General features: G+C 43.2%; 2 protein-coding genes across 3 annotated transcripts; one reads left to right on the top strand and one right to left on the bottom strand.

The window, feature by feature from the left end:
• Positions 1-8,466: 8,466 nt before the first annotated feature.
• LOC128760147 (leucine-rich repeat-containing protein 3-like) lies at positions 8,467-13,818 on the top strand. The gene is made up of 2 exons (XM_053867183.1): positions 8,467-8,612; positions 12,583-13,818. Exon 2 carries the CDS (start codon positions 12,648-12,650, stop codon positions 13,482-13,484), a length of 837 nt encoding a protein of 278 aa, XP_053723158.1. The 5' UTR covers positions 8,467-8,612; positions 12,583-12,647; the 3' UTR covers positions 13,485-13,818.
• A 3,969-nt stretch (positions 13,819-17,787) lies between these two features.
• col2a1b (collagen, type II, alpha 1b) lies at positions 17,788-50,539 on the bottom strand. Of its 2 annotated transcripts, XM_053867099.1 has the most exons (54): positions 50,222-50,309; positions 47,841-48,050; positions 46,234-46,250; positions 45,946-45,978; positions 45,562-45,594; positions 45,433-45,486; positions 44,621-44,722; positions 44,114-44,194; positions 42,108-42,152; positions 41,296-41,349; positions 39,761-39,814; positions 39,299-39,352; positions 38,574-38,627; positions 38,449-38,502; positions 38,332-38,376; positions 38,202-38,255; positions 38,081-38,125; positions 37,933-37,986; positions 36,312-36,410; positions 36,123-36,167; positions 35,846-35,944; positions 35,722-35,775; positions 35,534-35,641; positions 35,360-35,413; positions 34,608-34,706; positions 34,257-34,310; positions 32,955-33,053; positions 32,801-32,854; positions 32,514-32,567; positions 32,193-32,246; positions 31,988-32,041; positions 31,874-31,918; positions 31,706-31,804; positions 29,344-29,451; positions 29,211-29,264; positions 28,814-28,867; positions 28,690-28,743; positions 28,464-28,517; positions 27,494-27,601; positions 27,373-27,426; positions 27,243-27,296; positions 26,687-26,848; positions 25,693-25,800; positions 25,181-25,288; positions 24,968-25,021; positions 24,559-24,666; positions 22,685-22,738; positions 22,413-22,520; positions 22,293-22,346; positions 22,114-22,221; positions 21,748-22,036; positions 21,471-21,658; positions 20,267-20,509; positions 17,788-18,984 (listed from the first exon to the last, which is right to left on the bottom strand). In XM_053867099.1, exons 1-54 carry the CDS (start codon positions 50,307-50,309, stop codon positions 18,838-18,840), a joined length of 4,473 nt encoding a protein of 1,490 aa, XP_053723074.1. In that variant the 3' UTR covers positions 17,788-18,837. The 2 variants fall into 2 exon arrangements, with proteins under 2 accessions (XP_053723074.1, XP_053723073.1); XM_053867098.1 differs by lacking the exon at positions 47,841-48,050 and having other exon boundaries at positions 50,222-50,539.
• Between the last annotated feature and the right edge of the window lie 14,111 nt (positions 50,540-64,650).

The following is a 64,650-nucleotide window of genomic DNA, read 5'->3' as shown; positions in this document are numbered from 1 at the left end:
ATGACAGTCCTTTTCCAGCGCAATAAAGTGGAGGGATGTGTTTCTCATTATTACCTCCATGTTTGCCTCGTCTGCCTGCTCCTCCTCTTCTTGGACCTTCGCTGCTGTTTTGTTTTCTTCCCTCGCTTCCTGGTGGAGCAAAACACAATTAATGTGCGATTGTTATTACCATCATTTCTTCGTCTCGTTCAGGGTGTTCAGCGGTGCACGGTGTTGAGTCATCTGTGAATGTGTTCCCATCTTCCCGTGTCACGCTTCTTTGTCTGCTCCTCGATTGCAATGACACGCGCTTCGGCGGCTGAAAAACAGAAGATAACCTCTTTAAATGCAGGAGGAAGGTTTTGAAACCAGAATGAAGTTCGAGACTTGTGTTGAAGATGATGCTAAACTCTTCCACGTCTGGATTCAACGCTCTCCGTCATGAAGCCACTGCTTCATTACCACAAGCATCCAGCAGCCGCTTCCTCCTGTATTCTTCTGGGAGGATCTGTGAGAGCTCCTGGGCAACCAAGAGTGTCGGATCTCTCCGGAGTTTCCTAGGTTCAGCTCGACATGGCAGGAAAACCTCAGCATTACGTGAGGCCTGCGCCATCATTTGGTTTTCTCTGTGGCTAATGATGCGCTTGTAGTGCCGCAGGCGAGAACCAGACCAGGGCGTTGAGGGTGCGACCAACACCAAACCGAATACAGACCAGACTAATAGTTGGTTCTAGGGATGGGCGATATGGACAAAAAAAGTTATCGCGATAAATTGGACACACTCTTGAAACTGTTTTATGATGAAACCTATTAGTGGAGTATTTGTTTATATTTAAATATAATAGTTAACCAAGTGTAGCGATGAGAAATTCAATCTTTCACGTCTCTGGTTGAAGCGCCTTGTGTCTGACAGACTGCTCTGTCAATTTTCTTCACAGTTGACTTTAACTATGGACCAGTCTGGACACATTTCCTAGATGCTATTGAAGAAACATTAGAAATCATCTGAAGAAATGATCATTTAGTCACATTCTATTCTCCAAATCATTATACAAACTGTCAGTCCTTTGTCTTGTGTGATGAAAAACCTTTTCACAATTCTCTCTCCTAAAATGGTTGTTTTTCATTGCCTTATTGAAGATTTCACTAATACTTTTACCGCTTTAGAATTTGTTGATGGTCCCTAACTGTTGCTTGGTCGTAGCATTAGCGCTACCTGTGAGAGTGTGTCCGCGATCAGTGAACCCTAATGGGGACGCAGAAGCGAACGCGGTGTTTGGCCCAGTCACCAGCGCAGCGGGAGACCTGCATGTGTTGATGTGAACCAAGGCAGATGACTGCATCAGAGAACCTACGAGGACCACTCCATCTAATAAAATAAACACGGATCCAGAGAGTCGACCAGTGTCATTATCAAAGGTTCCCTGTATTAAAATAAGTTTAAAACTACGATCGTCCACCACACTCTCCACAAGTGTCACACGCCGGTGTCAGCTGTCAAACGGGACGGTGCTGGAGAGCACGGCGCGCTTTTGCCGTCTCGTCATGTTCATGTGTTTATGTCCAATGCAGAGAGTGCCGCATGTTTATCAAATTTGAGAAGCAGAATTATCATCATGGAGGTTGTGTTTGTCGGGATATCGTGTACAATAAGTTATCGCCCATCCCTAGTTAGTTCCATTTACTGCATTTAGGTTCTTGACATATCATGAAAAAATGATCTTTTTTTGCAATAGGAAATAGATGTGTCTCTATATGACCAATATACTTGTATATGCTTCTGGATTCAGTTTGGTGTCGGGCCTCGAAGTCTTGGTATTGGTCTCTGTAACACTCCCATGATGCACTGCAACAATTCCTAATGTAATGGAACCATTTACGCTTCAGAAAACATGCAGCTGCATTTTGCCACTGGAAGTGGCCCTTACTGCAGCTCCCTCTCCGACGATGAGTACGCGCTTATTACCTCGGAAGTTTTCAGCTCTAGAATATGTCTGGTTGTTGGTCGAATTGCTTCACAAACAACTGCAGCTTCCGTAGCCAAAATGCATGTTTATGAACATCGTCAAAGTGAACTCTGAAAGAGGCTCTTCCTGGTTAAGCGCTTTCAGTAAATGAGGCCTGTTTGGACCCTTTGTGTTTACAATACACCCGGTTTAGTCGCGTATAAACTTTCCTACCAACGGAACATTGTGTGCCATTGAGTGCCTTCCACCGAACATCCTATACGACTGATATCGGAAGATTGTTCGGTAAGCTAACATCAAGCTGAACACTATCAGAAAGCGGCGCCACTCCACCTTTACAGTAGACATTCAGAAAAACAGATTCTAATTTGTTTCCTTGGAACGATGTGATCTAGAAACCACTGCCATAACACTCGTGCGCACGTTATCTCTCATTCCTTTGTGCCGTGTCCCGAGGGAGGGTCTGAATCCAACATGTTTGTCACAGCCGTCTGCTTCCACATGGTTATTATAATTCATCCAAGCATCGCCGTGCGGTTTGGGGAGAAAGGGAAGATGATTATGTCCCTCACTCACCTCTCAGACGAGACGCTCCACTCGTGGCACTTCCACTGAGTAATTGCAGACCCTCAGAGAGAGAATATAATATTGAAAGGAGAAGGGTCCTGAGATGTGTGTGTCACTTCTCCTTTGACGTACACTTCATATTCCTGGACTGTGTCAGCAGCTTGGTTTTCCAGCGCTGCTCATCTCAGTGTTGTCGGTTTGTCATAAGCAATTTCAGACGACTTTGCTCCTGACAAATCCCAGCAGGCCTGCAGAGGAAAATGGCTCCTGAGAGTCTCAGCAGAGCGAGTGACCTCATCACGACCTGTTGATACTGGATTCAGTCCCCGGAGAACGAGGAGCCAGTCACAAGACTATGCTCCGCCGCTTCTTTCCGATTTCTCTTTCCGCTTCATCTCTCGACACCCTGTCTCTCCCTCACACTGGAGATCAGGTTTGCCTCAGCCGAGGCCGTTTTCCTTCCAGTCCAGGGACTTTAACGTCCTTTTTAGGGGGCGGTGCCCAAGTCAGTACAAAAGGGCACCTACCGCGGAAATTTGTCATTAAATTCCAGATGTGAGGTGCTGGAAAAGTCAACTTTAAAAAACATAACATTGAATTGAATCACTGAAACAGACTTTCATGTCCCTTTGGTGATAAAATATGGGCACTTTCTCATGCTTCAGCACCACTAGGGTTCGATCAGTTTAAGTTCCTGCAGAACACATTGAAGATGTTATCATAAAATTACCCTACTTTTTTACTCCCATAATACCTTTGAGTTGCTATTTACCACAGTACACCTCCTAAAATACAAGACACATTTTAGTAACCCCATGAGATTCTGTCAAACATTAATACTATTAAAACCACATTATGTCTTTTCAAATGCCTCTACAGCATATTTCCTCATTTTTCTGTGCTGTTACATTTTCTGTCTCAGTACCATCTCAGTACCATACCTGTCAACCTCGGCCAATTCCCCTTATAAATGGAAAAGAAACCTTACAAACACAATCACGCTGCATTTTAATATTATTTAATAATTTTATTATTACTATTTACATCACAGCAAGACATATAAAAGGTCTTGCATTACATTTACCATGTGCAGCATGTTTTGAAATAAATAATTCTTCCTTGTACTCTTCTCTTCTCACTAGGTGGTAATTCCAATTCTTCTATGATTCTATGATTTTTCTCTGAATAATTCCTGCAACACAATTCAAAACAATGGATGTGGGCCGTAGTGCAATGCGTATGCGCAAACAACACCCCTATTGTCAAAGCCCAAAGCAACGAGAGAAATAAATGCGCGATTCAGGATAACTTTTGCTAGTATGATGTGAGACGATCCGTTTTGGATCCGAAATTGGCGAGTCTAGCGTGAAACGTCAGTGGGAATTTTTCTGTTCTAATTCATTTTTCCCTCTATAAAGGTTGTTATACAGCGTACATGATTTGAAATAGTAAAAAAAAAACGTATAGAATACAGGGAAAATGTATAAGTTGACAGGTATGCAGTCCTGATTTTTAGTTTCCTCCCTCAAAACATTTGTGAAACACAACTTAGTTGTTAAATAGCTCATAGCAATTTTTACCTTCTTCTTTGACGGTGGCTACTTTATTTGCTTATTTGAAATTTTTCATATGACTGATTACTTCTCTATATACTTTGACAAAAACATTACGAGCAGTACTACTGGAAGTTCACTCCAAATTTAAGCAACAAAAACAACTGGTTTACATATATTATTGTTGTAAAGCCGCAACCTAACAAGACTACAGGGATCGAGGGAAATCACTTTTATTGGCTGCAAACAGCGACCATTCAGGTACGAGTAGAGCATCCAGTGTGACCAAGTCGTGGTTAGTTTGCCCATACAGTTAGCAGAAGCCCTTCTCAGAATCAGAAAAACTTACATTCGTAACATGCTCTGTGAGCATGTAAAACATATAAAATAAAAATGTACAATATAAAATGCAAAATAAAAATACGGCGAGTATGGGTGCTGGCTATATACAATGTACAAAAATAAATAAGTAAATATAAATAATAAGTAGGTTAAAAACCAAATGAGATGAAAGAAAAGAACGTGTCAAAACAATCTTTCACTGTATATTTACTGGGATGAGTTGTACAGTTGCCTCCTGCTCTGTTCTTCTGAGCCTCTCCTGGATGCACTGAAACTCCAGACACTGTGGAGGAAACTCTTTTGGTCACCACCAAAGCTCTCATACATCGATCACCGCCAGACATCTTTCCTTTATATTTTGAGCATTTGCTCTGATATTTTAAAGCTATTTCCTCCATACTAACAATCTACTTCTCCATCAAATGAAAACAGTTTTGGCAGAAATCCTCCTCTTTTTCTTTGTTACATCTTGATGGCTGCTGCCTCTGGGGGGAGTCGAGGGGTAAGACCAGACTCCTCAGTTGTCAGGTGAGACCGAACCAAAGTTTTTTTTTTCCCTCTGAAAACTTCCCCCAGTCTTTCTTCCACTTCACTCTAGACGTCTATGCAAGCTGTCAGAATTCTTTGGGCAAAGACTTCCACTTCTCATTGTCCCTTCCACCGAGAAACACACTCAGAGCTCAGCTTGTCTGCCGTCCTGCATCTGTCACCCGTGGAGATAAGTATCCGTCAAGCCCGGCGCATTCACAAAAATGTAAACATGAAAAAAAGCATTTCACTCTGCGTTATTTGTTGGCGGCAGGTGACGGAACGGGGACGAGCGAGGTACCCAGAGGACTGTCAGTCCTGTATTTGGCTACCCAGAGGGCTCCTCTCCAGATTCTCACAGGTTATTTTTAATTCTTCTGGTGGCAATGAGAGAGAAGGGCGGACAGAACCCAAACATCTCCGGTGGATGTTTCTACATTATCATTGTATATATTCAAGTTATCTATATGGAAATGAGTGACCATGACTGGTCCACCAGTGGCTCGTGTAATGTGTTTCCCGGCTCATATGGTGGATCATGATCTCCTTGTTTATGTGCATGAGAAATGGCAGTCTCTGCAACGCCCAAGGTAAGCTGTATAAATGTTAGAGTGGAGAGTTTCACACCAAAATATGTGACCAGATGCCTCTTTGTTCTCGCTTATCGTCTCACATCGATCGTAAATACAGATAAAGTTGTCAGCACGTTTAGTTTTGTATGTCGGGAATGATCATTTTTACTTCTGCTTCATGCGCTCATCTTCCTTTATGGTCAACTTTTAGTGGTTCCATTTGCAGCTGAAATCTTGTGAAGGACTCTCTTCACTAGAACAAGCCGCAGCACTTTCTTCTTTGCTTTGACTATGTATGATGTGCGAGCAAGTTCCAGAACACCACTGCCACCTGCTGTCCCGTTGTCCCCTATCACACACCTATTCTTTCATTTTAATATAATGAATGTGGAGCCGTAATATTGGATAGAAAAACACATCATAATATGGGTGGTGTTGAGCTGCTTGGCGGTGGACTGTGTGCAACAAGTTTTTTTTTTTTTTTTCGTTGAAATATTTCAGTATGAAGCGGCAATTTGGGAGAAAGAAGAGAGTGACAGCACAAATCTGGTTTATTTATTGTTAAGTTGAGGTTTACATCTGTGGTGTTCTGCACTGACTTCTGTGAGAACCACTGCAGACACAAATAAATACAACTCCTTCAGCGAGCTTGTGAGTTTCAGAACTTGGAATTTTAACTGAACGTCCTCGGTGGCTGAAACGGTCAGAGAGTGTCTGAACCAATAGACGCCAACCAACGACCTTGAAATCTCCTTCACCTCTCTTAGGACATGCTTTTGTCTAAAAGTCAAGGAGCCTTTAAATTGCTGCTCACTTCTTGATCCAGCTCGCGAGCAGCTCTACACTGAGTCTCAGATGGATGACCCAGTATCTCGCCTGACCTCCACATGCATTTGCCCTGTCTTGATTCATTTGGCAGTCGTGATAATTTTAAGTAATGGAGGTGAACTTTGCCACCTTGACTGACCTTGACCCACCATAAGAGTTCTGTTGTGTTCGCTGGGTTTCAGAAGACTCCAGGCAATGGTTGAAGAGAGGGGTTTTCAGTGGTGATCCAAAGTGGACACACCCATAGTAAGAGGTAGGAGTCTTTCCCTGGTTGGAGCTACAAGCCATGAATGCACTGACTGCATCCCCATGGCTCGTATGAAGCTCTTGCAGATGTTCAAAGGCTTGTGAGGAACTAATCACACCTGCTACAGCAGCTGGATCGAAGACTTAAGTGAGGACAAAGACGTGCACAGATCGATCCCTAGTGGTGCTCGGGCACCAGCCCTTTTTCCCTTCAAGAGAAAAGAGCCTGTTTTTTCTTCATTCTTAGATTCTTGAGGAAAAAACTTCATCTCTCATCAGTTCCACCCAAATGTATTTCGGCACCATGGCGCCGCCCCCTTCTCTTCATGCCGTGCAGAGCAGCAGTCCACACGGTGAGCGATCCCCTTCAACTGGAGTCTTGATACGTTTTATTGAGATATTTGTTGACTGGTTTGATATTTCCAAGTGGTGATATGGATTCCAGTTGAACAAACATCAGCTGGACGTGAACTGGCAACCCCTAACACTGTGCCAGCAAGTCACATGACACGCACACCATAATGTTTGTTGTAATAAACACAGTAAAGTTGATCTCATTGGCAAACAGTAACAATAAAACTTTTGTTGCGATGGGTGTTTTTTAAGGGTGTTTTTTGTGCAACTCTTGTTTGGGAATCTCTACACGATGGTTCGTCATCTGCTCCAAACTGTACCAGCTCTCTGGACGTATGCAAAAGCTTCACTAGCTTCCTGACGGATGGGAGTGGTAACCATCAGGCGTTCCTCAGGGATGTGTCCTTTCTCCCCGATCCCTCTCTGAAGCGCCTAAAAGACCATGTCCCAGGATCTGAGCTGGGAGCACACTGTCGCTTCAGCTCCACTCTGGGGGTCTTTTCTACACAAATGAATGTTGTCACTGTGTCAGGGGATGTTGTGTATCTTAACCAGGTTCTATTCAACTCTGTCCGTTTACAGATCTGTTCACATTGAAGATAATTCAGGATGAAGAGTGCGGGCAGGGTGGAGTGGGCGGAGATCTGTGACAGAAGAGCGTAAGAGAGAAGCTTTACTGGCTGCCTTAGTTATAAGAGTCCGAATTAGAAGATGCAGAGCAGAAGATACCAAGGTTATCCTCCACCATAGAGGGGGCGATTCAAGTTTTTTGTTTTACACCTCTGGTCTGTGAGATGCTCGGTTTTAATACATTAGTGTGTCACTAAATTGACTTGACAGCTTTGTGATAGTTACCAACTATGGAGAAGTTCTTGATAAGAAAAAAAAAACGATAAAGAAAGTGATGGTGCCCCCAACAGTAAAAACTGTTCACCTGTTGGCGCAGTACATTTTATTGCACTATTTACACTTTACTTATCTTCTTTAGAGTTGATTTATGAAAAATAAAACATTGTGGCAGGACAAAACACCTCCCGAGTGCCCACCACAACATTTTAATATTTAGACGTTGTTTTATTATATTTATTTTATTCTGAAGTTTTTCCAATTTCCTCAACAGTTTGCATCAAGTGTTTTTTTTGTTTTTGTTTTTGTTTTGTTTTTTTCCTGGAAAAGGTGGGCCCCGAGATCAAAAAGGTTAAGAACCCCTGCTCTGGAGCGGATCAGACTGAGAACCAACGAGGTTCATGGATGAATGAGGACATTGAAAGTGGGACCTCAGGACCATGAGGATGGGTGAAGGTCCAGTCGAGCTGGGGTGAGCCTCTTAACACTGTTAGAGAAATGACATTTCGGCTAACCAGATCATGCACTGCAGCGGGGAGAAGTGACGACGGTCTTCTAAGAAAGCAGAGATTGATGAGAGAGAGAGAGAGAGAGAGAGAGGGAGACAGTGGGAGGGGACGGAGGAGGGCTGGAAGTCTGCTCCATTATCATCTACTCCAACTCGTCTGCCGAGGCTCAGTGATGGAGCTGCGCGCGACGCGACAGCAGCCGCTCCTCCGACCGTTCCGCACCTGACGAGCTTTTCTTGCTCACCGGCGGGAGATCGGCGACAGGACACGAGCCACTGTGGAATTGATGGGAGCCGAAAGTTCCCCGGAGAGCGCTCACCGGTAGGTCCACTTTTTCACCTGTTTGACAGCTGTTCCTGGCGGTTATTGCAGCGGAGTCGAACCTCGGAGTTTGAAGAAAGAACTCAACTATCGACATAAAATGACTTTAACTACATGTGCAACTGTGGAGTCGCTGTGCACCTAAATTCAAATGGAATACAAACAGATTTATAATAGTGTCTTTCCAAAAATGAAACTCGTCTTTCCTTTGATTTATCAAATATCGAGCCTTAAAACTCGAATTAGTATGGAACATGATCACTAAATACAATGTTTTATGGTAATTTATTTATTTAAATGTAAGCCATGATAAAAAAAACCCAAAAAACAAACTTACGACTGACTTGTCTTCTGATTTTGGCATCACATTTCCTTAAAAAAAAAAAAAGACAAAAAAAAAAAACTATTTAATTCAAGCGAGATTTCCCTGACGCACTGAACGCACCACACCAATCTCAAACAAAAAATACTTTTCTTGAAGCACAGTCCTCACACCACGGTGAAGAATCGCAGTGGCATATTTTGATACATTTTGCGAATAATAATTTAATTAACGTAATAGATATACATCAACATTCGTCTGTCTCCAACTTTTTCAGTGAAGCCAATAAAACGCTGGAATAAAAATATACTTCTGGAGAGCAAAATCAATTGAGGACGGAGAGAGTGAGATCCTGATAGAAACCAAGGCGTCCAAATCACCTCTTGATTCTCATGTCTCTGTCTGTGCTGCTGATTTAAGACAGGCCTCTCTGACCAAGTCAATATGTAGGTCACATGGCTGGGTTGACTCACAACACTGGTGGGATCTGAGGTTTGTGATATTTTGAAGGAGCTGATGTTTGCAGGAAATGTGTCTGACATATAGGAAAACATTTGGCAGAGTTGAAGCTACTCTCACCGTTGAAAAACCCGTCCAGTTTAAGCCTTGACTTTTTGAAACACGTTCATCTAAATCCTGCGCGATGTAATCCCATCGCTACAATGCGCACTTTTGCTATCTTGGCCTGAAAACATCATCACTACGAAGGAAAGGAGCAAGGAGGAAAACGCTGTCATCCTACAAGTGACCACCCATCTGACGCTTGCGTGGCTTGGATTCTTAATGGAAAACACATCATTTTTCGCTCCTTAGGTGTGGCCCTAACCTGAGCTTTGTGCTGCTCTTGAATCTTCCAATAGGACGATACCAGAAGGTGGCGCCCAAGTGTGCCACCTGTTGGTTTACTGAGAACCATGGGCTTGAAATCACACTCAAACCTTCTTCTAAGTGACTCTTATCGACTTATTTATCTGACTTTAAATTAGAACGCTGCATTTAAATGGATTTGTCTCAGTGAATTGCATTTTTTTAAAATAAATATTTGAGAATTCTTTGGGTACAAAAGCTCAAACATCAGCATGGAAATGCACATTTTCTTTTAAGACTTTTTTTCTGAATCATTTTCTGCCTTTAGGCTATATATATATATATATATATATATATATATATATATATATATATATATATATACAGTGGTACCTCGGTTCTCGACCACAATCCATTCCAGAAGGCCGTTCGAAAAGCGAATTGTTCAAAATCTGAATTGATTTTTTCCATTACAATGAATGGAAAAAGAAATAGTGCGTTCCAAGCCTTAAAATATTCTTTTGTAGGAGTGAATGTAGAGTGTCTGCTGCAGGTGCGCTGTTCCTCTATGTGTGTGGCCGCTGCATGTGGGAGGGGTTGCCGAGTGAGTGACGTCTCTCCAGAAGTGAAGAGGTGCCCGGTGCGTGTCCAGCTCTGAATGTGCGCTTCTGAGCAGTTTGGCTGTGACAAAGTCATAAACCAAGTAACGCTCTGTCCCAGACTCGCCTCATCCCTGTCCCAGCTCCAGTCGACAACAGGACATCAAACCCTGGAGTGAGCGCTCCAGCCTCGGAGGTGTGGAGAGCGAGCACCTCCCCTGTGACACTCGACTACAGTCCAGTGCGGAGACAGGAAAGGTTTTACACCTCAATATGAAGAAAACACAGTCAGTAAATGTAGCTAACAGGACACGTCTGCATACAGAGGCTGCGTTATACACAATAACAAGGCGTGTCGTGGGTCAGCTGATGTTTTTTCCGGCGTTTTTCGGGGGTGTTCAGGATTTTCGTTCGGAATCAGAAGCAAAAAAATCTCGAAATTTTTGTTTGAACTCCGATCAATGTATCAAGGTATCACTGTATATGTATATATATATATATATATATATATATATATATATATATATATATATATATATAAACAGTATATATGCCTCACCTGCAGCATCCCAGACCAGTGGTGCTTTATTTTTGATTTTCCAGTGCTCTGCCACTTATTGACACGGTGGACCATGAGCAGGATTGATGTTGGAGCTGTTAGAGCAGCAGGCGACACGATCGATCCCTCCTCTTTGCCAACCTCCATTCTCACCTTCCACTCTCCGGCCCAGCACCAGCGGTGGGATGAAGTGGCTGTGTGGCATCACAGGAGGATAAATACAGGGATGATCAGGCATCGACGGCTGTAATGGTCGGCCTATTGTGCTGCAGGCCTCGTGATGTGAGGAGAGCGTCCCGCCTCTGTCAGGTGTGAGGGAAAAACAAAAGCAGGCAGCGGCGATAAATCATAAATCCTGTGAAGCCAGTGAGCTGCATGTGGTCGAGGAAATTTCCACGTTATATAAGGACCTCATTATAAAGCGTGCCTGTCGTGAGGAGCAGCAAAGCCGTTTCCAGTGGAAGTGTCTGTGGTCGCGGTGGGGGAAATAAAAAGGAGGTGAAAAACAAGCATTAATATGCGGTGAAAACACAACGTATCATAGGAGATAGCAACAAAAAAATGCAACGATATCAAGAGACATTTCTGACAAATGTGCAGTTTATTTAAAGGTATACATTTTTTTATGAATATTGGAGAATTCTATGAGTACAGAAGCTCAAACATCATTTTTAAGACAGTAGTCCGTCAATAAAACTGAAGACATTAAAGACAACACCCTAGTTTAAACTTGTATATATATATGGAAAATAAAATAAATAGAATAACGGACTAAGAACTAAACTTTTACAGACAGAAATCTCAGCAAATAGCATGAAAAAAAGACATTTAAAAAAAGAAACTGAAACACACTGGCAGGTGACTACATTTCTCGAATTAAGTCAAGATGAAAACAAAGGTTTGTATGCTCAGTTCAAACCAAGTGCACTGAGACTCTTGACCTCTGTGTCTCTGGGAGGCCAGCAGTGCCACATACAAGTAACATCCGACTTACAACTGGGATTGATTCCGGCCAACTGGTCGTGAGTCAGATTGGACGTAAGTCGAATGCCATTCAAAATAGCCGAGGCGAGGGTTATAGGTGCTACTGTAGTGGTAGATGGCTGTGTGAGAGTGAGATGCTGGGATACTGTGCTGCCGTAACTGTCGTACGTGATGCCAGGCTGCTACATGTTTCGCTGCCAGACACTGAATTAAAAAAAAAAAAGCATCTGCTGGCTGTGGTTGCAAGTACCGGTGGACATAAGTCAAGCAGGTCGTAAGTCGGATGTTACTTGTATGTGGCATTCCGGAGAGGTCATGAGTCTCAGTGCACTTGCTTTACACTTCGAGGGTCAGACTTGATACTGATGAAGCCATGTGATCAGCAGAAGCTCCCCCAGTCATGAGGTCACCTGAACTTCAACTGCCAGTCCTCAATAACCAGGCGTTTTCTCCGTCTTCATTTCCTGCAGCCACGACTCGCTTGGTCTCAAATGTCACCCCAGTGTGCAAGAGTCTGTTTTTCACCGATAAAGCGGCTTAAGCCCATTCCCTTCTCTACCCTGTTGCCCACTGACCTTTTTCTCCTCGTGGTCATTATCCTCCCTGGCGCTGTGTTTTGATTGCATGTGATTGAAGGCTTTAAAAACTGAGGAGGTGCCGAGCTGGTCCTGACTGACCTGTTTTACTTCAATCTGCCAGGTTCCCTGGGCGAGAGTCTGAGTCTGATCGGGACCTGGTGTGGGTCCAGGGGCTATGGTGAGGCCATGTGCCGCGGCTGGTGTGAGGAGAGGCGCCCCAAAGGTAACGGAGTGGATCTTCCCACATGGCTCTGCTTTTCACTGCTTTTCTCAGCTCTGTGGGGGCAAGTGTCCCCCCAGTGTCCGGACAGCTGCCAGTGTGCCTGGGACACGGCCACGGTCCTGTGCTCTGATGCCGGGCTCCGGGAAATCCCGGAGGGGATCCCGCCTGAAACCGTGTCCCTCCACTTGGAACGTAACTACATCCGCAACATTCCAGAGAGTGCCTTCAGCGAGCTGGTGCACCTCCAGGATCTGTACTTGTCCCACAACCGCATTGACTCCCTGTCCTCGGGGGCCCTGCGGCACCTGGGCCCCGAGCTGCGCCTGCTGGACCTTTCGCACAACCAGCTGAGGCAAGCCAGCAGGGAGGAGTTCGGCTCCACTCGGGCCAAGACCAGACTCTACCACAACCCCTGGCACTGCGACTGCACCCTGCAGGAGCTGATGGAGACGCTCAACCTGGAGCCCGAGACCGTCAACAGCATCATTTGCGAGAGCTCGGTGCGGGGGGTGGGGGAGGGCAGCCGGTGGGAGGACCCGGGGTCTTTAGGGGAGCACGCAGGACAACCTCTGGTCAAACTGTTGGACTCCGGGGTGAACTTCTGCAGCCTCCAGAGGAAGACCACCGACGTGGCCATGCTGGTGACCATGTTCGTCTGGTTCTTCATGGTCATCGTGTACGTGGTCTACTACGTGAGGCAGAACCAGGCAGAGGCGCGCAGACATTTGGAGTACCTGAAGAGTCTCCCCAGCCCACGCAAGACCCCCACAGAGACGGACACTCTGAGTACCGGTTTCTGAGTCTCAGCGCTTGTTGGCCGAGTCAGAACCACAACTTGACACTGCCTCTCTCCTGGACCTTGACTGTCTGTCTCGTGGGTTCATTCATTCCTATCACCTTCAGCATGCCAGTCTTCTCCAGCAAACAGACGCAAAGCTCAAATCTTTTAAACCCTTTAAAACTAGAATATTTTGTTTGGGATCACAAATGTGGTTCTTCTTGACTTTGTTATTGTTGTGCATTTGTAGCGGAGCACCTGCTTCACACTCTTCTCTCCACTCACTCCATCTTTTTATCGAGCAAAACATCAAGTGATATATATATATATATATATATATATATATATATATATATATATATATATATATATATATATATATATATATTTTTTTTTTTTTTTTTTTCAGACATTAACATGCCATTATTTTATAGACTTCAATAAATATGGAAGGATACATGTAATACATTGATTTAATACCATTCAGTTTTCCATGTATTCTTACCGTCGTCCACAATGCTGACCTCCTTACTGTGACATCAAAAGTCCAAAAACGTCACTTATGTTGTTCCTAAACTGACTAAAATAGTATTTCATGTTGCTGGAAATGCCGGACCATTGTCTGAGCCCAGTTTTACCAAGTTATCCGGGGATGAAAACATGTCCTTTAATCTCCCAGCTGTGAAATATCATCTCAAAATACTCACTTTCTTAATTACGCTTGTTGTCCCGCCTCGAATCAAACACGCAGCTGCGTCAATATTTGAAGCAGTTTTGTAGCTCAGAGAGTGAAAGTCGTGTGACTGGAAGGTCGATCTGCACTCTGACACGCTCTCCCATCATTCACCATGAAGCACTGCAATAGTTCTGCGGAGAGGATTCATAAGACAAAAAAATCTTCTTCTTCTTGTCTATTTTAATTCTTCTTCTCTCTTCATCCTCACCAGTACTTCCTCACCCATTCACACACATTATTTTGTCTTGGATCCACTGAGCTTCATCCCTCTTCTCTCCAGTATATCCACCTCTCCAGTTTCCCCTCTAACTCATCTTTAGTTCCACGACAGATCACCATATGGTCAACAAACATCATGGTCCATAGAGACTCCTCCCTAACCTGCTGTGTTATTTGGACATCTTTGTTGTTACAAAGAGGTTACACACATGGCAGGTTGTTCCTTTGATCTTAATATGATTGAAGTCACTGTTAGTTCCCTCCAAACAAACCAGTGAGGACCACCAGGAGTTGTGTCTTTAACTCCTTTACACAATTTACACATAATTTTTTTTTCTGCTTTGACCTGGCCGTGTTTTTGACACATGCCGTGGTCAACGCCCTTGTAATAGGAGGCCAGTGGCAGAAAAGTATAGCTGTCTTTTCTTAGTAACACAGCCACAACCCTAATATTTTAGGGAAGTGAAGAAGAAAGTGCAGGTGGGGTGAAGCTTTACAGCACTGTCAGGGTCACGGCCATGCCGTTTGTGTAGAGACTCCCGAGTCACAGTCAGAAAATAGTGAAGTTGAAATTTGTGTGTTGTCGATGGAGAGGCCAAGAGAAGAAGAAGAAGAAGACCAATGAGGTCTGTGAATGAGGAAGTGCACACTACTTTTTCATTTCACCACAACGTTCAAGGATAAAAGTGACACCAGTCAAGTGAGGCAACTGAAGGAGTCTGAATCTGTGTCTCTTTAGTAGGCTGAAAAATAAGAAAACATGAGGCATGATTTCATTTTTTAAACATGACCCCAGGCTCTTTCTGTTTTTCCCTCCCTTTCACTTTGTCCGTCTCTTCCATTGACAGTGGTCGGTGTCTGAGCTGATCCACTCACACCTGATTCATTTGCTTCTTTCTTGTTTTTAGCTCAAACCAGTCCACCATATTGATTTCTGCTCTAAAAGAGGCCTAAATTTACACTCAGGAAGCCATTAGCTCTGCGGAGGTGGGGTCACTTGGTCAGGAAATGTCTGGACTGTCATGGACATAATCACCGGTTTGTTTTGATGATAATTGTCATGACCCGTGTCGTGGTAGGTGAATATGAGGGTCATGTAGTTGCAGGTGATTCATGTAGACGCGTGGAGTCTCTTGTGTTCTGTGTAAACAGTTTTCTAATTGATTTTTTTAGGAATTGATTTCAAGTCAGCGTGGTGCCGCTCAAAGCCTCCGATGATGAATGGAACTGTCCGTACGCGTGACGTCTGTAAAATTAATGTCCCGCCGAACACGCGGCAGAAAATAGAAGGGGAGCTGAGAGGATTCATTGTCGTCATGTTGGCTGTGAAATATTCCTGTGTTCTCTTCTGGTTTTGTGAGTCTTTCTGATTAAAAGCGATGGGCGTCAGAATATGTTTCATCTCTCGCAGCGGCGGCTGGATAATAACTTCTCATTCATTTTCACACTTTGTTTTGCGTGTCGGCGACCACAACACGAATGGCCTCACGTGATCTCTGAGTCTCCGAGGAAGAGCAGAGCTCCTGCGAACACTTGGTCTTTCACACTAGCAGAAAGGGGGTCGCTGCAAAAGCGCTAGCTCATTAGCACGTGTGCGGAAAGGTCGCCGCGAGTTTGACAAGAAAAACAACGGTCGGCAAGCAATGTTGCGTGTCCACGTTTGTCCACCGCTCTTCTGTCAAGTTGCTTTGGTTTACGTTTTAGTTTCACCAACAAAAACAAGAACTAGCATTTTTTTTTTCCATTCAAAATTTTATAGACTATATATTTACTTCTTTTTAATCCACACCAAATAGTACACAGTACTTTTTTCCAGAATTTCACAGCACATATTTGGTACTCAAACATTATCAGTTTAAAATTAGCAGAAGAAATTTCCTTTTTCCTTTGAATTTGAGCAGTAAACAGTTCAATTTTAAGTGAATGTCATGAAATCTGACCTTCAAGTCCCGGGTGTTGCACAGGAATTTTTTCCAACACTATTTTTTAAAAATCCTTTCCTCTTTTTCTTTCTTTTTGAGCCACTTTTTTATCATTTATCTTTTTGTGATTCTTTTTTTCTCCACAGTAACCTTTAAAACATAATTTTTTCATTGAAAATTGATAGTAAATAAATTGAACGCTGTACAAAAAAATAAAAGTCGAGTCAGTTGAAAGCTATTAAACAGAAAATCTTAACAACTCTTGTGTCACGAGTGTCAACAGTAAGTCAATAATAGCAGCACGCTGAATTCACGAGGTCACCTCACCCTTGGAGGGTGTAGCTGTGATTCAGTGGTGTGACTTCTAAATTTAGTTGGGATATAAATTGTGTCTCTCTGGGCCCTGTTCATGAAGGATCCGTCTTCTGTCCTGGTGTCCAACATCAGAGATGATATTCCCTGCGCTGGAGTCCCAAGCTTCAGGCAGTGACTGACCCAGCCTGCATGCATGTCTGGACCTTTGAGACAGAAGCCTGAGCAACCAAGAGAGACTCAGAACAGAGTCTATTTACAGGACCAAGCTTGAGATCATCCCCATCCTGTATTTCTACCCCAGTGTGGGACAAACAAACAAGGATTTGCATTTCTGAGGAAGAAACAACTGATATTCAAGCCCTGAAATTTACTGTGGGGCAGGAGGCGGCAGCCAGGTCCGTCCGAGAATTGAACCTGGAACCTTACTGTGGTGAGTTGTTAGCACTCGCTCTTGCCACAACGTTTTTTTTTCTTTTTAAATAAAAAAAAGGTGACAGAGAAAGCTGCTGATTGTGCACGTTCAGAATCTTCAGGTTGAAGTTGCCATAGCAACCAGAAGAGCCCTTCAACACCAGCGATGATCTTGCACCGAGTATGTTTTTGTTTCCTCACAAGTCTCTCAGGGTGATTTAATGAGGCGCACAAGGTACAGCATAAACAGCCTGGGCGCTGTAATAACACACCTTTTGAAGTAAATTGTGAGTTTATTATTGTTATGATTGTACTTTTGATAATATTAAAGCAGTACTAATGTCAGTTGACAAAACAGTAGTTTTGACATTTCCGTGAAAGGAGTATAATGTAGAACTCATCATTGATCTTATCGGACAACACATGGTGACTCATTGGAATTATTGCTCTTGGAAAACATATTTATCGAATGTAAATGCAAAAAAAAAAGAAGAAAAAGAAAATCTTTGCATTTTGTCAATGTTTTTGAACAGCGGGAGGAAACCTGCAGCGCTTTCTTATTTTTACATTTATGTGAATAAATATTTATTGAAAAATAAATGGAATTAATAATATACTAAAACAAATAAAAATACTAAAATAACAGGTGCAGGTACGGACATTGTGAGGCATTTTTGCTGATCCACAACAAATAAAAAAACAACAGCTTTACACTTGGTTTTTGTCTTTTATTTCCAATTTACATTAATTAAAACGTAACAAAAACAAGTCATGATCATAATATTAATATAATAATGCTATTATTATCAATAATAATACTATTATTAATAATAAAAAATATACACAGCCTCACACAATTCAACCTTCTGGGCTGGGAGCAGGGGATTTGCACCAGCGCAGAGGGCAGGTGCTGTGTGAGGAGACGGGAGGAAGAAGGGCGGGGTTTGGGAGGGGGGTGGCGGGGCCAGGGGTCACAGCAAAAGTGGGCTGCAAAGACTGGGCTTTCAAAACTGGTTGGTGGTTTTTGATATTGGCTTCGAATCGAACGTCGGGTGGAGAAACACCGGGCCGTGTCGTCGTCTTTTGAGGTAGTTTTAAGGGGTGAAGAACTATTGGTTCCAAATTGAATCATTCTTGAGGATCAATAGAGGCTGGTGAACTCCGAGAGTTAAACATCTAACAGATCTCACTACGTACAAGTATCTGCTTGTTACTATAGCACCATGAAGTTTATTCAAAATACACAAGTCGATACACACTCTACAAAGCTGGATCGTTTTTGGTTTAGCTGGAAGGATGCTCAGGGAGTGACGGGGGTCCAAAGCAGGGGAAAAGAAGTTTAAAAAAATAGATGTGTGAGTGGGCTCTTTATTGGTCAGCAACAAAGTCAGTCCTACCACGCCTGGCACCCGAAACCTAGACAATAAATAAATAACATTCTCTCTCTCTCTCTGTCTCTTTTCCCTGCTGTGTTTCCACTTCCTTTTCAACGTGGGAGGTTTCACCCGAAATGAGGAGGATGGATGGGTCCATGGGAGGGTGGGGTGGGGGGTGAGATGAAAGAGGGGAAGCGGGATGAATCACAGATGACAGATGACAATGCCATTCAGTGCAGTTATCCTACAGAGTTCAATTTGGAAAAGCACTTTTTATTTTTTTAAAAATAGTCCAGTTTGGAAAAAAAGTGTCTTGTTTTTTTTCTCTCTTGTGGGCTCCTCTTTTTTTTAAATGATTTTGAAAAAGATTCTCTGGTCTTTCTTTAAATCCCTTCTCTACAAGAAGCACACTGGACCGACGTCGACTCCGAACTCCTGGTCTGCTCCGCCGATATCCATGGGAGCGATGTCCACGATGGGCAGACGAGAGGTCTTCTGTGACCTGTACTCGATCACTGTCTTGCCCCACTGACCTGTGTGTTTCTGTGCCAGGAGAGAAACAAAAGAGTTGAAAGACAGAGACGCAACAGACGCTCGCGACTAGGTTAATAAAAGCTTCTTTAGTATAATTGCAGAGGTGGAGGTGCATTGACTCTTTCTAAAAAGATGTACTGACCACTGCAGAGCAGTGACTTCACATGGAAGGAAGGAAGTCATAATGATATGGCTGGTTGCTGAGTGTAAAGTGAAGGTCTTGTGCATGTATAAATAATGTCTCACTCGCCTCCACAGTCGCCAATAAACCTGTATATCGTGACAGTGGGAGGAAACCAAGGAGTTGAATATCTATCTTGCTTCATATTTTAATTCATATTGAATTTTGGCCATTTTAAGATTTTTTTTTTGAAAGGTTAGAGTAATAAATAAATAAAGGTTGGAGTAATAAATAAACAACATTAGAAAAAAAAGTCTTGTAGAAAAGCCTGTGAAAATAATGTAATAAAAATAGAAATAATAATAATAAAAAATGACTGTAAACATTTAACGTCGATTAAATCCTGTATCAGAATAGCAGAACATAAAAAAAAAAAAAAAAGGAATTAGTGTCATAAATGAGATCAAAGTGACGGCTTTTATCTGGCTTTGATGGCATCTATTTTCATTTTCTCACACTCTTTTTTTAACCTTTATTTTTTATTTTTCTCCAATCTAACTGTTTACTGCACCAAATTTGAAGGAAAAAATCTTACTATATGAATTCAATCTAATGTCGTACCTAAATCTGGTGAGACGTATTTGTGTCCATAGTGCTGCACAAAGTTCAATTCACTCTCAGATAGATGACCGTCTACTCATGATGCTGTTTGCTGGCTTCATTTCTCTCATTCTCTCGACGCTGAAATCAGCTTCTGCACCACAGTAGGTAGTTAATTATGCTGCTATCTTTCAATATTTAATTGTAGTTGTGGGATTATTGTGCAAACATGTCCAGCTGCAGCGGGGTGGCGACGTTTGCACAAAAGGTAACTTGATCCCCAACCATTTCATGAGCTGCCACACTTCATCTGGGAACGAATGTGACTTTCATTTGGAGTGAACGCAGAAGGCGAGCGATGAAAATATATTCACTAAAATATTTCCAGCGACATATTTCCAGCGAAAATATGTAGCATTTTTGACTCACTTCAAAAAAAAAAGGAGAGAAAAAATACCATCTAATGAACGCAGCTCGCTGTTGCGAATACGCGTTGCCTGTTTAGTCGAGCCATTGCAGTACAGTTGAGGACTATCGCAGCCAAAGATCATGAAAGGCAGCAGCCCTCACCGTGCATCTGTCCTCCATCACGCTGTACGTGAAGCGGCTGTTGCCCTCGGCTCTGATCTCCACGTCGTTGGATCCCTGCAGCAGCAGGGCCTTCTTCAGGTTCCCTGTGCTGGCGTCCATGTAGGCCACGCTGTTCTTACAGTGGTAGGTGAGGTTCTGCGACGCCTCGGTGGACAGCAGCCTCAGGAAGGTCATCTGGATGGCGGCGGTGTTGGGGGCCAGCAGGTCGTCGCCGTAGCTGAACTGGATGTGAGAAAGATCAGTGCTTGAGTGAGAACATTCCAGTATTGGCTGTGAGTTGGCCGTTTGAGTTGAGGGTTCATCTACAGCAGTGATTCCTAACCATAGGGCCGGGGCCCATGGTTGGGCCGCGAGCGCCTCCTAGAGGGCCACTAGAAGTTTTTTTGTTTTAGACTTTTGGGCCACCAGGGCCGCGAGACGCTCAGTTTTAATACATTAGACATGTATGGTGGCAGTAATGTGTCAGTGAATTGACTTGACAGCTGCAAATCTGCGATAGTTAACAACTACGGAGAAGTTCTTGAAAAGAAAGAATGATAAAGAAAGTGATGGCACCCCAACAGTAAAAACTGTTCATGAAAGCACCTGTTGAAGCAGTTTTGAAAATTAATTTATATAACATTTTATGGCGATACTTTTATTTATTAACTTCACTTGTATCTTCTTTGGAGTTTAAATAAAATATATTATTTTTATTTTATAATATTTAGACATGTTTTTATTATATTTCTTTTATTCAGAATTTTATAAAGTTTTTCCAATTTTCTCAACGATTTGCATCAAGTGTATTTTTTAAAATCTTTTTTTCTTCAGTACATTTGATAAATATAACTTGCACCTGGTTCTGCTGCTGGTTTGTCTTTTCGATGACTAATAAATATCTTTGCGCTGATCACATGGCTGCATGTCATTTCACAAGGTTTTGGTTTGTTTATGTTAAATATGGTTATTGATCTCAAATGAAATCAAGATGAATGAATCAGTTCAATTGCTTGAATGAGCCCCGGGCCCATTTGTTCTGGAAAAGGTGGCCCCGAGATCAAAAAGAGCCCCTGCTCTACAGAATGAGGTTTTCTTTTCTAGTATGATGTGCTGCTAGTATGATGTGGATTTGGCCCGAGTCCTTGAGTTTGACACGTCTAAGCTCTGACTCGTCCTGTGGCTGGGGATGCGCGTGTCTTACGTGGAATCCTCCGTTCATGGTCTCGCCGAACCAGACGTGCTTGCGGTCCTTGCTCTTGCTGGACCACCAGTTCTTGCGTGGGATGCTGGAAGGTTTGGCGTTCACGCAGGACTCTCCTGTCTCCATGTTACAGTAGACTTTGATCGCATCCACAGTGCAGCCCTGATTGGGATCGATCCAGTACTCGCCTACGACCGGAGGGAAGGAAAACCCATCGGTTTTGGATGAAACTTGGCATGAGCCAGTGCTGACTGGAGGATTGATCCACCCCACTCACCGCTCTTCCAGTCAGGGTGGCACAGCTTCAGGTCTCGGCAGGTGCGGGCCGGGTTCTTCTTGGATCCCTCCGGGCTGCGGATGTTCTCGATCTGGTTGTTGAGGGATTTGAGGGTGGCGTCCACCTCGGCGTCGTGCTGGCGGAGGTTTCCGGAGGCCTGGTCGGCTCTCATGTACCTGAGAGGGTCGGCAGACTTCTCCGTCTGACCGAGACCGGCAAACGCAGACATGTCGATGCCAGGGCCGGGGGGTCCGGGAGGTCCAGGGGGGCCGGGGTTTCCAGGAGGACCCTGTCAAACACAGACTTGAGTCACTTTCTGTGACATTTATTTTGTAAATGACAGTTCTCTTGATAGCTGTCACTCACAGAGGGTCCAGTTTCTCCACTGCGACCACGAGGTCCAGGGGGTCCAATAGGTCCAGGAAGTCCGTTAGTGCCATCTTTTCCAGCAGGTCCAACAGGTCCGGGTGGTCCCTAAGGATGACACGTGGGTTGAAAACATGCACCGTATGGATACTGTAACCGCAAATTAAATGTTCACTCACCCTTTGTCCTGAAGGTCCAGCAGGTCCAGTTGCTCCCTGATCTCCAGCTTGACCCTAAAACCCCACAGGGTGCTCCTTAGTTACTTGATTTAAACAGAGAGATTTGTGGTCAGATCTTACCGGGGGTCCAGGAAGACCCTGCAGACCAGTGAAGCCTCTGTGTCCCTTCTGTCCTCTCTCACCAGACTCTCCAGCTTCACCCTTGTCTCCACGGGGGCCTTGAGGTCCCTGCACACGAGAGAGAAAACATCTCATTTATTCATATTTGTCCAGGGAGGGAACCAGACGTCTGAAGAACATTCAGAATCCAGGAGGAAGTGTCAAGATTTCACGCTGAGCTAGTTTCCCACATAGGACTTCTAAAAACAATGAATCATCGTGTGCCAACTTACAGGCATTCCTCTAGCACCAGCAGGTCCAGGAGCTCCAGCAGGTCCTTGGGCACCCTGAAACAGAGGACAAAAAGCTAAATATCAGATTTAAATTTACATAGTTTCAATGGCATTTTTGAACTTTCAACTGTGAAAACCAAACCAGACCAACCATTGACATCAGCTAAACTGATGTAAATAAAAATGTCAGTGATGTGTTTGACTCATGGGGATGAGATCTAAATATTATTTCAGGTCATTTATTTGTTGACAAACGTATTCTCCACTGCCCAGTAAGACTTAGCTGAACACAAGCCAAATTAAAGTCTTGTTTTTCCAGACTGATGACACAACTAAGCTCCTAATACAAGTGTGCTGGGGGAAGTGCTTCCTTAACCCAAATGCAGAGCCAGTCTTCAGAAGGCATGAACAATTCTCTCCAGTGCCAGTGGTCAATAAAGCTTCTCTTACAAGGTGCACTTCAAGGGTGTTTCAGAAGATGCTCCTATTCGAGCTTAAGAAAGGGATACGAAGGAAAACCATCTCTTACGCGACACAATCTTAAAGGTGACGGAGCTTACGGCATCTTCCCCCTCTGTCTGATCAGTCTGCCCTTGGTAACCATATAATCCTACAGTGTCTCACCACACTTTCCCAATAGATTTTGTTTCCATTTGGGCTTCTCTGAACCAGATCTATGAACATCAAAAGCAGGTGAATAAAAGCTACACGTAATTGGTTGGTTATTGAATGGTAATGAGGTTGACAAACTAGACTGTACTTCTGTGGCACTGTGTGTATACTATCATCTCCAGTGGCTTTGTGGCTCCTGAGTGAGACACTCCTCTGAGCGCTAATGTCTTACTTCCATTTCATTGAGAGACAAAAATAAATGGCAGTTATTAAATTATTTGGATCGTCATCTGGGATGTGACTCATTTAATGGGACTCATTTGAGTTTTACATCATTAAATGCTGGCAAACCACGATTCCAATAAATTCAGGAAGGATTTCCAGAATGTAGACTGGCTAGAATTTCAGTAAAACGTTCAGGATCACACTGAATTTTTATTCTTCTTATTTGTTATATTATTATTTTCAAGAATTTCATATGTCAGTTACAGCACAAAACACATACATTATATATTTTCTGAAGCAACTAGATATTTCTGTGGACGAAATACACGGCATGAAGGAACCACTCATTTTAAAGAGGTTAAATAACGCAACTGTTTCTCTTAAAATACATTCAATGACAATTTGTGTAGCTCTGCGGGAGTTGAGTTAAAAGTAGAGACAAACAACACCAGTACGTTCAAGATATAGGCTTCTTTCAGTGAACAGTGGACCTGTGCTCCTGAGCGTTCCTGACCCCGCTGCTGCCCTCAGCGGTCGCATTCAAGACCTGACCAGCCACAGCTCACTTGACCTCACTTAACCTTCCTGCTAAAATGGCTAAAACAACGCAGCGACCGAACTGGGCCGACGGGAGACATACATTAAACGTGGTCATCATATTTCTTAATGCTTATTTCCCCACTATTACATTCAGCAGAAGCCTCAGTATTTCCTGTTTCCTGTTAATTAGCTGGAGCAGCGATAAGTGCGAGTTATTAAAAGCCAGTGACCCAGGAGGGCAAATTGCTCCCTGGGCACAGAACTTTCTCTAAGTGCACACGGAGACACATTTGAAGCTGATAATGTCAGAAAACTGGAGGAACTTTTCTGGACTGTCCTTTTCCAAGTCAAGCTGAAGAGAGTGAAAAACCTCAGGAGGTTTGCCCCAATGTGCATGTTGCTGTTCAACTACTCCTGGTGCTGCTCCTCTCCATTTGTCGCCGATCTTATTTCCAAAATATGGCGTCGATGCACACAGGCGACGGCGTGATACTTACGGCTTCACCTCTGTCTCCCTGTTTGCCAGTGGGCCCAACAGGACCAGGAGCACCGGGAGCACCCGGAGCACCGGGAGCTCCGGCGGGGCCGGTGTTGCCGCGGTCACCCTGTTGAGAGAAATCCCATTTTAGATGCAAAAGTGGAGAGCAATTTAGGTTTGTCCGACCTCAACACGAGTGTGTAATTATTGTGCTTAAAGCACAAACTAATCACAGCAGAGGCTGCAAATGGCTCCGTGATTATGACTAAACAACAAGTGAAAAACATAATTACAGCCACTGCCAATATTAACATCATCAGCCATTAAGAACCCCTCAACTGGACTGAACAAGCCTGAGGATTCAAGGCTCTTTTATTACAGGAAGAGAAAAAGCTCAGCTGTATTTTTCATCATCAGACGGTGCTCACCTTGACTCCAGGAGATCCATCTCTTCCAGGAGGTCCATCAGATCCAGGATTGCCCTGTCAGAATTACATTATCAATATTTTCTACTTCACCCAGACGTGTGCCCAGATTGACTATCGACCCGCAAAATTCTAGGCCGGGTCGTGAAACAAGACTGATGAAAATGTGACGGCAGAACGGACAATGCAGGTTCTGATCTGCTCTGATATTCTGACCTCTCTTCCTGGCTCTCCAGCAGGTCCAGTCAGTCCAGGAGGTCCAACCGGTCCAGGTGGTCCACGGTCTCCAGGGCCACCAGCAGCTCCTTGCTTTCCAGGCTCTCCCTAGTGAATGATTGAATTTGAAATCTTAAACATTCAAATCTTAAAACGACGACACAAGCCGTGTGAGTGGCTGAGTTTGTCATTTAGAGCAGCAGAATCGTTTGAGAAAGAGCTGAGAGAAGAGGTCAATTCTTGGCACAGGAAACCTACAATAGGAAGACTCCACCACACAAATGTTGCTTGGCTTTTTTGAGCTTACAAGAGGTTTTATTCTATGTTAAATGTGGTGGTCATGATACCAGAGTAAGCAAAGAACTGCCAGTGCTTTCTGAAAAATGAGGGTCTTTCTTCCATGTGCAATGACTGTGTCCCTTAAATATCTATTCCATCATCATAGTTTTGATCATAGTCTGCTTGTTCTGAAAGTAAAGTGACTCAAACGTTCATTAAGCGGCTATACTTACAGATGGTCCAGGAAGACCAGCGAAACCGCGCTCGCCACGCTGTCCAGGAAGCCCAACAATACCACGCTGACCAGCCAAACCTTGTGGACCAGAAGGACCAAGGGGACCCTGACAAAAGATGGCAAGGTAAGTGTGGGGATGTTGGAGGAGAAATATTAGACGGAGTGCAAGTGAAGATGCATGTGTTTATGCAGATTGTATATGTGTTTTAGTGTTTATATGTGACAAAACCACAGTGTTAAATGGAGACCAGAGGATGATGGATGATGATGATGAGTGTAACAGAGATATGAGGTGTTATATAGCTACACTTGGACATGTGTGAATTTGAATGATTTGTGTGTCGCTTTTTTTGTACAGCTGCCGCAGCTGTTTTTCTGAAAGAAACCTGATTGATGCATTTTGTCACTTTCTTCATCTCAACTGCGGATTAAAATGGATTACACAGGCCGACCCCCTGGTGCTCAGGGGAAACTCCATGACCCATGTTGCTGATGAACAATGGTGACAGCTGACACACAACGTTGTCAAGATTTTGATGCGCTGATACGATGCTAAGACGTGATACTGTAACCAACAGTGGAGAGGAGTCTCCCCTCAACAACAGCCTCCCTCTCTGAGCATGCTCCTCAGGTAATATGTCATTATCGGAACCAGACCTGTCATTTGTTTTTGACTGGTGTTGGATATGGCCTGGGGTCATGTCACTGACTCCTGCAGCTCTGTGCTGTCATATGTCTCGGTCTGCCATTAGTGTTCATGATGGGCAGCTCAGGGCGTGAACAGCGACTGCGCTCCGCTGATGTCCATTACTGACTTTGCAGGCTGCCAGAGCCACATAATGTTGACTCCAATGTGGAAAACAAGAGGATTCCATGCTGGCTTTCATCCACAACAGTTGAGTGACCCATCTGCTCACCAGAGTGGGGGATCATTGCTACAACACGATTATCTTGTTGTCAACAGTGAGTCACACGCTGAAAGAATGACTCACAGGTGGACCGTCCTCTCCAGCATCTCCCTTCTCTCCAGGTGCACCAGCTGGACCGCGCAGCCCAGCGTCACCCTGTCGTCCTGGGGGTCCACCGTCTCCCCTCACACCCTTGGGTCCGTCTTTACCTGGAGCGCCAGCAGGACCGGCGGGTCCAGGGTTACCCTAGTACACAGAAGGATAGTGTGTTTTAAAAAGCGAAATTTATGCTTTGCTTTTTTCTTGGGTTTATTGTTTATTAAACCATGAAATACTGTTATTATTGAGCTTGCTTTGACTGAAATAATAAAAATTTCAGATAGATGTTTTCCCTTTTGTCGCCGACGCCAAGGTCGGTGTCTTTGTATTTCAATGCTTGGCACTGTTAGCTGTTCCAATTCAAGCTGATGTGTTACTTTATCTGCAGTGAGACCATCTGATTATATTGGCCAGTACTGCACAGATAACACTACTACAGTTTAAATACTCCATCAGACAATACATTATTCAGTGCAACTTAGATGCAAAGTACAAAGAAAATGTCGCTCAAATACTTCAGCTTTTAGATATTGCAACTTACATTGGGACCCGGGGGTCCGACTCTGCCAGCAGCTCCAGGGAAACCAGTGGCTCCCTGAAATTCAAAAAGTACAATTAGAACGACAAGTGAGAAGGGAGAACAAGGATGCTGCGATGTGAAGGTGACTTACGGGAGGTCCCTGAGCACCACGTGCTCCTTTAGGTCCAGAAACACCTGTGGGACCCTGCAACATACAAGTCAAAAATGGATCAGTGGTGGTTAGAAAGATAGAGACAAAGTAAGACACTCACAGCAGGTCCAGGAGCACCAGATGGTCCTTGTGGTCCTGGGGCACCAGCGTCTCCCTTCTGCCCAGACTCTCCCTGCTCTCCCTTGATTCCTGGTTGACCATCAGCTCCCTGTAAATCACATATGAGGATGACTTTATTACTAGAGATCAAGAAAAGTAAACTTTGATCTTTAAAATCTTGAAAGATCGCACAAATATGATACTGTTGCCCAATATTTCACATGGATTTTAGTACGGTAATCTTCCTTATTATTTAAGCGCATCACATTGTGACTCAACTCACATTTTGCATTTCAACATTTTTGTTAAAAATCCAGTTGTTGATCTAAGTCAGTGTTTCTTAAATAGTGGAGCGATGCCTAGGGGACGAAAAAATATATTGCTGTACCAATGAATGTATTTTATACTTTGGACCTTGAGATGAGCTTTCATATTTTTCAACTCTCCTATGGATTTATGTGATGCTGATATTCTGCTAGTGAAATGAAACTTTAGGCGGCTAAAGACTACTTGCACAAAGGAACGACATCTACTTAAGAGTCCAATAAAACCCTCTGTTGTGAGCAGATGAGAAGTCTTTTGTCACAACATTGATAAGCTGTCAGGCTGGATTCTGTATCTGTGGCTTTTTACTGTTCTACTGATACAATTCATCACACGGCAGCCAATACATGCTGAGTCCAAAACATTGATGAATATCAGGTGATGTAGCTTATTAAAAACAAGTTTGTCAGCCGGCTTTAAGAGCATTTTAATGAATTAGTCAGGGGGACTTCATCACATGTTTGGATGACAAGAAATAAATGATAAATATCCACAGATTCTTTGATAAAAGAAGGAAATAGAATGATGTTATCACAAACATGAACGAACCATGCACAAGTAAAGGCCAAACAACTGACTGAAATATGAAACTAGATTCACGTACGTGCTGCGATCATATTTCTTCATATTGACTGAGATTCACTTACAGGAGGTCCAGCAAAACCGGCCGGTCCAGGAGGTCCGGTCTCACCTCGGTCACCCTGTCGAGAGAAGGAATCGATGCATCAATGTGGACTTAAGGGAAGTAAGTGGTTATTGTTATGCGCAGCAGAAAGTACATTGACGTTTCCAGAATGTCGATATTATTTTCCTTTGAATATGAAGTGACATCAGTTTTTCTCATCAGAAGGCTTCAAGGTCGGTCATACTTACAGGAGCACCGCGGGTACCAGGGGCACCAGAAGGACCAGCAGGACCAGATTCACCCTGAAAGAAAATACGTCATGAAGAAGCTTTGGTCCAAAGATGAGCATTTAGAAATCACTTCACCACTCACCTTCTCACCGTTGGGACCAGAAGGACCAGGAGGACCAATGGGACCAGTGAGACCCTGATGGACAGAGACTTCCCTCAGTTAAGACTATTCACAATCGGGGTGAGTATTGGCAAGAGTGCTAGACCCATGATACGACAGTATCATGAATGTACTGTGATATATTACGGTTAAAATCACATCATTTTACTCAAAAATGAAAGGAAAAATCAAGTCAAAACTATTTGCCTGAGAACATGAGGAACAAAGTGTTTTCAATTACTGACCATAGGAAAAGGTGTAAGTAGATATTAAGAGATTAGATGTTGTATTACAGCTCACAATGTATAACTGTAATGATATGTTATTCCCTCCACTAATTCACATTGATGTCAAGACAAATGAGGTCCACATGACTTACTCTTCCACCGTCTTTGCCAGGAGCACCCTCAGGTCCTTTCTCTCCAATATCACCCTAAAACAGAAATTTAATAAAGGTGAAAATATGGCCCCGGACAACTGAAATTTCCAGACGACCAGTTTTTCAAACTCACCCGGTCTCCTTTGGGTCCTGGAATACCTGACGCACCTCTCTCTCCGGGCATGCCCTGCAAACCAGGCGGACCCTGAGCTCCTCCGGCACCAGCAGGTCCGATAGCTCCCTGGAATGATGAATATAAAATGAGACAGGAACTTTTTCACTCCATATTAAACTGAATTAATGTTTAAAATCGTTGATGGTCATACAATGTGTTTGCTGTTGGCTCATTCTCGATGAAAAATATTTTACACACATCATTTTCAATTGCAAACAAGAGAGTGAATATCCAGTCAAAAAGTTCTGAACAAGAGAAGGAGATTCATCTTCACTAAGACCCACACCCTTAGATGTGCCACCAGAACCCAGCTCTATGACCAGTGCCGACACCAGTCCAGGACAAGTTACTCTGTCTCTTCAGTCGCTACAGTCTGGACTCTAACTACTTTCACCTTCTTCTGCCGTTTATCCGGGGTCGGGTCGCGGAGGCAGCATTCGGAGCAAGGAGGCCCAAACTTCCCGATCCGCATAAACCTCCTCCAGCTCTTCCCGGGGGATCCCGAGGCGTTCCCAGGCCAGACCGGAGACATATTCTCTCTAGCGAGTCCTGGGTCTTCCCCGGGGTCTCCTCCCGGTAGGACATGCCCGGAACACCTCCCCAGGATCAGATGCCCGAGCCACCTCAGCTGGTTCCTCTGGATGTGGACTCTAACTAATAAACTGCTAATACCCCTGGATGAACTTTAATCTCAGGACTTCTCTGTAGCCAGTACTGTATCAGAATTATTTTACGTGAATGTGTTTAACTTTTTTAAATGGCGACCGTTGTCCAGCCTGCATAGTCAGAGCAGAAACTACCGTTAAGAGCTGTCCAGCAGGTTTACTTCCTCAAGTATTCTCTGAACCTCCTCTAGCTTTTGTTCTGCCGTGAAATCAATCGATCAGGGCCAGATCTTTCCTTCCAGCTCCTGTTTCACCTTGCCGGAACACTGGGTCCATGAGCTCGGATTAAAACCAGATAACCAACCAAAAGTGGGAAAGAGCTTTGAGCTTCCCCCCAGCTACAATCCGTTTGTGACAAATTACCGCAATGGCTGCAAATTGCTGATGCTTGATAAGAAGCACGGAGAGATATTGGAAAAGAAAACCGGCCCTTTGAGGATGGAAGCATCTCATTTCAATTTTTGAATGACTATTTCCGCAAACGGATGCCGCTAAATGGAACTCGGTTTATTACGGTTAAGGAATGATACGGTTCTACTTTTTAAACATGTGTGTGATTCATAGCAGAGGAAGCAGGAGAAACAGTCTTCACATGGTGTTAGCCACCGAAGGACAAGGCCTCTCACTCTGAAGGCAGGGATTATCAGAATGCTAATCTGAACCATTATAGTGACAGTAAGATGCGTGTAATACACATTTCTCTCACTGAATGTTTGTCATGTAATAAACAAATAACACTTTTCAAATTGTATTTTTCACTTTTCACATTTAATGGGCTGCATTTAAGCACTTCAATGAAACTGCCTTGTAAACTTTGAGAACTGCAGGATAGTTTCTGTTATAAAACACTGCTAATAATCTTCACAACCTTCTTCAGTCGTTTCTCAATGAGACTGGATTATTCAGATTCATAAAATACATTTGCTACTAAGCGCTGATGAATCCCCTGAGATTATTAAAATAGTGATGCGCTCTTGTAACGTTCCCTTCCTTAACTCAAACTAATCCTTCCTGAGACAAAGGCAAGCGTATCAAATATGATCATGAGTAAGTGTGATGGGATAAAGTGCAGGCACTGCTGTGAGCAGCATATTAAACAGTCAGCACACTCTCAGTTGTGTAGAGTCATTTAACTACTATTTTTGTGGATGATAAAAACAAATTAAAAGTGCCATATTTCTGCTACAATCCGAACCTGACCATTATTTCACGACACACACGATTCCAGTGCTTGGGGGTTACACTACAGCCTTCAATTTTGAACATTAATTCTTTAATAATTTTTCTTATTTCGGACAGTTGAGTGAGTGAGAACTTTTGGCTTCTTAATGGATTATCATTTTGGCTGGCTTATTTTCCATCTGATAAACTAGTCTAGCGGAACTCAGCATGCAGTTTGGTTTCTCCAGGACAGAAGGCTCAAGCTGTGTGCCACAGTTTGCTCTCCACAATCTCCATCATTAAGTAATATTCAACAGCATAACCATGGTCGAAGGCTTGTGGGTGGGTGGGTGGGTGTGTCTATTCTGGGGCACCCTGGACTGGCCACTAGTCCAGTGCAAAGCACATATAGACAGATAATGCCACACTCACACAGGCAGGCCATGTGGCTAAGTTTGCCACCAAATTGCACACACGTTAGGCTACACACTGACCTTGGGTCCGTCAGTTCCAGGAGTACCAGGTAAACCTCTGGCTCCCTGCAGACCTTGTGGACCTGCAGCTCCTCTTTCACCAGGGAAACCACGCTCTCCCTAAACAGAAGTGTCAGTCAATTCATCGACACTCAGAACTGAGGTTAGAATCAAAGGACATTTCCTAACTCTTGGTCCGGTGGCACCAGCGGCTCCTCCCTCTCCAGGTACTCCCTAAAAAAGACAATGAGATGTCATATGTCATTCTCTTGTGAGAGGTTTCTCGAACAACAAGGCGCTCACCTGATCACCGGGCTTGCCTCCTTCACCAGGGGGGCCAGGAGGTCCAGGTAGACCCTAAATGAAAAATAGCTTAGCTAGCTGTTCAAGATCAGGGCACATGGAATTCAAACACTTTATTATTACTCTTCCACCACAGTCTCTACTGTGACGGAAACTTTTCTCTCTCTCTCTGGGAATATCTCTTGTCAGTGAAAGGGAAAATCACCTGGAATCCGGACGGTCCAGGCTGTCCTTGCTCGCCTCTCTCACCGGCAGGACCCTGAAACACAGATCAGTCTCAGGTCTGTGATTCACACTCTCAATATAGACTTGGATTCAAAGCCTGTTTGAGTACCAGGACACACACAGACTCAAAGTCCAGAACTAAAAGATGCCATCTAACAATTTTCACTTTTCTTTCCTGGGCGACGCCATCATCAAGAAGATCGGGGAGACCGATATAAAAACCCATTTCTAGTTTGAGAATGAGAGTAGATTCTATCTGCGCTAAAGCCGTGCACTGTGAGTGGACGCTGGCGCTACTCACGGCGGGGCCAGGGGGACCAGCTGCACCGGTTTCTCCATCTTTGCCAGCCAGACCCTGAGAAGGAGGAGGAAGAAGGTGATGAACAGAAAGTAAAGCCATCTGAACATAAACCTTATATTTTGCCTTTTAATTCCAATTTTTAATAGTTATGTCGAATAGGTTTTTAATTTTGAATGAGCTTCAGAGTCGTATAAAATAGAATACTGAACTTCAGTCGATGATGGATGCTGCAGGATGCTATAATGGACATCATTAATTATGCAGAGTGGAAAAGCTGAGCAACTTACTCTCAGACCAGGAGCTCCGAGCAACCCTTTCTCGCCAGCTTTGCCAGGCTCGCCCTGAAACACAAATTCATGGTCATGGTAAAATAAGGGAATGTTACACTTCAAATCTCAATTCATGATCCTCCATGTTTCATAGTGTTTACATGTGACTTACAGTAGCACCCTTGGGCCCGGGGAATCCCATGACCCCGGGCTGTCCACGGGCTCCCTGAGGGCCAGGTGGGCCGGGGCGACCGTCCTCACCAGCAGCTCCCTGAACAAAAAAGGATCTTCTCATACATCTAGATGGAAATCTAAATCAACACAACACCATCAACCGAATGATATTGTTCAAACAGTTCTATTCAGTAAATCAATTCCTTCTTGATTTAGTAACACTTTTATACGGAAGAGGATTAGGGCCAGTGAAGAAAAAAAAATAATAATTCTGTTTTCTACTTTAAAGTGAGAATTCTGACTTTTTTCTCAGAATTCTCTCTTTTTTCTCAAAATTCTCAGTTTTTTAAAGTCAGAATTCTCACTTTAAAGTCAGAATTCTGACTTCTGAGATTAAAGTCTTCTTACTTTAATCTAAAAAAATGAGACTTTTTTTTCTCAAAATTCTGACTTGTTTGTCACTTTAAAGTCAGAATTCTGAGAAAAAAAAGATTTTTTTTTCTTCACTGGCCCTAATCCTCTTCCGTACTTTTAAGATCTTGAACATAGATTTAAAATAGACTCAAACTATAACAATATTATAAGGGCTTTCTTCTGCAGGATCAAAGGCAATATGGACAAAAAGTGTGAGAGTCTTCCTGATCACAGGCTTTGGATTTCACCTCATCATTAAACTTTTGTCCATTAATCTCACAACTAATTTGCAGATTTGCCCTTTCACCTGCCAGCTGAGCCATTGATGAAGACATTCCTGACTAGAATAATCTTCTCATCCAACATGGGTCTGGTCTTTCAGCCCTTGCACCCTTGACTGGAGGAGCGGGAGAATGAATCTTAAACTCCTCTCAGTCTTCTTCTTACGCAGAGAAGCAACGTCTCTGTTCTGAGTGCTGGCCAGATGACCTTCTTTGGCAACATATCGTTGGAGGAGACGGCCATCTTGGATCCTTATTTTTGTGCTAGTGTACTCTGTGTGATGAGCGAGCCATCGAAAGCCTGAGTGGTGATCAGTAAATGGACAGCTTGGCACCATACAGTTATAAACACATTACTGATTTCCTACTTCAGACGTGGACCCAAATATAATCAGGCTGAAACACAAGACATGTGCTCATGCAAAGCCTTGCATTAATATAAGGCCCATTTTGTAAAAGCAGAGTGATTAAATGCAGTAAATCCGGTCATTGTCTTTAGTTTTGTTTTGCTTTTGTCTTGTTTGACATGCTATTGTTCTTATCAAGTATTCAGCTCACAACAACTTCATTTCCTCTCCAGCCACGGTGCTAAAAAGTGCACTCACAGAGGGTCCAACTTTTCCTTGGGGACCGGCATCACCTGGACGTCCAGTGAGTCCCTGTTCGAGGAGATGAGAAAGACAAAAACCCATGAGTCGTGTGTGTTTTTTAGCCATGTATCCTCTGTGAGCATATGGCATTGTGGGTAGCTGAAATTCACACCTCTCTTGGGTGGAGCAGAGCAACACATGGCATAAAAATACAGGCATTAAAAACAACAAACAAACTCTCCTGTTCTTTCAGTGCCATCTGATCTGGTCCATTTCATGTTCTAAAAATAACCCACGATGATCACTTATGCATGCAAGTTCAAATCAATCTGGTAAGCGGGAAATGGAACCTGAAAAAGAACTTACTCTGGCACCAGGCAGACCAGGCTCTCCAGGACGGCCGGGATCTCCATTGGCACCTTTGGGACCACTGGCTCCAGCCGGGCCACGCTCACCGGGGGCCCCCTGGGAGAGGAGATGAAAAATGAATGACTCGCTCAGCCTCCGAATCCGCAAAAGTTGAATGTTGAAAGCAGTAAGGAAATGAGGTCTTGACCTAGGTGCGCGCACAGGAAATGGAAAAATAGACTCCCTCATGGATGCTTGTGAGTGACGGGGAATTGCATCTGAGCAATGCTGCCCTCAAGTGTTCATGATCGGAAATTACAGTCACGAACTGGGAAGATTTTCTAGTCTTAAAAATGAGTCATGAACTATTCAGGGTGAATGAACTGATGCTCAGTAGCACACACATATGCAGGTCTTTTTCTATACTTAAGTGGATGGATGACTTTAAACCAGGTCTCTGCAAACATTTTTCTGTAAACATGGATGTATCGGATAGTAAAACAAATTAGTTACTCAATATACAGTTGGGGGCACAAAAGAACAGAAAAATGATTTTATTTTGAGTTTGACTTTTACTTTTTAGGTTTATACTTTCATTCAACTCATAATTTATTATTTCATTGGCAGTTATTTTTTTAAATGTGTGAGAGAACATTTACATACTGAATAACTCATGTACCGATAAAAGCAAGACGGGGGAATAGACCAGTATAGAGTGCTCTATTTTATGATAACTGTCAATAATTTCCATAGAATAACGTGGAACTGACCTTAGGACCAGCTAGACCATCTTGACCGGGGAAACCACGGTTACCAGGGGCTCCCTTTGAGAGAGAAAAACAATTTTATGAATTTCAACAACAATGATGGATTTTGAACATATTTAAACTTCAACATTTTACTGAATTCTATCTAAATTTGCAACGACAACATGATTTTCTCACTCTCTCTCCTGGTGGTCCGAGAGGTCCAGCTGCACCCGGCTCACCCCTGGGTCCTCTCTTGCCTTCTTCACCTTGTGGACCAGGTTGTCCCTGAAGACCTGCTGGTCCCTAAACGCCACAACATGAGACGACATATGTCAACATTCAAATGAATTAATATGATACTAAAAAGGAGGATGAAGGCTCACAATTTCTCCTTTGGGTCCAGCTTCTCCTTTGAATCCTGGAATACCTGGGTCTCCCTGAGAAAATACAGCAAGTGAGTATTCAATACAAAGACAGACCTTGTTAAAAAATGTATTTGTGACGTACAGATGTTCCCTTTGGCCCAAGAGGCCCGGTTGCTCCCTGAGGCCCAGGAGGTCCACGGGGTCCAGGGAAACCAGGAGCACCAGCAATGCCAGGAGCACCCTGCAGACAGAGAGCGATGCAGTGTCAGACTGAATTATATATTAGGACACACTTCACTAATGGTCCTTTTTGCATAATACACTGAACATTAAAACATCACAAGAGATTGTGATGACTAATTCTTTAAACTGTGGAAACCAATTCAGATAAATATAAGCATTTTAGGATGGGTACTTACAGCTGATCCTTTTGAGCCAGGAATACCATCGGTTCCAGGGTTTCCCTAAACACAAACACCAAGTGAGCGCAGTGAAGCAAACCAAATAAACCAAAATAACCTGATCCTCTCCAATTTTAAATACATTTATTCAAAAAGGAAAGCTGATTTAAATGCATGTTGGCCATGTTGCGCTGCTGCGGCACTTACGGAAGCACCGGATGGTCCAGGTGATCCAGGGGTTCCAGACTCCCCGCGGGGTCCCTGAGCACCCTCAGGTCCACGGGCACCGGTTGGTCCAGCTTCTCCCTGAACAAAAGCAGAATTTATGTCTTCAACTCAGGACGGCACCATGTCACTTACAGTGAGAAGAGTAAAAGAATTACATCTTGAAGACAAGACGAGGATAAAAATTATGATAAAGATATCAGACATTTTTTTTGCATTTAGAAGTAGCTAGTGGGAATGTAGTACCGAATTCATCCAAGGTTTTTGGACGTATGTCTTCAGCACGCTCAGTTGTACTATTTCGAAATTATTATTATTATTATTATTATTGTTATTATTATTATTATTATTAATATTATGTACGTATTATAACAATTATCTCAGGCTCAGGGAAGTTACTGTTGAGTGCGTTTAAAGACTGAACATGATGCTAATGTTCGGCTAGCGATTGCTAAGCTAAGCTAAGTTAAGCTAAGGTAAGGCACTGACAAGACAACAGTTAAATCCTAACAAGTTTCATTTCATTTTGCAATGACTTAAACTTACTTTACCTTGCCAACATTTGCCTGTCGGCGTTAAAACCCCAAGTCTAACAGTTGTTTTCTCACGGGAGGAATGTAGCCTCTTGCTGTTCAGTCGGCGTGCAATAATAATAATAATAATTAGCATTGTTGGCTTATTTTTAAATTTCATTTAGACATCACTCTATGATATATATATATATATATATATATATATATATATATATATATATATATATATATATATATATATATATATATATATATAAACTTGACTAGAAATCTTGAGTTTCACACAGGAGACAAAATGTTGCATATTATTTACATACTTTTTTATGTTTCATGGTTTTTAGCTTGGCGAGTTTTCATTGCATGAAACTGCCTTAATGAACCTTCATTTTTGGCACAACTCAGCGTCTCGCAGCTCAGGCAGTCCTTCTATAAAATAAGTTCAAGAAATACTTGTCGTAATGACTTTTCCTACACTTTGTGAAAATGTAATAATGCATTACCTTCATGCAACATGCATCACTTTATACTTTTGTTAACAAGTTTTAATGAACTGAACTCTTTCCTCCAAGCCGCCCCTCAAATAGTTCACATCAAAGAGAAGTGTCTCCCAACAACATAAATATTTCCTTCAGTTGCAGCTATGAGGAAACATGCAGTAAACAGTCGTAAATAAACATGTTCTTGAAGAGCTCCCTCAAGCTCTGAATCAGCTGAAGAGGACTGAATCTAATGAAAAACACAAGACTATAAGTCAAATTGTAAATGCAAGCTGACTTGTTTTCCCATGTATCAAATTCAACGATAACACATGGATGACCGTGTCCGTCACATGGCCCTGATAACAGACAGTTACCATAGTAAAGTGTGTACAATGAATAAGGTGGTGGGAGACCCCCTGATTTCAGAAATACATATTTCAACATATTTCTAATTAATAACAGATAAAATTGGGGATAGTGTAACATTTTTGGTGGACTGAATGCTATATGATGTAACCAAAACATCTACGATGAAGGAGACTAGAGGAGACTGCGCAGATGAACGGACACTTTCAAGTGACTGCCATGCACCTTTGAACCAGGAGAGCCAGGGAATCCAGGAGCTCCAGATGGCCCAACAGGTCCCTGAGAAAAGAAGCAGGCGGTTGGTATGTATTCAGGGGTATCTCTTGTGTGTTTCTGTTGTGTGCAGGAACAGGAATATAACTGTAACACTCACAGGAGGGCCAGCGGGACCAGGCAAACCATCATTTCCACGAGCTCCCTAGACACGACAGACAGCACAGAGGAGTCAGATTCAAGTTTTTCACGTGACTCGTGTTTTCACGAGCAGAACTCACAGCAACTCCACTGGGTCCAGGACGTCCTCTCTCACCCGGCAGACCACGAGGGCCCTGTAATGATCACGATGAGGATGTTTACATTGAAAATGACAACACACATTCCCGCTGTGACTCCCAGCACACGCACCATTGGTCCAGGAGCTCCATTCTCTCCGGGCGCACCGGACTCTCCCTGCAGGGCAAGTCAACAGTGTTACATCTGTGATTCCATTTTTCCAGTCTCTTCATCAGAGGATGCTCTAACCTTAGCACCCAGGGATCCAGTCTCTCCCTTGGCTCCATCCAGACCTGGATAACCCTGTAAAAACAGTCATGCGTTAGCTGAGACTCCTCATTCATAAATCCTTGATGAACACAGGACACACTTACTCTGTGCCCCTTGATGCCAGGGAGACCAGGGGTTCCTGGGAATCCACGAGCTCCCTAAAATACACAACACATTACTGAAGGAATCAAAGAACACATACAAGACTGGTTGGTCAAAATAAATACATAAATACATTTCGACCTACTTTTACCTAAAATAATATGCTCATTCCAAAGTTGGTGCATTGAAGAACCAGTTTTCACAAAGACACTGTTCACATGTATAGCTGTACACCCAGCTAGCCAGGGACGGCTCCAGTAATTTGATTTTATGTTGAATTTCAGTGCAATACTATGCAATAATATTTTACTGAGACTATTTTTAGTCATGATATTAAACTACTGCTGGACGTTTAAATCCACAGTTAAATTGGTGACCACTAGAGGGAGCCACACAACAGAATGTCTGTTATAAGCCTTTAACTGAAGAAGTATAAAAACAGTAGGATATTCAATCCATTTATTTAAGCTTTGCACATGAAAAGGCAGGTTTTTGTTCCAGCCGATTTCACCAGTCAGGTGTATGAAAACTGTAATCCGTTCAATCTGGTGCTGCTTGTTTGGTTGGAACAAAAACCCGCTGCAGTCCTTTTGTGGATCAGACCCCTCCTCTCTCTATGAGTTCCAAGTCTGTGTTAGCAATGATTCAGTCAAAGATCTATTGCTTCTCTACCGGCCCTGTCGAAGTACTGATGGCTCAGTATAATGTGGACTCAAAGATAACTCACCTGAGGTCCAGCAGGTCCACGGTCACCAGGTTTTCCAGGTTTGCCAGCTTCACCCTGAAAGAAAATGAAGAAGTATGAAGTCAACAGTGTTCCAGATGGATGAAAAACGTACCACCCTGCGCTTTCATCAGGCAGTGCTGACTATGCAAACAAAATTCATCATGTTATAAAACAAAGTTCTGAAATAAATGTAGCTACTGTTTAGTGAAGAGAAATAAAAATGGAACATTTAATGTTGTTTCTGTAAGTCCACCAGCTTACTTGGAAAAAAAAACCAAAAAAAACTTTTAGCGCACAATTCACGGTGTATATTATTCATTTCTTCTTTCTTCTTCTTTTTCTATGATTCATATTTCATCTCTAATTGTCCATATTTATTTAATTGTTTTACACACAAACCAAATCAATATTGCTGAATAATTTGATTTGGTGAAATGCTAAAACAATTGTGGATTTACTTACATCATCTCCAGACTTTCCAGAAGGTCCTGGAGGTCCACGAGGACCCATAGGACCCTGTCAATCAAAATAAACAGAGAAGGTAAAACACAATTCAAACACACATCTGGCCAGTTTTATGTTTGTGTAAATTGAAAATGTAACTTTATCATGTAAAACTGTACACTTTCCTTGTAACTAATGGTACTTTCCAGTTTCTTGGGGAAGTAAGCGTTGACACTACAGTTACTGTGAAATAACAAAACTTGCTCCTGTAAGATTCTTGCTCCACACTTTGTAATACTGTGACTTTTCCCAAAGCAGTCAGTCCACTTTGCTACTGTCAGTCGCTCTCCGGCAGGAAGTCTGATTTTAATCACGCATAATGATTCACTGAAACACTTAAAAAAAAAAAGGCTGCTCAGAGACTTGCTTTCTGCTTATCAGAACCCCGCAGGAGCAGATTAGCGCAGCAGTGGGGAGACCTTGTCCCGTCTACCTGCTGAGGGCAAAGGCAGGGGAGAGCTGTTTCATTTCTCTGTTTATGGAGGACCAAGTAAAGGTGGAGGGGATTAGTGAAGTGGCACGAATCAGGAAACCAGAAAGACATCAACAGAAAATGTTGCGTAGAATGTCTTTCTTCTTAATCTCTTCCATCTGCCATAATTCATTTGACTTTTAGTTTGCGTTTGAAAACTCACCAGGAAATTATTTTTAGTATTAATAAAGTCACAGTTGTTGTGTTGGAAATTAAATAAAATAATATTGAAAGATTTTGCACAGGTTTTATTCTTATATTTGCATTCAATGCATTATCATTTATTACATATTTTTTCAAAATTTGCATATCTATTTTCAGATATTTGTTAAAGGAGTTTTGAGCTACCAGTCATAAGCAATGTCACATTTAATGTTAAATGTACATGGAGTTGAATCACAGAAACAGTTTGCAGAGGTGCTGAGCCGTTCCGGTTCAGGTCCAGTTTGACATGGGATTCGAGAGATTTGGAACAGACTTCTTGACAGGAGAAAAAAAATCTGTTATATTAACTGGGAAACTGTAGGTTACCTATTGTAACCGTTGTTCTCCGAAGTGTGCGAAGCCCTCTAATGAGGCTTCGCTATTGGATATTCTGTAATATCGGAGCACACTGAAGGAGGATGTATTTCCTATCATCATGTTGTCATGTCTTTTTTATTGAAAATACTTGGTATGTACTAAGGGATATTCGGAGATCCTGCTGATATTCACGTTTGATGTCTGAGGATCAAAACATGATATTAGAAGTGATTTTGATTCAAAATCAAACTTCAGTGTTTGGAGTCCCAACATTTAAATCATAACCGTAAAACCTGTTTTGGCGTAGTCTGTTCAAGGATTGTATGATGCCTGAAAAGTAATGAATTACTTTCACAATATTCCATGAAAATAGTGTGAGATTTTTGCACGTGTCTGTCAGAACTGATCTCTAGTGCAGGTTCAGTGCAGCAGATATCGTTCCCAGTGTCTCTAAAAACGCTCTGCCATCTAGAACGCTCTGTGGTACTGTGGTACTTACAGCTTGACCGGGCTCTCCAGCTTCTCCTGGGTTGCCTTGGAAACCTTGTGGGCCCTGTGGTGGGAACACAAGAGTGAAATCATAAAAATTGTATTTACCTCCAGATTTTGTGGTTTACTGTGAAATCTCTTGAATGATTTACATAGTGAGAACTGGTTAAATCATTACACGGTCTGCATGTCTTATCCTCCCTTAAATCTAAGCTCACTCACGACGTTTAAATCAAGTTTGGACAAGTCAGCCGCCTACAACTCATTTGCTTCGGAGGCTGGGAAGTCAGAGATGGCCTCCAGCGAAGGACAGGAGCTGGAGGAGGCGGGTCTAGAGGGCAGCTTTTGTGGTAGGAACAAACCCTGCAGCCTTCACCTGGGAGATTACCGCTTAAGTGTCAGACATCGATTTGGGAATCGAAACTGGATCGTGATTTGAACCATAATGGAGCAGCAAATTGGTGTCTCCCTCAAACTTTTGACATTACACAATAACAAAACAACTTGTTTCAACATTTACTTATGAGGCAGTGACTTCCTGTTTGCCTCCAAATGACAGTGGGACTGCAGTTTGGCATAATATGATCAATAATCTGGCACTACATTGATGAAGATATAACTTGTTTATCTCATTTTCAATTTCACATTTGTACAGCTCTATGTTAGCCACAAAATATCACTGAAATTACTCTGACATTCAAACTTTTTAAATGATCAAAACACCAGGCTGTGCAGGTGTGTGACTTTATGACACTCTGAAAGCGGGTGTCTGTGACTCTACCACAGTTGGCCAATAGCATCTCTCTTGCCACAGCTACTTACAGGTGCTCCGTTAGGGCCGGGAGGTCCTCTTGGTCCCATTGGTCCCTGAAGGCAGAAAGAAAACACAATATTTGTAACATATTTATTAATAATTGTCGTCTCCAAGTTCAAAAACACTCTTGAAACCTCAGAGTCTCTTGTGACAAACCAGTAAATCACTTTAAATTCCACATACTTTCTCCTCCGTTTCTCACTTTTTACTGACAACCCTCTCCTTTTTTACCACCTGCTGTGCGCTTCCACAGATCATAGGTCATGAGCAGAGGTGCTGCACCTAAGAGAGGAGAGCTTGAACTCTCCATGACTTCCTAAACTTGGACATGAACTGAAAAACAAGATAATAGCCAACTGTTTGGTTTTCCTTGTTGGATAAATCCTTTCAACCCTGGAGATTTCTCGCATGGAAACAGCAGGTGACATTTCTCAGGAGAACTTCTCCTTCACTGAACCTTAATCTGCTTTGCGGAAGCTTCTGGATGGAATCACACGCCAAAATAATTTCTGCCTCGGCTTCACGCTTTGCTGCTCCGCACGGGGAAGTCACATTCTGTGGAAGCATTCAGTCAAATCATGTACCTTTCTCCTATTGTCCACACGGCCCGGCAAAACTCAGACACAAAACATACTTAGAGCAGCAGGCGGACAGGAAGTAGGATTTATGGATTCTGCACTCACAATACTGAAGTAAATGGTCGCGGATTTGACCAGTGATGCAAGATCGTGTTTCTGTTTGGGTTCAGCTTACTCTTGGTAAATCGACTTGCGGATATTCTAAGAGCAAAAATGGTCGCTGAGCGGAGGAGAAGCTTCCGATATTGTCACTCTCATCCATGAGAGTTGCTAATAAAATGACATTAATTTAGGAAGCAAGTGTGCACACTCTCAACCACTGAGGCGGCGCCCCCTAGCTGTGAATAGTTATTAATGACCCATCAGTTTCAAAGCACTCTCACCACGCCACCATGCCAAAAGAGCCATAATGCACTGCAACAGTTTAACCCTTAGAAACTATCATGACCCAATTCAATCATTTTTCTTCAAAATATTTTATTGTCTTTAACTATGACAAATATTATTTACAAAATTAATCTGAAATTTCAATTTAACTTCAAATTTTAATTGAATTGTTATCTCTATGAAATTGTTATTCTCGTCTCCTCCGCCTGCCATCTTGCTTGTAGCGTTTTTTTAGACTCACTCAGATTTTTTTTTTTGAGTAGCCAAGTCTGCATGAAAGGGGTAATTTTAAGCACCAGGATAAGCAAGAGAATAAGTAAAATTTAAATTATTTTTTTTTTTTTCCGATGTTTCATCAGATCTTATCATTTATGAAGAGCGCTGACCAACAACCTGTTCAGGGGACCAACTCTGGAGAACCCCAACGGTTGTCAATAACAAACATCATGTCAAAAAAAAAAGAAAAAATCAGGGGCCGTCGCCAAGGAAAACCTGTGAAGACTACACAGTGGCTCTCAGAAGTGGATAAAGTCGCCTTTCACTGGAGGTGGAAAGGCTTCATGGAAGAGCTGTCAATAGTGCTCTATATCCAGGACTGTGTGTTTAAGGGCCCATGCTTGAATAAACACCCCACGGTGCAGCTCTTTTTCAGCATGTTGGGAGGAGCATGGGTTTTAATTGAATCAGCCCTCGATGAAAACATCTACAGTGGGCCACTGCCTCCATCAAAAAGCCCAGTATCAGGTCTTGTCTCGGGCAGACATGGACAGTTAGCCACACAGATTGCCGTGAAACCCTGTCTTCTGCTTCTCTAAGCTTCAGGGCAGCCACAAAAATATCTCCCAGCATGCTCCAAATCCACAACAGACAAGCCTCCATGCCAGGAGATTACATGACCACGTGAAGTGGATCTGGTTTCACAACTGTTAAGAGACAAACTGTCCATGTGATGAGCTTCCTACATCCATCGGTTTTTACTCAAACCATTGCCGAAAACGTCGGAATAACCAGATCCAGGGCTCCAGCAGCTGCTGGGTTGGTTGGCTCACCATGGGTCCTTGCATCACTCCCATCTGCGCGCCGCCACCAGCTTTCTCGTCGAAACCACCGGCCATCTGAGCAGCAAAGTTCTGACAAAAGACGGGAAACTTCCATCACGACTCCACAATCATGCTGAAGGATTAAAGCAATCACAAATAACAATTCCTTGGATTCATATGTTGATTTGAGGGAAAACTGGCTGCCAAATCCAGAATTGAAATTCACCCCCTGGTAACTGGGACCGAACAGTCGAAAAGAGTTTTGAAAAGAAGCATGTCGTTGATGAGAGAAACTGGTGCGTAGATATTTTCCTGCCATTTCCCAGCAGCACTTCTCAAGAAATGATCCTGTGTGGATTTTTCAGGCATCTGTTGTCATTTCTGTCTCTCCTTCACAAAGGCTCTCTTGTATTTCTCCTCCAAAATAGAGCCTATCAGCTTACCCACGAAGACTGGGGCCGTTTTATCTCCTTGCTTTTTCAGTTTCTCATTCAGTAATTGTCATCGAATACTTACTCCACCGAGGCCAGGAGGTCCATTAGGTCCTGGAGGTCCAGGGGGTCCGGGGTTCCCGGGGGTGCCAGGTTCGCCATCTCTGCCTCGGGGTCCAGGTGTTCCCTGGAAACAAAGATTTGGCCATTACACCTTCATTTGCGGTTCTAAAATACAAATTTGATAGGTTGTATAAAATTCGGTCGAATATTTTGCATTATGTTTCAATGAAGACACAGTAGGAATACTAAACTTTGTTCTCCGGCTAAAGCTTCATCTTCTTCCATAAAAATTTTGTCACTTGACGGGAGAGCAGAGCAGTACTGATATTGGGACATCAGTTTTCGGGTTGATATGAATCAATTTCATCTTAGATTTTGTCAAATGATACTGTATTTGGCTGGTGAGATCTGAGTCCATCATTTATCAAGCGGCGCTGACAGCAACCTCGCGCTCAGTTGAACCAACTCCAACAGCTTTCACAGCCGACTACACCTGTAGCACGCATTTAGGAAGTGAAAACGGATAACTGTGGAGTGGACACTGACTGGTATAAACAGGACTTTACCAAAGTTATGCACATGGCAGTGATTTATTTGAAGCGGCCTGCTTCCCTGCACATACCTCTGCACGTGTAGTGACACTACCCAGTGAGGTGACCGAAGAATGTTGCTACAAGCCGACTCAAGCAAGCCAAAACACATTTGGTGTCTGTTTCACATAAACAAAGTCACATCCATATTCCCAAGGATGCTACACCAGTTCACGACAAAAGTCCCACTGAAAAGCAATGATCCTGTTTCACTGTGTGAGAGGGATTTGTGCTCTTGACTGACCCTCTCTCCCTTCTCTCCTCGTGGTCCACGGAGTCCTTGCTCTCCTGGGGGGCCCTGAAGGTGAGACGGAAGGTTTGTCAGAGACGCCGCTCATGCTCACGCTGGACTGACCAAACACCGTCATCATACCATTGGTCCAGGTGGTCCTCTTGGTCCTACAACCTGAGTGGACAAAACACAACAGTATGAGAGGCCAAAGTCAAAAGTCTGCACATGGTTTCTTTCCACATTATCGTCCTCCCGCAGTAATCTTGGGCTAATCACTTCAGGCACAGCATCACAAGAGACATACAATAAACAATGCCCCCTTTTTTATTTCCTGCCATTCCAGCTCCTCACAAAACATTTCCAGGTGCCGCGCCGCAGCTCTGTCTTCCCCTCTGTGTCCTACATGAAGCTCTATAAAAGCCTGTCGCCGTAATAAGTCGACAAAACATCTCAATGTTCAGTGGTTTTTTTTACACGGCCACAATTTGCTACAAAAAAAAGAGTTGTTTTTTTTTTGCTACTTACATCGGTAATGTCTCCAGGTTCGCCTTTCTGACCCTGTCCAAGGAGAGAAACACAAATGAGACCAACTCATAACAAAGAAACAGCCCACTGAATCTTCTGCTGAAGCGACCTTGACTTTAGAGCGATGCACAGTGCAGCAGGAAATGCATATCAACCATCTGCTGGAGCTGTGTTACATCAACGCCTGATCTAAATCCATTAACCACAGGCTGCTATTGTTGATGCATGTCTGGGACTGATCAAATTGTAGACACACACACAGACACCATCATGATCACAGTGTCTCACCTTAGCTCCAGGTGTTCCTGTAACGGTCGAGAAGGGAGAAGAGTTAGGAAGGTTTCAGAGCAACACAATAACAGACCGACAGCACTTTCCCAGAAGCCCACGCAGTCTGTACCGATGCTGTTTAATTTCCCGGAGAAAATGTGTTTAATGGCTGCAGACATAATAAAGCTGTCGGACCCCAAGCTCCCATTTAGATTGCTGAATCACCATCTTACTGCTCAGGGTGAAAGCGAAAGAACAAAGCAGCTGTTTTGTCAAATCCTAAAAGCTGCAGCAGAAGCTGGGAGGGCGAAGAAATGTGATTATGCTGCTTAAAGTGCTGCTGGTGTGGTTGTGTCGGAAATTAAAGTCTCTGTTGTACCACATAATTGTTTCAAAAGTTAAGCTGAACTTTTCAAATAACTGCTCGGAGCAGGCCAATTTGTTTTTAACAATCCGAAATAATAATCATGGTTAGATTAACGTATTAGGATGGAGACGAATGAGTCGCCGTTAGTTTGCAACTGTGCAACATGGTGTGTCTGGTTTGTGTAGCGCCTTCAAAATGTCAAGGTTTTTGAAGATCTAAGGAGTTCATGAGAGTAAGAGACAGATGGTTGGATGGATGGATATATGGAATATATAGGGATGGATGATGGGTGGATGAATGGATGGAATATAAATGATGGATGTATGGTAAGATGGATGGATGGCATAGATACTGATGGATGGAATACACATTGATACTGTACATGGATGACATATGGTTGATGGATGGATGATAAATGAATAATGGGTGACATGGTTGGATGGATGATAGAATGATGGACTGATAGATAGATGATGGACAGACAAACTGATGGATGAATTGAAGCATGAATGAGTAATATTTCCATAAATTAAATAATTGATTTAATTTAAATTAATAATATATATTTTTTTTTCAAATAGATGTATTACTTTATCAACTTAAATTGGTTTAAATACATTTTGATTCACTTCATTTAAGTAGTTTATTCTCTCACCAGAGCAGTGTGATTAAATATACATATTGTATAAATATATATAAATATAAATATTGGCTAGAGTGAATTCAAATGCTGTTAAATCAATGGTCCCATCTCAGAATGCAGAGTACCAGCGAGCATCAAAAGGCATGCAACAGCTAACAGTGACACTTCTGACTTCAGTCCCGCACACTTCTCTATTTTGGCTTGACACCAGGCTGCCCGAGCGCAGCCACTGGGCAGACTGTCACTGTTTTCTCATACCACCAGATCTGCACGAGAAATCCACAGAGAGCAGCGCAAGGGAGAAATGTGAAGCCATGTCTGCTGCACTGAGGCATTTCCTTAATGGCTCCCACATGCAGTCATGATACTCTGGATGTGAGAGAGTATTCAGACGAGGTGGGGCCAAGGTGAGACTGGCGTGGAAAAATAGAGGAAGCATTCCGAGTGAAATCTGACCAGAAGTGTCACTGTTGTTTTAGTCCCCGACCATGAGTTTGCTTCGGAGGTAGGAGATGGAATCAAAGCCTGGAAACTCTTTGATTGATACCAGTGCTTCCTCTTCCAGAGCAAACGCGATGATCTGGCACAGTAATTTATTTTTAAATAAATTACAACCGATGGCTGGCGAGGAGGCAGCAGGGCAGATGGGGCAGCACTCTCCAAATGCGATTTCAGGGTTGGGACAGTCTTTTAGCTCCTCGCAGACAATTTCATCGCACAGGACGGTTCCGGTGTCGCACACGCAGATGCGACAAGGCTCCGGCTTCCACACATCCTTGTCACTATAGCGCTGGCCGTCCTGTGTACAGCTAAAAACATCTTCCTCTGTGTGTCACACCGAACACATGGGAGCACAGGAGGAGAAGAGAGAGGAGATAATGCATCAGAAAACAACACAGAAGACAGGCACATTACGCGTGTGCTACAGTAAAAAGCACCCAGCATCTGCGGCCGTACTTTCTCTGATCACCCATGCTTTCCATTCTCAAACTTCACTTTAAATTTGAGACAATATTTGTGAAATTATCCTACATACAGAGTCATGTTTCTGGGCACAGTTGCTTAGGCTGTAACACAGGTCAAATTGGTGCATTCTACTGTATTTTAATTCACATTTCACATCTCCCTAGTCGCAATGTTATTTGCCTCATTTATTGCGCGTTTATTAACCCTACTGTGTGTTGAAATTATTTATTAAAAACGACCAACCAGCGTGCAGGACCTACAGCATCCACGTGGTGGCAGTGTAAATTCAAGTAAGCCACAGGAAACCTCCAATTACTTCTCAGGAGCTGGAGCCCATGTGCCTAAATTCCGCGACAAGTTAAATATAGGGCGAGTTTACATTGTGGGAGACACCCTAATTCACCGCGCAGGAGACAGACTTTACATTCAGGTGATAAAAACAAATGATTTCCGGTGTAGTGTTTTGGCTGGCCAACAGTGATGGAGGCTGCTGTTGCCACTCCACACTGCAGATTTTGCCCTTTGGAGTTCCTTAAATTGTTCAGCTGAGGGGCTTAAAGAAAGCTTGTGATTGGACTCACCTAACCTGCATGGTGGGGGTGGCAAGTACAGTAGCTATATTTACCTTTGAACACTGTTTAAGTCTATGTAACCTCATGGACTCACAAGTCATGAATGAGGTCTTTCTGGGAGAGCGACAGAGCCAGCAATTCACAAACTACTGACTTGAATAAACATGTTTCAGGGCCTCATCTGGACGCCGAAGCTGATGCCAGCTCTACTAAAGATAAAGATGGGCACTTTTAAAGGCATATACTTTGGATGGTTTCACACCTGCCATTCTATTAAAGTAGACAATGGGCAATAAACCCACTCAGAAAAGGCACTGTACTTTTAGTCGCCTCCACATTTGCAGAAGTTCTGTGTTCTAAACGATAAAGATTAAGTAATCCCTCGCTTTCTCAGAAGACCTCCACATTCACACTTTCAAGGAACTGAGGTCAACATCAGGCTTTTACCCCTCCAGCATCTTAAAAAACAAAAAAACCTGCCACTGGTTAAGGCTGAAAAAAAAAAAAAAAAGAGAAGGCATTATATCCAGAGGCCAACGTAACCTGAAACTTGGCCACAGCAAGAGTGGCTTTCGTCTTTGGCATGGACATTTGCTCTGCTTTTACAATTTTCAACCCCAAAATACAGCTTTATTTTTCTCCAGAAAAATCTGGGCTAAGCCTGATTTACGAGCAGGGCACCGCACCTTCTCAACATTTCAATAATAAAGCCTCTGTCTCCTATTTTTTTCCAGTCACCTTTCTCTGGCTCTCTTCTGACTGACTGTCACAGCTTTTTGGGTGATCTTTTAAGCAGATGGAAACACATGGAATATTATTTCTGGCTTTAGTCGCTGGCACACCATCACACTCGCAAGAATATTTACATTAATAAAGTGTATTTCTTGGGCAAATATCTGAAATGATTAGTCCGCTCTTCTGTCTCAACAAGCCAGGGTTCGCATGGATGCCCTCTGACAGCAATGGAATGTGAACACTTCTCACCAAAGGCCCTTGAGCCTGACCACCTTTCACTTTTGCCCATCCCCACCCCCTTTTATCATCACTGTTAAGTGAATCTGCAGTTAAAAGCACTGGCCCCGAAGCAACCACAGGTGTCTGGCTGTGTCTTAAAAGCAAAGCTGGGGGCTCGTTGATCCTTTCAGCCTAATAAAGTACTTCATCAGCAGGTACACGGGGAGCGGAAGATGAAGAAGAACCGCAGGTGCCACTACTTTTACGCACGTCCTTAAGTTTTCCAAACAATTCCATCTAACCATATTTCTCCCTTCATCGTAGAGAACTCGCATTTCCATCACATTAAAATCATTTTCAAAGACTTAAACTCAACTTTATACGCTGCGTGAGAGTTTTATTTACGTGCGTAAAACTCCGTCGCGCTCCGGTGGAACGCATATCAGAAGGTTTCCCCAAACATCTATGGCTTTTCTACGGAGAAAATCAAAGCGTGTCACTTACGGTCGTCCTCCTCTTGACATCTCACAACGGCTAATAGACAGACTTGGGTTGCTACAAGTAGCAATAGAGTCCGTGAATCCGCAAACATGTCTAAATATTAGACATGCACGGCCCTTGATGGAGAAAGAAGTGTGCAGTGGCTTCTTTCACAGTGTGTCTGTCCCCCTGTTACAAAAAACGAACCATTCGACCTTCACCCTTCCTGAAATGAAAAGAAAAAAAAAGATGGATGGAAGAATCCGTCGGCAGGACTCGGACCTGCAGCAGAAAACTCAGCACCGACCGCTTCAGGCCAGACGCTGTAGTTTTATGTCCCCGTTGCCTTCAATGAATATTCGTATATTCCCAAATATGAGGCCGGCCCCCTTTAACCCCCCGTCTGGGTGTAATCTGAGCCCCGTTTCCCTCCCATTCCTGGCTCCCAGGTTCCATTATTCCCGTCCCAGCCCACTTCTCCCCGCACGTGCTGAACTCCCAACAACTTTCCACACCACTTTGAGACCCTCATTCATGCCTCCAACAGACACCGACTATTTGCCCCTCGCACCAATATTTAGGTCACACGAGGCAAGGAACTGCATTATTAAATTAACACGGTTCATGAGCGAAATCATTATTTTTAATGCCACATTTAGTATTTACTGTGGTAAAAATGACATAAACCTATATTACCACACTAATAATGTTATAGCGTTCTCAGTTGGTAATTAATGAATAATGATATTTATTCAGTGTTTATATGTATAATGCTTCGATTATCAATTTAAAAAATCAAATATGTAATTTATTGATGAAGCTAACAGGGAGTTAATGTATAATGTGTAATGGATAAATGCTGTTTTGTTCACTCACAAACACCTGACCAGACCATCCCTTGCTGTCCCTGTTCAACCTTGTCCCTGTAGTGGACAAGTCAATGAGATGTCAACAACTCCGCAACTCCACAGATGTATAAATAGCACAGAGACAGTTTGGATGCATCATTTATGTTGGGTCCTCAACCCCGAGCAGGTTCTGACCCCCTAGTCTTGACCCTTGAACCCTTTATTGGACACTAAAGCAGCTGGGGGGTGAAGAGTGTAAAGCACCAAGGCTATATCTGCTGCGTCACCTCTGCCAAGAGGGCATTGCTTCTGCCACTGGTGAATGTCTTTCGTTCATTTTGTACTGTGCTTTAAACAAAAACCGACAATATCCCACGGTTTTGTGCACGTTTACACACTCAAGCTGTCAAGTGAAGTTGGTGAGGACGAGGAGGGTTTGACAAACTGAAACAATTATGGGGATTCTAGAGTGAACACACACAACCTCTTAAAACTCTCAGCTAATATAGAAGGCTTAAGGTAATAATGCTGCTTGCTGGAGAAGGCAGCTGACGTTGGAAAAAGGTTTGGCATTTAATACATCTCTGGTGCCCAGTCGCCAATCTTGCTGCAGGTTTACAGGGACAGGGTTTTTGGATCCAGTTGAGAAGACTATTGATATCAGTTAAAAGACCTGAAGGGCATTTTGTGCAGATGGGGTGCCCTAGTTAGCATCATGTTGTTCGTACGGAGCGGAAGATGAGACTCAGCACTATAGTAAAAAAATATCATCCTTGTAGTTTCCTAACTGACTTATCACAGGGCACAGTTCTCAAATAACCTCTGTATGTTTTCAACTGTGGGAGGAAATTGGAGATACAGATAGATGACATAGAAACTCCACAGTTCGCCTCCAAAGTTGCCTCACACTGGTGGCAAACCTACAACCTTCTTGTATTTAAAAAAAGATGAACATCAAAATGAGCCTTATAATGCTTTGTGTTTTGTTATCTCACATATGATACAGATTATTTTCATCCCTTGACAGCACACACAAACAATCCCCACTCACTCACTCACTCACAGACTACTGGTCTTGGTGGGAGTATGTGTTCAGTTTCTACAGTTTTCCTTTTGCCTCTTCTCCTTTTGTTTGTCGCGCCACCTTTATGTTTATACATTCCATTGACGTTCGCCTTATCAGGGAAAAGCAAGACAGGACTGACTACCCAGAATGCACCTGGGGACATGTCAGCTCTCCCCTCTCCACAAATTAGAATTTAATAACTGAGTTAATGAAGCCAGTTGTGTAGCCACATATTTGATTCAACCTTTTAAACCACGGTCTACATGAGTCAAGTCAATACTGCGGCACTATATACTGTATAAGCATCAGAGCGAGTGAAGAATCATGCAGCATTACTCTGCATGGTGAACTTGACAAACATCAGGCATCAAAATATCATTTTAAAAGTTTGGATTTATCAAGTCACAATCAAAAGTAGAGCAGCAAGGACACCAGCAATGACTTCAAAAATGGCAGTCCAAACAATCCCACAATCCTTTGCAAATTGTGAACTACACTGTGAGCGTCTGTTGTCCAGTGAAATGTTCAGTGCCACCAAGAAGGACTTAAACATCAGCTTCTCTAAGACACTCATGAGCTGAAGCCAATTTCTGTTTCAGTCTTGTTTCTGCAGTGACTACTTTTGTTGCCCTCTTCTACAGGGTTTGCAGGCGCTATTGGGAGTCCACGAGCAAGACCCTAGAACACACTTCCTCTCCTACAAGACTGCATCAGACTGGCTGATGAAGACGAACAGATGTCGACTCATGACCTTGAGAAGCATGTAATCTTGTAAAGAGACTGAGCACGGGTTCATTTTTGACCAGAGCAATGTTTCTTGAAAACTATAATTGTTCTCTTTTGTGATGTGGAGGCGGCTCAATAAACCCAGCGATCAAAGATTACAAGGCCATTCATCATCTATTCCTGGGCTGGAAGCCTCAAATCAGAGGCCGTGGTTTTAATATAGACTCTGCTGGTTTCAGCATGTCGTCTGATTTTAATTCTTTCAGTGAATGCAAATGAAGAATTGTTGCATGACAATATTGCCCTGTTAAACACAGAGATGTTCAGCGTTCACACTGGTTATAAATCCGTGTAAGAGCAGTGAGCACATGCAGGCGGGAGGAATTCCGTTTTTGCTGAGTGAGCTGAGACAAGACATGCCTTTGTTTCTGGACCTGCTGCTTGGACCCGTGGCTGGATTTTAATTACGTCTTCAAAGTAGTCCTGCGGTGGACTGACAGATGTGTCCTCTGACAGCACGAGAGGTCAAAGGGCGAGGGAGCCAGCGACGGTCTGAGAGGAATGAGAACATAAACATTGCTGCTACGGGTATCGAATGAGTGCCATTTAAATATTGAATATGGTAAATGTCAAAATAAGAGTTCACCTTTAGCGTCAACTTCAGGACTGACACCATGGATCTGCTCAGTAGACGCCAAAGAGGATTTTCAGCAAGAAAGGTGACCAGATTTGTGCTGAAAACAGTGGAGTTTGGAGAACGTCAGGCACAATCTTTTGTTTGTCAGATTTTGAAAATGATACATACATACATACATCCAGTCTGAGAGAAGAGGAGAAGGCCTCACTTTTCTGTTTCTGTACCAGACTCATTTTTTTCATTATTTTCATTACAAAGTAAACAAAGTAAATAAATACATTTTTATATGCCTTTTAGATTATAAAGGGAAAAAAATAGCTGTACAAATACATCTACTTTTAAGGTGAAGTTGACCAATGACCAAATGATACACTGATCGTGGCGGTGACTGACTCACACACTGATGCCACAAATCACTCTGCACCTACCTTTATTTTGACTTCTAAATTCTGGAGCTCTGCCTCCCTCTCAACCAAACATGACTGAGGGGGTGGCACCCTTGCTATAAATCGCTATGTCATGCATGCAAACATCATGGTCAACGGCGCAGCTCTGATGTCCTTCACTTGAATCCACTTCTTGCACCTCCTACATACTCTCACTGCAACTCACTATATCATCAGCAAACATCAGGGTCCGTGGAGATTCCTCCCGAACCTCATCTGAAACAAAACTTTGCATTAGATTTAATTATCAGTGGACGGCAGCGCCATATATTCAGTTGATAGATTGAGCAGCCACAACTCACTCTAAGTATAGCCTTCACCGATTCACACAATTCATTTTCAAGATTCAAAGCTTCAAAGAATGATGAAAACGTCTGTGAATATCTGTTTAGGAATGGAGTCTGGAAAGATAATCAGAGAGGATTGGGGACAGAAGAAGAGAGACAGAAAAGGGGGGGTTCAGACTGGGAAAAGAGGCGCAGAAAAAAAAACAGAAGAGAAGCAGTAGGTGGAGAAAAAAGGTTGGTGGGAAAGATGGAATGCAGGAATGGGAGAGGGGACGGGACAGAAGGGGCGGGAGGAGAAGGGTGGGAAGATGGTCGATGATGAAGAAAAGGTGCAAGCCGTAGGGTGGACTGATGCGATGACATCACAGGCTGAAAGAATGCCCTATCATCGGACGAAACCTGGTTTAAACTATACGGTCACATGGGGAGAGTTTAAATTTAGAAAAAAGATGTCTCCAATTCTTCTTTCTTTCACGTGTAATAAAATATCAATGAAACAGCTGGCTTCTTTTGGGGACAAGTGAGAAGTGAAGCTGCGTGGGACACGTTGTTTATTGATGGAGCGTGAAAAACGCTGGGAACCAGGAGCAGACCGTGTTTCCAGCTTGATTAAATAAACCTCAGCCAGCAAACAAACTGTGGCCTATTGATTTCAGTATAAGATTGCTGGATAGAGAGAGCAAGAGTGAGAGCGGGAGAGAGAAAGAGAGAGAGAGGGCAAGCTGTGAGTCTCTGTTTCATTACAGCTTGTCAGTTGAAGACTCAATTTTAACAGCCTATCGCATCTTCAGAGGGAACGTTGGTCTGTGTCAGCAGATTTGAGACATCACAGTGTGTATTTGTCAGTGTAAATGAAAGCAGAATAACTCTGTCCTGTAACCAGTGAAAGCAAATATATCATTTGTTACCAGACTGTTATCCATCAGCTAGCTGAAATGCTGGAGGCCTGTAACAGTAGATAGCCACACATTAGATGTGTCTCTCACACAAAGACCCTCACTACTCCAACTGTCAAGACATGTCCGTCCCAATTCGTCCCTGAAGCTGGTCGTTCATGTGAAGCTGCTTGAGATCTCTGACTTTTCCTCAACCGTTTGTGTAAAGTAAACTCTATCCCCCGGGATTGTCCATGCTTTTCCAGTCACACCCCTGTACACCCCAACAAATATACCCCAAGCAGCTCTTCTTGGTGTGCATCAAACACACTGGGTAGACTGTCAATTACACCAAATATACAGGAGAGAAGACAATACCTATCCCAACTGGAGCTGTTATGACTTACTGGCTTACACAACATTGTGATGATGCCGTATCATGGTTTCCCAAAACTTTTGGTCTGACCCATCGGCCGTGACGCCCCTTTCCATGAGGACCAAAATGACTTAGCTAGCTCCCTCTTATTGTTAAAGTGAGCTTACATACAACAAGCAAATTCCTCGAAAGCTAAATTTGTCGCATCAAATGCTGGAGTTGAAAAATCGGAACTTTGAGCTCAGAATTGATGGTGCTGAGAGAGCGAATTCAACATCAAGACAAAGAAGCTGAACGTAGCGGTTGTAGACATCTAAACTCACCAAGATGATAGCGCCAATGAAGGACAGTGAAAACAGCGCGGACCAAAATCTTGTTTTGCCTAAAGCTGTGCATCTCCGACCTGTTCCTAGCAGATTGACCTATTTTTCAAGGCAACTTTGTTGTTGCCGTAAATCAACGACCATTCTGATGCAAATAGGCACGTTGCCAAGTTGTGTTATTGTGTCACAGAATAAATTGCGTGCATATTTTATGTGCTGCTCAGGATTTTGGGTTTTATTTTAGAGCTGCCGTGAGCAGCAACACGACTCATGACTTCACAGTCACAGTTCCTGCTCTCCATTTGTGACCCAACTCCCAGAGTGCATTTAAAAACCTCACTTTTCTTCAATGTAAATTCAGCGAGAAGACATCCCTGTGTGGCCTCTTTTCGCACGACTCCTCGAGAAACAAACCCCTGTCTCGCTCGGAGCATGACAGCAAACAGCAGAATCCAATTACGTTTACAGAAGTCAACGGCCCACGGTCCCACACACGGCCCTCACTGTTTCAATTAGCGCCACTTATCACCCGAGCGTCACTTGCCAAGCAGTCACTGATGTGACAGGAGGACAGTGGGCGGAAGAATGTGCTCATTAACAGTGAAAACTAACATTAAAAGAGCAACATCTTGAATGACATTGTCCCAAAGATCAAGCAGCTGAAGTAAGGGAGAAACGCAGGTGGAAAAAAGGCAGGAGAATGTGGCAGCATCCGTGGAAACCTCCTGACAGAGTCTGGGGTGGGGATTAGAAGTCTTGCAAATATTTGGGATCAGAGGTCGCAGTGGTCATATTTTTGGTGAGGAAATATGGACGCAAAAGCTTAGTGAAGATGATGTGACATAGGAGGGTTCATCGGAGAGTTGAGAGTTCATATTAAAAAAAAAAAGACAATGAACTGTTGAGCTTTTATGAAGACAGAACATAAGAAAGAAATGAAAGGTTTTCAGGGAGACGCTTGAAGGACCACAGGAGCACATTAAATGAACTTTTTAAGCTCTTCATGAGCATTACTCCCATTTCTCCTTTCACTGTGTCTGGTTAGTCTATCAGTGTGATCAGTGCCTCCACCTCGCTAGCTAGTCCAGCTTCAGGGATTTGGGAGGGTTCGTCTTTCAGTCCGGCTGTCAAGTTTCCTGCTCGGTGCTTTCAATACATTCAACACATCAGAGTCTGTCGAAGGGTTTTTCTGAGTGAAATAACAAACGCTGACTCTGTTAAGAAATAACTTTTGCAACACGTTTCATATTGTCTTTTGTCTGTCACTATTAGTTTAGTGAGACTGTTTTGTCTCGCTACTTCGTGTTGTTTTTCAGGGTTGAAGTGACTTATTGAGGAGCGCCATCTGTTCAGTTTTCATATTTTCCCAGAAACTCAGCTGAAATGATGAGTCTGAGTTGTGCGACCAGTGTCACCTCTGCACTGACAGTTTGCTCCCATGACTCTTCCTTGATGACAGCTGGGCGTGGCTCTCCACTCCATCGACACTGGCTGAGTGAGGCTAAATGTATTAGCCACAGGCTCACATGGTCAGAAATGACCTGCACTGACTGATCTGTGGAGTCAAAACAGAAGAGAGGGCATCCTGGGACCCCAAAAGAAAAAAAAAGTCAGCCATGTTGATATTTTTCATGACAGCGGTGGTCAGTGGCGTTGTCACCCACACAGACACACTTGTGGCATAGAGCCTTCCTCTGAAAACATCTGCGAGCAATTTCACCTAAATCTGATTTCACCGAAAGATTTGATTTTAAAATGTATTTTATCTTGAAGCTCTTTTGGCTTGATCCACGATGAAACATCTCCAGAGCCATTCACTTCTTACCTCCCCGTTCATCGAAGATTTCTTTTCCCTCCAACCTTTATTGCACCATTACATTAAAACAAACAAAGCTAATGCAATAACTGGATTATTTTATCCCCATTATTCTCAATTCCAATGACTTCACATCATGAGGGATCAACACTGGGGAAAGCAAGAATTGAAAGTAACAAAAACACATCTGGTTTGATTACAAAAGATAAAGTCAACACCGCCGTCTCTACTTGGGAAGGGCACTGTACTGTGGGTCCGGTCGTATGGAGCTCATTTCCTGCCGCGGACTTGGTCACATGAATACCCCCATTATGGAGGGAGCTCTTGATGAAACCTGGTGTTGAAAACAGCAGCGGTGGGTTCTTCTTCCTAAAAAATAGACATCAGAATATAGTCGACATCGAAAGAACTTGCTGTGTATTATACTGTAATTACCCTTATTTACCAATGCCTATTAGACATGCACAGGATCGTCTGACAAAAAACTTAGTATTAGTAGAAGTTTTTAATTTGAAGACATGAAAAATGGTTATTTTTGAAATCAAATAAAAAAATAAAGTACTGTAGATAAGCAATTCAGGGTTTTTCAGCGCTTTGAACTCCATCAAAAAGTGACTGAATTTTGGTCGCTTCCATTCGTACAGTATGACACACCCGTAAACTACCTGAACATAAGATGGAGATATTCTAGTAATGTGTGTTGAACTGTCATTTAAAATTGAAAAGATTTCTTTAGCGAGCACCAGTTCTTGTAGGTTCCCATGTTGATAGTTGAGGTCAGCGCTGGTGATTAAACCCCACTATAATGTCAAACCAAGAGACAAGAAAAGATAAAAGATTGGATGTGTTTCAGTGTGGGGGGCTCTACTGCCGTGCTCTTGACAATGAACTGATGGTTTTGAATGTCCTTCAGCTCAGCTCTTCCATCCATCATGCATCTCCAATGGGAACTCTTTGCCCCACGAACCGTCTGTGGGGCCTTGATGGCATCAAGCTCCCTGCACACTCGCTGCTGAAGTACAGGGATTACATCCACCTCTGTCTTACATGATGATACAGTAAACCCAAATTATTTGAAAAGCAGGTCCAATAAAGTGGGTCACAGTCACTGGTGCGTCAGCTCACTGAAGAATTCTTGTATACTTTGATAACAGGGTCACAGAGAAGGAGCAACAAGAGGCTGTGAATTCCAGCAATCCAGCCTTCAGTGGGTAATAGCCGGGTTAAAGAAGACCAGCTCTTGTGATTTTACCTGGAACGTACAATTTTGTGAAACACCCCACTTTTTCCTCAAGGATTATGGGGAGCGGTGTCAGGGTCCAATGTAGAATGTTGGAAACCGGCCTTCCTTAAAGAGCTATGAGACGTTTCCAACTATTCCAACAGTACAGTTTTCACTATCACATCAACACATGACATGACATTATAACATCAACTCATGAACCAAAGCATTGTCTTGGAAAATTATGCCAAAATAAAATAGAAACTCTTCATTCATGCAGCTGAGATTGTGTTGAAAAAAATGACCCCAAATATGACCAAGTAGAGTTTTTAAACTTAGATATAGAAACACAACCTTAGATACAATATTTTGTTTAGGTGATGAGGGCTGTTGTCGGCAGCTGCTAAATGTAACTTGCAAAGTAACTTGTTGTCTAACTTAAATATTACTTTAAAACTGAAGTAATCTGAAAAGTGATTAAGTTATACCATCTATAGTTTCACTGGTCTCATATGAAAACAAGACGATTCAAAGCAGACTTCGCTACTGGGATGCAAATCATTATTGTTATTTTGGGCATTTTGAAGTCTGATGCTGAAGTGTGAGACAAAGCACATGTCATGGGTCCAAGTGGGTTGGTTTGCTGTAGTTAGGATTTCCCAGGGATGAAACACTGAATTTTAAGACGTGTTCTTGTTCATATCTGTCGCGAGCGCAGACAAACACTTGTGCGACTAGATTCAAGAATTAGATTCAATATCTCCCGCTTCATATGACATGGAAATTTGACTTATATTAGTTTACAAAAAGCAAACCTCAACATACACTCAGGTCAGAAGAGGTAAATTAAAAGCTTAATCCTGTGGTTGAGATATTAGGAAACACAAAACTGAAATTGTTATGACTCTAGCCCAGCATGAAATTTCGACACAAAATACAGGCAATTTATTGACCTTTAGTTTATGGAGAATCTGAACAAGAGATTGCAGGTATGTCACTAGGAAATACTGTAAATGCACATATGTAAATCAGAGGTTGTGTGGTTCACGGTGGGGTGGAGCAAGTTTGGCAGGACACATGCTGAAGAAATTTTTGACAGTTGAAAGGTCTCTATTGAAGTGTTCCAAAGTCATGAAGCTAACAGGAAATAAACACATGAATTAAGAAGTGACGTGAATATTTCCTAAGGCAGTGAGTTTTGCATAGATTCACTCAGATTTTCTCATCCAAAAACACCCTAACTACACGAAGAGCTGGTGGATGTTGGAGCAAAGGGGGAAGCCGAGGCCAGAGTAGAGATATAGTACCTCCACCTGGTCCTGGGTCAACTCCTCAGTCTCCTCCCAGATGGCTCTTCCTGAAACACCTCTACAGAAAGACGACCAGGGGGCATCCTCATGAGATGCCCAAACCACCTCAACTGACTCCTCTCAACGTGAAGAAATAGCTGCCCTTCTCTTACCGTTCTGTCATCGTAAAGTAAAGTCAATCCTCACATTTTGTCATTTGCTATATTCAGTCAGACACAGCTCTTACTTAATGTCACCTGTTCTTCGAGTTGTGTCAATTTTTTTTAATGAAGGCATGAAGACACATTGAAATATTAATCATATTGGTTTCATATTACGCGTTCAAGTGTATGTTTCCACTTCCATATAGTTTACACTTTTCCTGCCGCAGTTTCATTAAACTAAGTTTGCAAATGTCCCTCTTCTTCCATTGGCTGCCGACACTTGTCCTCTCTTACATAATCTTCTCCAGCTGATCACCAACAAGGGGTCTCTCACTGAAGGTTGGAAATACATTCAATTATTAATATCGTTCTCGACATCTTTTACTTCTGCGGGTTAATTACCAAACTGACCACAAATGCCGATAAACACTTGGAGCTGCGCTATCATGACTCCCAGATGTGTTGTGGTATTCAATGCAGTTGCATAATCCGAGGGCCAATAGTGTCGGCTGCTGCGAGTGGAATGTTCCACTTATAACGGCACGGTTTTAGCTGCTGGCCAAAAACCATGAATCATGACACACACATCCAAGAGAGAAAAGAGAGGTAGGAAGAGGCAGAGAGGGAAAATAGTAGCAGTTATTTTGACTCTCTCCAAGGTGTGTGGAAAATTGATGCCTGGCCCAGAAACGTCCAGATTTCAACTGAATTTGGTCAAACTAAAGAAAAGTTTCATTTGGTTGTGAGAGAAAAAGACTGGATTTCTAGGTCCGCTGCTCTTGTGTTGAGTAAACAGACTTGCTTCCCCAGGCTGTCTTCTCTTGAGTCTCACTTCCCTCGGTGGGCGACGGGAGCAGAGCGGTCCGAGACGGCGAGCTGTCGTGCTCCTCTGAGACGGCTGCAAATGATCGGCCCACTTCAGCTCATCTTGGCTTCCATCTGGAGTCACTTAGTTTGAAAGGTTCAGATGTTTTTTGTCAGCACAGCTGCTGCGGCGAAGCGGGTCTTCCGAGGGTCTTTTTATTTGAAAGAAGATAAACTCCTCTGCGGTGCTGATAAAGCGGCCGTCTGAATCCAAAACTACTGGTCTAAACAAAGCGTCCATATTTTGACCTGATAGTTTTTGGAAGACTGATTGGGGATCACTATAAAAAAAGGTTCGGGTAGTTTGTGTCATCCGTGTGTGAATTCGTTCTCATCCAATGAGTGATTTAATTTCATACCTGCCTGCACATCATGAGTGGTGTTTCCTGCTGCCACAGACATCATACACTACAACGCCCCCTGGGTCCAGGGAGCTCGACTCTAACCACAGTTGTCCTCTACTCATCCACAGCCACTTTGAGGAGACAAACTCAGATACCTCCTTCGGCACACTGGCCACTGTTGGACCTGCACACACCCTCTCCACCCACTGCTCTGACACTCGGCCGCATTAGGTCTCCTGGAAGAGAATATATGAGTCAGCAGTGTCTCTCATGGCAACACAATCCATTATTATTCACGCCATATTATATAAGGCGTGGAAACTATCTACTGACGCCAAAGGCAGCCATCTACGTTGCTGGTTGACACATATGTGTTTCAGTGGAGTAAAAATTTCCTTTCCGGGGTTGGAATGTACATGGGAGAGATGATCGGATGCATTATTACTTTAGTTGATCCATGACTAAACTGTGCTTCAAATACCAAGTGACACATCATATACAATGTAAAAGAAGTGCCATCCCATGGCTAAACCCAACCTCTAACTTCCTTTTACGCTTCCTCCCAACGTCCAGTGAAGTCGGAACATGTGCTTCAGTTGAAAGCCGACTGTGTCATCATGCAACCACGCAGGCTTCTGGGTCAACATAGGATGTAGAAGAAGACAGTAACTAAGACAGTAGTCCCTATGGGAAGTCTTAGGAGTGAGAATGTGTGGGGTAACACTGTCTTAGTTGCCCCCCAGCTCCACGTTCAACTCCCAGTCTTGTGTTGTTTCAAGCAGTGGCTTGTCCCCTGGACCAAAACCATGGTGTAGTTTGTTCGACAGAAGCGCTTCAAGAGAAATAACTGCCGTTTTCTCCAACAAATCTACCGCAAATAACTGTAACCATTGAAAATATTGAGTCCCACATTTAAAAGATTTAAATAAAGGTTGATCACTGTTAACAGCTGGAAATAGTACATTTTCTTCTGGTCCCTCACCCTGAATTCTGTGGCATACAGTGGCATGTTTTCCGTAGAGTAGCTCCCCCTCCTGCTGAATCAATACCGGCCCGCAATGTCACCAGCTTTCCTCAGCCTCTCACCCTAAACCTGACCATCCAAAACAAATGGCTAAACTTAACCAGGACTCTGAACCAAACTGAAAAATAATTATAATGACCCAGTCATTTTGAAGTCTTCATCCTCAAGTTCAGACTTAACCTCTTGGTGCCAAATGGTCTCCACGAAGGCATAAGGTCCCCACAAGGAGGTATGAAGTCAGGAATAGAGCCTCAGAAAGCAGGATAAACAAACACACACACATGCTCTCCCAAACAGACACACGCCAACATAAGCACAGTCATGCTGGCACACAGACGCTCACTCACTCACACACACAAGACACCAGACATTCCCAAACTGCTAAATTCCTGACACCTGAATGAGATTCCTGGGAGGATCCTTGGACCTCTGCTCCCTTTCAGAACAACCTGTCTTGTTATGGGAGTTGAGTCATTCTCTTCTCGTGTCCGTCGTGTTTCCGCAGAGATGTGACGTCATCGCAATGTCAACGGCTGTCAGTATCGCAAGGAGCAACGGTGATTTGTGAGGCAGCGTTCTGCTAACAAGGGTGGGAAGACCCACGGACACAGAAATACAGCTGCACACGGAACAAAAGTATGAGTGAAAAAAGCTTGCAAATCTTTAGATCAACAACCAAAGTGGGGGTTCAGCCTGTCATTTCTGACCAAGATATATCAGAGCAGCCATGTTCTTTCTCCGTTCTGCAGTTTGGTTTTGAAGCCCCAACTGCTGGGTCGTGACCCAAAAGTGGGATGCTGACTCATTTTCAGCAGGACTTGGGCCTTTGCCTCCACCAAACCTTTTGTTTTGAAGGGAATGGATTTTTGGGAGCCATGTGCAGCCTATTTAATCTCTGAGGGTGTAAAACAAAAAACTAAAGCTGGTGTTCATTCATCAAATTGTGTTTTGTCTTTTTCCAAAAGCTTTATTTGGGTAGTAAAAAAACATGGCATATTACATGCCAATGATGTTGTAAATACTGGGTGGTTATTCAAGTCTTCACTGTGCTGACTCAACTGTAAGTGTGCAATGAGGATGGTCATGCAGTGCACTGAAGACATCCGTCTCGGGTCCAGCTGCAGACATAAGAAACCAAGTGGCGCTGTTAGTTGAACTGGGTCATGCATGAGCATAGATTTTTATGAGGTGGGCCAAAGGTTGGATATGTGGGTTGTTTTCTGCATCAGGGGGAGCCCTAGCTGCTAAAGATATGGTACCAGTACTCCATGCCATTAAGTTGTAGACTACATTAAACTGCTTTTTGGCTCATCATGAAAATGCTAGTCAATTTATTTATGTACTGTATATAGAATTTTCAAGTTTTTTTTCTCTCTCTCTCTGCTTTTAGGCAGCAACGGTGCTGAATCAGCCAGAATATCCCAGCAGACACTCGGCAGGTGAAGTGGAGAATGATGGATGGATCTCAAGTGAAAAGGTTGTTGCCTCAAGGCTAGAGATAAGATTCTTGCGAATGAGTCATAGTGTGTTTCCCTGTTATTTCATCATTATTATTTCACAGAAAGACATAGCAAGCACTTCCTTGACATGTACTTGTCGACGCTACAGCGCTATGATACTGTTTGGACACGTGATAGGAGGGTGACTCTTTCCGCCACATCCTTTCCATCCCTCAGGTCACGGTCAATAGTCCAGCTCTAATCTGTTTGAAAGAAGGCCACATGGCCCTTTATCTCGTGAGGAGATCCCTCTGTGTGGCTGCTCATTCTTTTCACCCAGCATCTAAGCCTCTCAGGAATGCTGGACTCGCTCAAACTGTGCAAAAGTCCACCGGGCAGCTCCAATGTACATCTCCGGTCAGGATGGACAGATGCACTTTGAGTTCAGAAAACCAGAGACTATTGTTACACGATCAGAAACAGAAATAAAAGACACAAATAATAAAGAAAATAGAACGTCTGGAGATCCACAAAGCTTCTTCTGCGTTCGCAAATAACATTGTTGTTCAGACTCGGAGCCCTTTTGGAACCTCTGAGTCTTACAGAATTATGTTTCTCAGTCACACGTGATAATCCCTCCAATGGGTCCAATTGAACTCATTAACCGAGGGCAGACGAATTGGGTCAGTTCTTGCTCCACATGGTTC

The sequence above is a fragment of the Synchiropus splendidus genome, chromosome 6 (assembly GCF_027744825.2).
Source record: "Synchiropus splendidus isolate RoL2022-P1 chromosome 6, RoL_Sspl_1.0, whole genome shotgun sequence".
In the NCBI taxonomy this organism is placed as follows: domain Eukaryota; kingdom Metazoa; phylum Chordata; class Actinopteri; order Syngnathiformes; family Callionymidae; genus Synchiropus; species Synchiropus splendidus.
Note: the sequence above shows the minus strand (reverse complement) of the source record. Positions and strands in the feature narration are given on the sequence as shown.

Excerpts from the sequence above, each read along its gene's own strand:
- LOC128760147 (XM_053867183.1), top strand. The coding sequence starts at position 12,648 with ATGTGCCGCGGCTGGTGTGAGGAGAGGCGCCCCAAAGGTAACGGAGTG.
- col2a1b (XM_053867099.1), bottom strand. The coding sequence starts at position 50,309 with ATGTTTGCGGATTCACGGACTCTATTGCTACTTGTAGCAACCCAAGTC. Across the intron at positions 36,168-36,311 it reads CTGGACCATCCGGTGCTTCC|GGAAACCCTGGAACCGATGG; the intron begins GTAAGTGCCGCA and ends GTTTGTGTTTAG. Across the intron at positions 20,510-21,470 it reads CCATGAACGGAGGATTCCAC|TTCAGCTACGGCGACGACCT; the intron begins GTAAGACACGCG and ends TCTCACATCCAG.